This window comes from Acipenser ruthenus, chromosome 45 (assembly GCF_902713425.1).
Source record: "Acipenser ruthenus chromosome 45, fAciRut3.2 maternal haplotype, whole genome shotgun sequence".
Taxonomy (NCBI): domain Eukaryota; kingdom Metazoa; phylum Chordata; class Actinopteri; order Acipenseriformes; family Acipenseridae; genus Acipenser; species Acipenser ruthenus.
In genome coordinates, this window is record NC_081233.1 from 4,425,720 (window position 1) to 4,497,446 (window position 71,727).

General features: G+C 41.2%; 4 protein-coding genes across 8 annotated transcripts; 1 reads left to right on the forward strand and 3 right to left on the reverse strand.

The window, feature by feature from the left end:
- Positions 1–6,231: 6,231 nt before the first annotated feature.
- LOC117401089 (dnaJ homolog subfamily C member 14) lies at positions 6,232–22,929 on the forward strand. Of its 3 annotated transcripts, none has more exons than XM_059013428.1 (7): positions 6,232–6,326; positions 10,135–11,982; positions 13,918–14,024; positions 14,399–14,518; positions 16,776–16,936; positions 19,098–19,200; positions 20,453–22,929. In XM_059013428.1, the coding sequence occupies exons 2-7, from the start codon at positions 10,180–10,182 to the stop codon at positions 20,703–20,705; spliced, it is 2,547 nt and encodes an 848-aa protein (XP_058869411.1). In that variant the 5' UTR covers positions 6,232–6,326; positions 10,135–10,179; the 3' UTR covers positions 20,706–22,929. The 3 variants fall into 3 exon arrangements, with proteins under 3 accessions (XP_058869411.1, XP_058869412.1, XP_058869410.1); XM_059013429.1 differs by lacking the exon at positions 6,232–6,326 and adding an exon at positions 6,775–6,890; XM_059013427.1 differs by lacking the exon at positions 6,232–6,326 and adding an exon at positions 6,776–7,075.
- A 12,044-nt stretch (positions 22,930–34,973) lies between these two features.
- Positions 34,974–45,210, reverse strand: LOC117401128 (ORM1-like protein 2). Of its 3 annotated transcripts, none has more exons than XM_034001619.3 (4): positions 45,079–45,210; positions 41,006–41,183; positions 39,137–39,288; positions 34,974–37,756 (listed from the first exon to the last, which is right to left on the reverse strand). In XM_034001619.3, the coding sequence occupies exons 2-4, from the start codon at positions 41,177–41,179 to the stop codon at positions 37,621–37,623; spliced, it is 462 nt and encodes a 153-aa protein (XP_033857510.1). In that variant the 5' UTR covers positions 41,180–41,183; positions 45,079–45,210; the 3' UTR covers positions 34,974–37,620. The 3 variants fall into 3 exon arrangements, with proteins under 3 accessions (XP_033857510.1, XP_033857511.1, XP_033857512.1); XM_034001620.3 differs by having other exon boundaries at positions 41,006–41,180; positions 45,079–45,209; XM_034001621.3 differs by lacking the exon at positions 45,079–45,210 and adding an exon at positions 44,333–44,435 and having other exon boundaries at positions 41,006–41,180.
- Positions 45,211–54,080: 8,870 nt separating this feature from the next.
- LOC131720851 (interleukin-23 subunit alpha-like) lies at positions 54,081–56,976 on the reverse strand. Its single transcript, XM_059013041.1, has 4 exons — positions 56,962–56,976; positions 56,673–56,774; positions 55,261–55,416; positions 54,081–54,813 (listed from the first exon to the last, which is right to left on the reverse strand). Exons 1-4 carry the CDS (start codon positions 56,974–56,976, stop codon positions 54,631–54,633), a joined length of 456 nt encoding a protein of 151 aa, XP_058869024.1. The 3' UTR covers positions 54,081–54,630.
- Positions 56,977–65,146: 8,170 nt separating this feature from the next.
- On the reverse strand, positions 65,147–68,518 carry LOC131720943 (interleukin-23 subunit alpha-like). Its single transcript, XM_059013482.1, has 4 exons — positions 68,320–68,518; positions 67,359–67,460; positions 65,957–66,112; positions 65,147–65,509 (listed from the first exon to the last, which is right to left on the reverse strand). Exons 1-4 carry the CDS (start codon positions 68,485–68,487, stop codon positions 65,327–65,329), a joined length of 609 nt encoding a protein of 202 aa, XP_058869465.1. The 5' UTR covers positions 68,488–68,518; the 3' UTR covers positions 65,147–65,326.
- Between the last annotated feature and the right edge of the window lie 3,209 nt (positions 68,519–71,727).

Here is a 71,727-nt window from a genome sequence, read left to right on the forward strand (position 1 = left end):
ACCACACAGTGAAACTGTATTGAGGGGCGTTCTCAGCTCCACCACACAGTGAAGCTGTATTGAGAAGCGATCTCATCTCCACAGTGAAGCTGTATTGAGAAGCGATCTCAACTCTACACAGTGAAGCTGTATTGAGAGGTGTTCTCAACTCCACACAGTGAAGCTGTATTGAGAGGTGTTCTCAACTCCACACAGTGAAGCTGTATTGAGAGGTGATCTCATCTCCACACAGTGAAGCTGTATTGAGAGGCGATCTCATCTCCACACAGTGAAGCTGTATTGAGAGACGTTCTCATCTCCACACAGTGAAGCTGTATTGAGAGACGTTCTCAACTCCACCACACAGTGAAGCTGTATTGAGAGGCGATCTCCTCTCCACACAGTGAAGCTGTATTGAGAGGCGATCTCATCTCCACACAGTGAAGCTGTATTGAGAGACGTTCTCATCTCCACACAGTGAAGCTGTATTGAGAGGTGATCTCAACCACCACACAGTGAAGCTGTATTGAGAGGCGATCTCCTCTCCACACAGTGAAGCTGTATTGAGAGGCGATCTCCTCTCCACACAGTGAAGCTGTATTGAGAGGCGATCTCAACTCCACGCAGTGAAGCTGTATTCAGAGGCGTTCTTCATTCCTTCAGGGGCCTGTTCCGAGTGTTTGCAATGTCTATGAGCCAAACACATCAAGAGTATTTTGGGATATTGGGGGATATACAAAATGTAGTTCAATACTAGTGTCCACACCTCTGACAAACCACACTACATGATGCAGTCTAATTTAGTTTGGTATTAAATGCTCTGAAGTATAAGCGCGAACCGTATTTAGCACTTTTAAGCCAGTTTAAAAGCAACTAATATGATTTAAATGCATAGTGTGGACGTGGCCTAAAGGTCTACAGAAGCACCAATATTCTGTTTGCATAACCAAACTCAATTCATCTTCAAAGCTTTCAGAACGTACTTCCTACCTAGAATTACAGTTCATCTCCTTCACACTTCACTACACAACTTTGCTAATCAATGTTTTGAAATCCTCACCATCAAAGTTATTGTAACAAAATAGTTCCATAAATTCACTCGGCCATGAACATCCATTCATTATATAGGTCTTAAATGTGCAGTTTTGAAAGAAACACGTTTCAGCAAACTCCTTAAAACACGACATCTGGCACCAGATTAGCTTAAAGAAATGTAATGGCTTACAAACAGACTTGTACTTCATGGGTCATGTCAAGGATTATATAAAAAAGGATAGGAATGTTAACCCCATCATTCCGTTCTTTCTCCCATGATTCAGTTTGCGTAAACAGGACATGCCCCATTCCTGGAGCCCACTCAGTTCTGAAATACACTGTGGCCATGGTGTGTTGTGCAGCACAGGATGCTCCAAAAGGGGACAGACGGCAGACTAAACAAACTTTTCATTTCCCAGAGAAACAGGGAGAGGTCGGGTTAGGGTCAGCAGGATGAAGAGCGCAGGATGAGGTGGAGTGAAGCTCTGGACAAGGGACTGCACAAATAGAATTCATGAGACAACATTTGATTTGCATTCACTATGTCGTACTCATTAAGAATGGTTTCATGAAGATACACCTGACCAACACATCCAAAAAGCAAAGCATTCTTTACGGCTTATGATGAATGCGCTCTCCTTGTAGTTTTCTGTTTTCTACTATGGTATGGCACATGGGTAATGTATTCTGTTCTTACTCTGCGTTTCTTTGTTCGGTTCTTGTGTTATGTAATGATTATTACATTCACATTGTTCTACTATTTTTATACTAATAACTCAACCTTCCTGTTCAAATGTGCCTTTTTTGACGTTCTTAATGAAAAGTTCTATTAATAAAGTTGTTCATTTCATGTTAAATATGTTCCATTCTTTGTTTTAAATTCTAAACTGTTTTAAGCACGCTCCTTTTTGTCCAGTCGGTTTCCATGGGAACGTGTTTCCCATGGTCCCAGTTGTATGTGGAGCTGATTTCACTGTCTCATGGTGCTGTTTTCATGATACAGTTGTCTGAATCGGCCGACTCACTTTTATACACACCCTGTATGTGGTTAGTGCGCGGGTCAAAGAAATGTTTCATCGTTTCCTTCTTAGATTTGATTTAATCAATATGCATTTTCCCCCTTTTTAATAAAGTTTATTTTATATAGGCATACTTTGTTTTTGTACAATTGAAAATAGGTGCTGTAGATGGGTGTTGTTGTGAAGTTTCTTTGCACAGTTGTCTGTATCTGTCTGTTGGTCGGGTTGTAAGTGAGGACCAGAGGGATTCTATCATCTGTGAGTTGTATATTATTATATGTAAAGCAATTTTTCTATTTAGAAATGCGGGATTTAGCTTTAGTGATGATCTTCTCCGGAAAGCCACAATTTCCAACAAACACACACATTTCCTCGCGTCTTAACAGTTGTGAAGGGAATCGAGTCACAGCATTTTACATGTACCTCTAAAGCAGGGGTGCACAATTCCGGTCCTGGAGGGCCGGATCCCTCCTGGCTTTTGTTCCAACTGTGTTCTAAATTACTTAATTAGACCAATAATTGGTAATAATTGGTCCAATTAAGTAATTTAGGGCAAGGTTGGAACAAAAGCCAGGAGGGACACCGGCCCTCCAGGACCGGAATTGTGCACCCCTGCTCTAAAGGAACAGTCTACTGCATTATCTGCAAGAAATGCAACACATTGTATATTGGGGAAACTAAAAGGCGTTTAGCAGACCGGTTTTTAGAACACTTAAGAAGCATTCGCATTAACACCACTGCATTTCCAGTAGTCCATCACTTCAACAGTGATGATCACACTGCTGAAGACATCACAATCTGTGTGATCAACCAGTGCTATGGAACAAATGGTGCTCAGAAGCAAAAAGAACAAGAGTTTATCTTCAAACTGGGGACTTTGGAACCTCTGGGAATGAACATTCTATATATATATATATATAAGCTCAAAGAGCCAGCTGCCCAACGTTTCATACATATATATATATATATATATATATATATATATATATATATATATATATATATATATTGTGAGACAACAGGGAGTTAAAACCTCCCTGCAGAAAAAAACATGTGCGCAAGGCACATTTTTGTTTTGTTTAATTGGTTTGTTAATTGTTTTATTGTTAATCATTACCTGCACCTGGCTACTATTGAAAATTGGAGCCAGGTGCAGGGTATTTAAGGAGAGCAGTCAGTCTGTTCTTGGTTACTGATGTGGGTGGAAGCCCGACTGTGCTGTTGTGTGGGCACAGCCGTAATTTGAAAAAAAGATAAAGGTAGAGTGAAGCCTTTTGTGTGTGTGTGCGCTGTTTTATTTGTTTGTTTTTGTTACAGGTAAACAGCTTAGCTGTCCTGTTTTTAGTTAGGGTCCTGTTTTGTTTAGTTATTGCTCAAAGAGAGCTAGTTTTTTGTTTATTTTTGTTTTTGTGTTTATTAAAAATAGCGCAACCGCGCTTTCAAAAATCAATTTCTGTGGGTTGGGTCAGTGTTTTTAAAGGGGCAACGAACATGAGAGGTGCGAGTCTTTCACTATATATATATATATATATATATCCCCAACAGTGACGGTTTACAAGCACTAAAATACTTCCTTGATAAACGGACAGTAAAAGAACCTGCAACCGATATTCTTTTGCAGCTAGCCCAACTCGTCCTTTCTTTGAATTGTTTCTCCTTTAATGGAGACTTTTATAAACAAGTTAGATGTGTCAGTATGGGAACAAAAATGGGGCTGTCTTATGTCTTTTTATGGGATGGATTGAAAATAAAGTTTTTCAACAGTACAAGGGACATACACCAATGTTATATCTTAGATCCATTGATGACATATTTGGCATCTCAGATAACACTAATGAAGATTTAATGGATTTCATACATTTTATCTAAAGTATACATGGAACATTTCTAAACAAATGTCTTTCTTAGACATTACCATCACGGTTTCTAATTGTACCATCAATACTACAATTTTCTACAAAGAAACAGACTCTCATTCATATCTAAGATACGACTCCTCACATCCCAAAGCTTGTCGCAACTCCATTCCATACTCCCAATTACTAAGACTGAGACGCATTTGCAGTGCTGATAGTGATTTTTTGAATAAAACAAATGACGTGTGTGCATTTTTCAGAAACTGTGGTTTTCCAGACACTATACTTAGAGAAGCTCAGTTAAGTGTATCGACAATAAACAGAAAGGATGCCTTGTACAAAACCAAAACACAGAATACCAACAACCGTATTCCCCGTGTTCTTACTTATCAACCTATGACCAAAAAAGTACAACACATCATACAAAGAAATTTTAGCATTCTTCAAGAAGATCCTTCTACAGCTCCTATTTTCAATAACCCTCCTCTAATGTCATACAGAAGAGACAAAAATCGAAGAGAGCATGTGGTCCACAGTAACATTCGACACAATCTGGACAGTCTTAAGGGTACGTTTCCATGCAATAGGTCACGTTGTGCAACTTGTAAATACAGTCACAGCAACACAGTAGTTAAGGGAGCAAAACCCTCATTTACTATCCATGATACTTTTACTTGCATTAGTAAAGGAATAGTATATTGCATCGGCTGCATCAAATGTAACAAGCTATATACCGGTGAAACAAAACAACGCTTGGCTGATCGCTTTGTGGAACATCTGAGAAGTATACGAATTAACACCTCTACCTTTCCTGTCACCAGACATTTTAACAGAAATGACCACACTATAGAAGACATCACAATTTGTGGGATGGTTCAATGCTATGGAACTAATGCTGTCAGGAAACAAAAGGAATGTGAACTTATTTTCAAACTAGGCACTTTGGAGCCATTTGGAATGAACATTCTATTATGAGGTCGTCATCATCATCATCATCAACAACATTCTGGAATTTTGTTTAAAAGACTACTTGTTTGTTTTTTATCAACTTCTTAAAGCACTGTTTTTTTGTATTCAGCCGATGAAGGACTTGTAGTCCGAAACGTCCTGATAATTGATTTGTAATCAGTGCAAGGCAGCAGTGTGGACTCTTGACCGGAGGGTTGTGGGTTCAATCCCAGGTGGGGGACACTGCTGTTGTACCCTTGAGCAAGGTACTTTACCTAGATTGCTCCAGTAAAAACCCCTGTATAAATGGATAATTGTATGTAAAAATGTGAAATAATGTATAATGTGATATCTTGTAACAATTGTAAGTCGCTCTGGATAAGGGCGTCTGCTAAGAAATAAATAATAATCAATTAATTCTACCTTTTTAAGTACCTGAAATATCCTTTTCTCTTTTTTTTCTTTTTTCTTATTGATCATTTTGGTACACAGCAGTTTTCCTTTTTCTCAAACTTATACTGTATATAATATAAAATGTGTGTGTGTTTTGTAAATATTAAAAAATGAAAGGGATTATTTTTCCAAGAATTTTATGGGCTGTTTTCAATGTACTTTAATAATACCAATAACAAACCCCAGTGGTGCTGGTGAGTATTCACACCCCCCTTTACAAAGACTTTCATTCAAATAAAATAGATGGAAGAACAGACGAAGATTTTATACAAAGTGACTAAAATGTTTTGTCTTCATTTAGTACAAATACTAGTTAAACTGTTTTTTGTTTTTTTTAATTATCATTTATATTTTGGTGAAATGGTACAACTGGTGATCTGACTTTAAATGTGTAAACAGTATTAACCAACTACAGCCATTCTTAGACGATAACATGTATACATTACAAATTCACACAAAGTAGTCTATTGATAATAAAGTCATTTACAACATTATCCAATCGTGACGAATTCACGAGTCATGTTTTGTCATCTTTTCCCACAAGCAACGTTTTATGTTAGCGTTGGATTAAATGACGGCACTGAAGGACACCAAGCTGTCTGTCGCTGACACATCTGCGATGGGCGGCGTGAGCACAGCGCTTTCAATGCAGGACAAAGTTTCTTTCTTTTTTTTTTTTAATGTCCCCATTACCTGTCCTGGTGAATGTAATGCTTTTCTCTCTGCTACTTCCGTTACTTATGCGAATGAAAGCTGAAGTATGTCCAGAAACATTTCGCAAGGTAAGCGTCAATCCGCACTCAGAGCGCACTGCCAAAGCGCTCTTCTGGGCTCCAGGCAAGAGCGCCACTGTGAGCCCCGCCCATTCGTGACATCATTGACCTACCTGCTTTAATCAATGGGTCACCTGGAGGATCGTCCCCGCCCCTTCACGGGCTGCTTTCCTATTAACAACCAATCGGCTTCCCCTATTGACTGACACGCCTCCAGTTACATGACCCAGAAGACACTGCCGGGGTGAACTGGCCACAGAGAGGTAAAGCAGTAAAGCTACCAGATCGGTCATGTTTTTAAATTGAAATGCATGTTGCTATAAAATGTGTTTCTTTTCAAAATGCACATTTGAGACTTATATAGTGAATGGAAGTGCAAAATATGTGATCTTATTAGAATAATAGAAACCATTGCTTAACCTGCCTGCACTCGAAACTGAACACTACACTGGGGTCAGCATTCTGTCAAACACCATCATCCTCATCATCATCATCATCATCCTCATCATCATCCTCATCATCATCATCCTCATCATCCTGTGCATACATACAGACGCGGGTTTTATTTCTTTCCTGCATGTTAAAACATAAACAAATGATTGATGGGTGGATCAAAATGTATTCATGTATTAATTGATTGATTTATTTTACTTTGATAAAACAAACTATGTTCAACGGCAGTATCTCCAGTATGAATCTCGCGGTTTCATTTCGCCGTGCGAGATTTGAAGTTTCCCGTGGCCTTTGCCCCGGAAGTGGAAGGGAAACAGCAACAACAACAGCTGCTGCTGCAGGCGGGGCGCGCAGGACAGAAGCGCGAGCAGGACGTACGTGAAATATTCGCAATTATAGAAACTGCGCTCGTCTCCACGGAAACCCGTGCGCGCAACGCGGTGTTGCGAGTTTACCGCACAAGGTTGTGTTGTGTTGTGTTTTTATTACCGGATGTAGCGAGCTCGTTCGTGTTTTTCTTCAAAATGTCATCGAGTCTATTTCCAGGTTCACTAGAAAAGTAAGTTGTTTTATACACTCATATTTTTCTGACGTTGTAAGTTTTATAACGTAAGTGAAATAGCTGTGTGCACTGGAGGTGTTGTGTATTTCAGTTGTGTGTAGGCTACGATGCTGTAACTTCTGATCTCTGTGTACTTAATACAGTGGTATCTGACTAGTTCTAATAATTCTTGCATCAGTTAATTGTCAACATGGCCACACTCAAGATAACCCAGGAAACAAATGAGCTCTTATTATCGTGAATCATGCGGCGTAGGAAGGTACCAGGCCCCAAGGGATTGAGTCTGTCAATACAGCCGGGTCATGGAGCCGGAGATGAACCAGCACGCTTTCCAAATATTGTGGACAGTTTGCTTAAAGATATACAATAATCCAGACCATATAACAAGACTTAAAAAATGTTATATCCGCGCATAAAATTGTGGTGAAACCTTGTAACTTCTTGGATGTGTTGTGGGAAGATTGTTTTGGTTTTTGGACGCTTGGCTAGGTTCTCTAATGAAGACATTTGAATCTGGGGTTTTGTATGTTTCTAGCACCTCGTTATGTGTAGTTTCCTGGAGTTGTTGCTTTCAGTCCAGTTGGAATTCCCCAGTGCTAGGTGCAGGTTTCATATTCATGAGGAGACTATGGAGTGGAATAGCCCCACTTGACTCAGTATCTGACATGCATTTAAGATTTTAAAATCTCAAAAGCAGTTGACATAGTTACCCCTAATTTATGGTACAGGAAGCAGGAGCAGAGGACACTGTTGGAATTAAAATGGAGACAGACATAGGACAGAGGGAAGGAGGCACTTCTTCACATAGGGTATGTTGTTGAGGCAGAATCGCATGACAAAGCTTTGAGGTCAATCACTACTAAGAACTGGATGAGCTTAGATGGGCCGAATGCCCTCCTCTCATTTGTAAATGATCTTATGTTCTTAAGTGGTAGTTGAAATCCCAGAAACATTTCCAGTGCCTGCACAAGACAAGGTGCTAATAGAGGTCAGGACCTGGGTTGTTTGTTCATTGCCAGGACAGGAAGTTTGTCTCCCACATCTTTCTCTAAATGGGAATATGAATGTAATATTATTAAAGAAACATAATATAGTGTGCATGATGCATCTAGAGGATTAAAGAAATACAGGGCACACAGTGAACTTCCTACTGTAGTTATTCTACCAATGAGGATGAGGCAGCATAATGGGTTGTTTACAGCTGTCCTGTTGAATGAAATAACTAGTGGTAGGCAACGATATGAAAATGTTAATATATTGATATCGATGTCTTCCAAAACAAACAATTGCGATATTATATATACATACATACATACATACATACATACATACATTAGTTAATATGGATTGGAGGGTTATAGTGGAAAATGATTGCCCCGAGGGAAGACTATTGTTACTGACGGGGCTGTAGTGCCCGAAGCTGCAGTCTTCTCGAGGGACGTTTCATTTTTCACTGTGAGCTCGGAGTCTGCAGTACATATTTAATAAGTGAGGCGAGGCTGGATTGTAAATATGGCTGATACAGCATAATTAAATAAATAAATAACAGAAAATGTTTTGGAAGTTCATATCCAATAGTGCCAAACTTAATGCAGCATGCAAATAGCGTTTGGTACCTAAACACCAATCAAGGGAATAGCATTGTTAAATAATACTTTAGTGGTGTTTCTTTGCCTACGAGACTGACATAGATTGGTATGTACAGGGTTATCGAACAATATCGTTATCAAAATATCGATATTGGTGCCCATCACTAGAAATAAACACAGCACTCTGAATGTTTGTGTCTGTTTATATACGAGGGTGATTCTGGAAACACAAATATGTTTAAACCTTAACAGCTGATATGGGAGAATTGCTTTCCTTAGATGAAACAATATCTTTCTTAGCAACCTCGTTTGGAGCTGGTGCGATTCACAGTCATTCTGTAGCTGGATTTGAATGAATGCAAGATTCAATAATGAGATCTGGTGAGATAAATATTCTCTGGCCCAATAAGGGAAAGTGAATTGAACCAATGTAACCTCCTTCCAGGCCTCCCTCAGGTCATTATTTAATGATATCTATAAACCCTGGAGGACTCGGGACCCTGAGCACCAGATTTGTGCACCTTGCTATAGTGACGTAATCCTCGCAAAATCCATAACATGAGCAAGAATCTTTTTGGAAAGTTTTTTTTTTTTTTCTGGGGAAACAGCCAGCAATTTCAGACATGCTAATATAAACTGTCCCAATTATTCAAGATTAAAAAGTATTAGTAGAATTTTGTGGGATCGCTCACATAGTCAACCCGCCCTATACCTGGTAGCAGCCAGTGTCATTGTCCTTCACCTTTAAGTGATAACATTCACAAGCACCGAAGAGTGTTTGGGAATGAGATGTTGCATCTTTAAAGGCAGGCATGGTGCCAGTCCTGGAACCCATTGAAGGTCAGAGCAGCCAGTAAGCCTCTCTGAGGAGCCGCTCGGACTTCGAGGAGTGGAGATCAGCTTGCTACGTTCCCGCTACCCGCTCGCAATGTCACCACAAACAAAACGTTTTCCCTTGTGGCTCAACTATTTTTCCCCCCCAAGTTCCTCACAGTGGCGAAGGCTTTGAAAAATGTACTTGTGTAAGACTGCCAGCACACTCAACGTGTGCTGGTAGATGAATCAATACGGACTGTTTAGTTTGATTTCATTTTGCCCAATGAAAGCCCTTTAGCTTGAATACGTAACCTATGCATGTCGCAAACGTTGTGTTTGGCGGGAGGACAGAGGCTCTAATTAGAAACAGTCATCGGACGGCGCTTCTTGTTAAAAATCTGACCGTGATACTAGTCACAGGGAGGTGAAGCAGTCATGGTTTCAAACATACCTTCACAGGAAGGTGAAGCAGTCATGGTTTCAAATATACTTTTTCACTAACCTAAAAGGCTTCCCAAATACCCAGGTATTCTTCAGAACTGGTACCTGATTCCAGATGTATTACCAATGCCTGCCTCTGTTCCATTGTATTAAACATTCTAGTAAGTAAGTGTTCTGGCTCATGTTTGTTCTTTTGTTCCTCTCTGGCAGGTGAAGATGGCTGAAACATGATGTTTGAAGGCTCTAAAGCTTGCAATGGATAAGAAGGGTAGCAATGCCAGCAAGAAGACTGAAGCACCTGACCAGAGGCAGAGCAGTGCAGGGGATGGGGTGCGCGATGGCTCCCCTCATTACACACCGGACTTTATAAGTTCCTTTGTGAAGCCTCACCATGCAGGAGAGGGCCTGGGGAATGCACAGACTCTGCCTCCTGCTGCACAACAGGACAGGTGGGCCACGAGCAGCACACAGACCGTGAACCCCATCGAAATTGAAAGCTGTGGCCGAGGGGCCAAGTCCTGGGGGGAGAATGGGGGGGAATCTCCCGGGGAACCTTCTTCGGATGACCTGTTGGACATGGAGCTCAGGAAGATTGAGGGAGGCAGTGAGTCCTGTTTGCAAGCGCCATTCTTTCTGCCTAATGACATTTCTGTTTGTGGTGCTGCAGAGGCCAGGGAATCCCCAAGCTGCTACCCAGACCATTCAAGTTCTGCTGGAGACTGCAAACCAGGGCCTACGGAAAACAACAAAGCAACCAGCACCTTGGAGTCCCAAAACCACCAGCATCCCCTGAGTCCTTCTGGTAATGAATCTGTTAATGGAGGTAGGACAATAAATCTGGGCCCTCCTGATTGTGAGAAGGAGCATAAAAAGAAATCCAGCTTTTCAGAGTCCGTTGCTTTCGGCTGCAAATGTAATGACTGGGACTGTGAAGAGCCCAGGCATTCAGGCCTGCCAGTCTGGGAAGGAGAAAAGAGGGAGGAGCCTGAGGGAGAACTAGGAGAAGAACAGCAGGGTGACGAGGAGGAAGAGGATGACGAAGAGCAGGAATCGCGGATGAACGGCGGAAGAGGAGGAGGAATGGAGGAGCGGGTTTCCAGCTGCAGGAAAGGAGGCGGGAAGCGCCACAGGAACAGAGCTGGCAGCCAGAGAGATTCTGAAGCCGGGCTAAAACATTTTTGGGAGCAGCCCTCCACCAAGACTGCCTCAGGGGGAAGACACAAGCAGACCCGGCGCCGAAACAACCACCAACATCAGCAGAGATCCAAATCCTCGGCTCCAAAGCCCTTCCTGGTGTGCAGGGAGCTCCTGGAGGAGTCAGTGAAGCCCTGGTGTCTGTCCTGCTTCTGGATGGTGGTGGACCTGATTGTGTTTGGGACACACCGCTGTGGGGAGTATGTAGAAGCGGGTGGGGCGCTGGCTTACTCCTGCTGTGCAGAGCTGTTGGCCCAGAGCACTGACCTGGACTCTGTCAAGGACAAGGCCAGGAGCTCATTCCAGTGGTGTCAGTGGAGAGGGAGCCAGGCAGCAGAAAGGCTGCAGCAGGCTGGCCACTGGCTGGCTGGCTGGGCGTGCCGTCTCCTCAAGATGCTCCTGGCTCTGCTCTGTCTCGTCTTCATGCTCTGTGTGGGCTGCCTCCGGCTCTCCTGGCGCTACGCTAGCTCTGGCTTTACCAGACTTTCTGAGAAATGGTGGGGGCCATCCTTTCAGCAGCACTGCACCTTCTACTGCTCCGCCACCAGGGCTGGTCTTCAGCGTTGTTGGGACGCCCTGAGAGAAACAAGGACTTGTGGTCTCCTGGTGGGGGCCTGGCAGAGACTGTGGCTGTGGGGTAAATTCAGGACTGCTGGCTTGTGGGGCTCCAGTGCCCGGACTGCGCCTGAATTGCCTGGCAGCGGCAGTGCCGCAGGGAAGTACCAGCCTGCCCGGGAGCTGGAGAGGCTGCTGGCGATGGCAGGGCTGCCTGAAGAGGAGCTGGATCCCTTCAAGGTGCTGGGAGTGGAGATAACCGCTTCGGACATGGAGCTCAAGAAGGCTTATCGACAGCTTGCAGTGCTGGTGAGTGGACCGGAGAATGATGTTAATGATTGGACAATGACTTGACTACCACAGACTGCAAGAACTGCCCTATGTGTGCAACAGTAGCAGTTCTCAATGCAGAATGACTATAAATCGAGAGGCTTGTCTGAGTTGTTGCATAGTCAGTCAGTCAGTATCATTATGTCTTTGGGGGGGGTGGGGGGGGGAGTAATAAGTTTGAGGGATAAGAACTTAAAATATCCTTCAACAATCAGTACAAACTAATCAACAAAATCATAACATTTCACTATGCAACACAATTTTTGTTCCTGGGTAGTAAGTGTTATTTCCTAATTGCTTATGCCTCAAAAGTATAGAAAATGGCTATTATTCCCCACAAACTTTGCTTTTGTGACCAGGACAGTGATATTTTGAAATTTACCTATTTCCAATGAGAAAACGGGCGGATTTGTGTCTTTTCGTTCACATAAAGTCAGAAAAAAACAACATATGAATCCAAATTAACATGTATTTATACTAAAGTAATACAAAAATGACTACAAAAGATTTAGAAGTGAGTAGTTTTTCGAGATTTACGATTATACTGTAAATCACTTTCACGAATCAGCCCCCAAATGTAGTCTCCCATCATGTTCTCGTTATACTGTCCTTGGTAGCGGCGTTCAAAGTCCAGCATATCCTGGTGGAAGCGCTCGCCTTGCTCCTCCGAGTATGCTCCCATGTTCTCCCTGAATTTATCAAGATGAGCATCAAGGATATGGACTTTGAGGGACATCCTACAGCCCATTGTGCCGTAGTTCTTCACCAGAGTCTCAACCAGCTCCACATAGTTTTCGGCCTTGTGATTGCCCAGGAAGCCCCGAACCACTGCGACAAAGCTGTTCCAAGCCGCTTTCTCCTTACTAGTGAGCTTCTTGGGGAATTCATTGCACTCCAGGATCTTCTTTATCTGTGGTCCGACGAAGACACCGGCTTTGACCTTTGCCTCAGACAGCTTAGGGAAGAAGTCTTGAAGGTACTTGAAGGCTGCCGACTCCTTATCTAGAGCTCTGACAAATTGTTTCATAAGGCCCAATTTGATGTGCAGTGGTGGCATCAGCACCTTCCGGGGGTCCACCAGTGGCTCCCACTTGACGTTGTTCCTCCCCACAGAGAACTCGGTCCGCTGTGGCCAGTCCTGCCTGTGGTAGTGCGCCTTGGTGTCCCTACTGTCCCAAAGGCAAAGATAGCAGGGAAACTTGGTAAAACCGCCTTGGAGACCCATCAGGAATGCCACCATTGCAGCCTCTTGATGCCATCTCAGAAAAATGCAGATATGTATCCACTTAGGCAGCTGGAACTAAACTGAACTGGTGGGCTTAAGGCCCCTGTATTTATACTACTATTTATATTACTGGAAAGTTCTAGAAAGTTCTAGAAGTTACTCCAAGTTTACTCAGCACTGACTCTATCTGGAATGTTCTGGAAAATAGGTAAATTTTAAAATATCACTGTCCTGGTCACAAAAGCAAAGTTTGTGGGGAATAATAGCCATTTTCTATACTTTTGAGGCATAAGCCATTAGGAAATAACACTTACTACCCAGGAACCAAAAAAAAAAAAAAAAATTGTTACACGGTGTTTTCAGTGAAATAGATCAATTAGTTAACTATATAAATGAAAAATAAGTTTCTTACAAGCAGTTTTCTGTCATACTTTATTCTCAATATTGGTGCAGTTGACAGTGCCTGATTGCAGAAACATGCCTTCGAGTATAGAGTGATCAAAATGGGTAGAAGCGTTTCCATGAGAAGAGCTCCAGGCCTGGTTTAGAAGGCAGACTGTACCAGATACTCACGAGGAGACATGCAGAGTGGTGACCTCACTGTTATTTGGTCAATGATTTATATATGAAGCTTTTACATATTGTTAAACGCATTCTAAAGCTCACATGAAATCCTGTTTTCCTCTCAGGTCCACCCTGACAAGAACAAGCACCCCCGAGCAGAGGAGGCTTTCAAGGTGCTGAGAGCTGCCTGGGACATTGTGAGCAACCCGGAGACCAGGAGGCAGTATGAGATGTGAGCGTCACTGCAGACTGCAGAGCTGCTGTTGTATTATGGGCTTCAATGGGTACAGCAAATGAGAGAATTCGATACATCTTAACTGCTGTGCATTTCCATTCACTGCCGTTTGACACATTTTATAGCAAACTTTCATAGCAGGACATTTCTTGCTGTTGTATAATAGATAAAAACAATGGATAAATTGAGGTATCATTAACATGGTAATAAGTAGTACAACTGGCTATTTTGCAAATTGCGACACCTAAAATTGAGGTGGTCCGTGAACGAATTATATATGAAAGTGAGCTCTTTTTTTCTTGATCTTGGTGTAATGGATTATATACCTGTTGTCTTGGATTCTCCATGTAACTGCTGATTGTCTCCTTCAGTAAGCGCATGGCGGAGAGCGAGCTGACCAAGTCCATGAATGAGTTCCTTACCAAACTGCAGGACGACCTGAGAGAGGCCATGAACACCATGATGTGCAGCAAGTGTGAGGGCAAGCACAGGTAGGACCCTCTGCAGTGCAGCGCTTATTACAGCTTCAAGGGAGGATTCCCTCTGCAGCGCCGCGCTTATTACAGCTTCAAGGGAGGATTCCCTCTGCAGCGCCGTGCTTATTACAGCTTCAAGGGAGGATTCCCTCTGCAGCGCCGCGCTTATTACAGCTTCAAGGGAGGATTCCCTCTGCAGCGCCGCGCTTATTACAGCTTCAAGGGAGGATTGCCTCTGCAGCGCCGTGCTTATTACAGCTTCAAGGGGGGATTCCCTCTGCAGTGCCGCGCTTATTACAGCTTCAAGGGGGGATTCCCTCTGCAGCGCCGCGCTTATTACAGCTTCAAGGGAGGATTCCCTCTGCAGCGCCGCGCTTATTACAGCTTCAAGGGGGGATTCCCTCTGCAGCGCAGCGCTTATTACAGCTTCAAGGGAGGATTCCCTCTGCAGCGCCGCGCTTATTACAGCTTCAAGGGAGGATTCCCTCTGCAGCGCCGCGCTTATTACAGCTTCAAGGGAGGATTCCCTCTGCAGTGCAGTGCTTATTACAGCTTCAAGGGAGGATTCCCTCTGCAGCGCCGTGCTTATTACAACTTCATGGGGGATTTAACAGCATATAACCTTTTGGGATAAGACAGATGGGTTAAAATCGTATCTAAGAAGTTCATTCACGCTGTGGCGTTGAACGTGAAATCGTGTTCAATTTATATAACGCCTTTCATACCACAGTATCTCAAAGCACTTTACATGTCAGTTAAAACAAAGAAGTCTGCAGTATCAAGAAGCAGTAGAGAATTACAAAGTAACAGTAAATAATAATAATAATAATAAATAAAAACAATTGAAGAAAACAGGACATTTAATAAGAATAAATAAATAAAACACAATTACAAAAATAAGCAAATAAAATAGGTAAAACAATTGTATTTGTGAGTCAGGTTAAAAAGGCTAAACTATAAAAGTAAGCCTTTAATCTTGATTTGAATATAGACTGAAGCTGCATCTCTAATAGAGAAGGGCTTATGAATTATGAAGAGTTCCATAATCTGGGGGCTTTATAACTCAATGCACTTTCTCCTCCGTTTCAATATTACCTTTGGGAGGCACAAAAGGCTAGCGTTGGCTCACCTTAAAGTACACAGAGGTTTACATGGGGATAAATTCTCTCTTCGGTAATCCGGTGATGAGCCGTTTAGTGCTTCTATATGTCAATTCTAAACACACTGGAAGCCAGTGCAGTGAGGCCAACACAGGAGTATATGAGCCTGTCTCTTTGTAATGGTGAGAACCCCAGCAACTGCATTGTGAACAAGCTGCGAAGCATTTCAATGGTCAAGTCTAGAGAAAAAACATGAATTAACTTCTCAGCATCAAACAAAGAAAGAAAAGAAAGAAAGAAAAGACCTATTTTAGCAGTGTTTCGTAGATGATAAAAAGACACTTGTAATTTTTTGAAAACACAAATTGTAATCAAACATAACCCCCAAATTTCTCATATCAGGTTTTATGTTAGAGCTCGGTTTGCATAAATCTATTTAAGGAATTTGCAAGCTCTAGTTGTTGCTGAGAACCCAACAGCAAAACTTCTCTTCTCTTTGTTGAATTGCTACATAAACACTTGTACAGCATGTTTAACTTCCCAGAACAAAAACAGGATTTTAAATGATATACGCAATCCCAAAGAGAAAATGTACAACGAAGTGTGCATGGGTCCACTTTACACAAGTCTGTTTTGTGATTCGCTTTTTATTGTATATTTTTTGTGTTTTTATTTATTTCTTTGCCATTGACTTAATAGGATTGCAAGCCCATATTGTAACAGGTGTGGGTATCCTCGGCCAGACTGGAACGAGATGGCAAGCCACTCGGGCGCTCACCATTCATTTACAATGTAACAAAATTCTTATTGCAGTGGCAGGTGGCTGCCACAAGGGTACCAGCAATGGCAGTCCTAGCGCGGGAGGGTATACACAAACACAGTGCAACGAGTCGAAACAAAACCAATCAATGAACGCCTGAACTCCTGGCCACATTTCCGTTCTAATTAGAAAGGGATTCTACTCCCCGTCATATTTAGTACAAACTTACATTTCAATAACTTTGTTTATAGAATTTTTTTGAAAAGCCCACTATTTCCAGGCGTCCCTGACAATAAAGCACAGGAAGCTGTTGCCTGATCACTGATTCGGTTGAGTTCTACTTGCTGCTCTATCCCCAGGCCTCCATGGAGATGTTAGGCTTGGTTATCATGCTGCTCATTGTTGTCTGCAGGAGGTTTGAACTGGAGCGGGAGGCCAGTGATGCTCGCTACTGCGGGGAGTGTAACAGGAGGCACGGAGCTGAGGAAGGGGACTTCTGGGCAGAGTCGAGCATGCTGGGACTGCGCATCACCTACTTCGCACTAATGGATGGGAAAGTCTTTGATATCACAGGTACCTGCCAGCTTAGCCCCTTTGCTGCTAGAGGGTTTCCTCAATTTCACACTGAATCAAAGTCAAATTTCTCACAAGTCTCTAAAGGAAACCTAGGAAAATATCTGGTCAACTGATTGAGATACTGCAGGTTAAAATGTTATTATATATATATATATATATATATATATATATTATATATATAAAGTTATTTCTTAACACGGTAATAAGACAGATTGTATATGTCTCACATTGCCAATATGTTGACTATATATGAAGAAAAAATATATTTTTCTAACAGGTGTTATGGTTCTGTCACGGCTGCTTAAACATCATTATTAAAAATAAACATAAAAAAATAGAACATCGCTATGTCAAATGATCTTGTGTCTTTCATAGTGTGAACCTTTTGGGGCATATTTTCTAGAACTAGATATATACAAAATTCAAACTGTATGACATTATTTTGCTTTGAATAAAAGGTTGTAAGGTTGGCAGGGATATCAAACTTGTTTAATTTTACATGAGGTTCCCAGCTGCAATAATCCTCAAAACAAGACACGCCCTGGCAGGCATTTTCCATGCTAATTCTGCCGACATTGACACCTCCCCACATTTAGCATGGCAAAACTCCCTGTGGACAGCAAAGTAACCAGGGACAACCACATGTATTGTGAACACTGAACCCTTCCACACATGTGATTGGTCACTCGCACTCCTGCAGCAGTGCATGGTGATTAGTAGAGTATATACAGTACAATATACTATATAGAAGCAGCCTGCAGCAATCAACAGCCATCAGTTAGTTGTGAAAATAAGATCAGTTTACCAGAATAGCTCCTTCGATCCCCTAAATGTTGTAGCCATCACAAGTTGCTTAGATTAAAGCACTGTCTGAAATATAATATGGACTTTAGTTTACTGACTGGACTGAAAAACACACATAACCGATACACCATTCACATATTTCGAGAGATTAAACTCTCACACTCAGTACAATTTCTGAAGTGATCGGTTGCTCACAGATTGTGTGCAAAATATAGGAGGAGGTACTGTGTACGTCCCCTAGCACTGAAGGGGTTAATCACAAGCTCAATCTTCCACTGAGATCCATTTGAAGAGGTTCTAGCTTGAGCTTCATATCATTTCATAAGTCTACCTGCAAGGCACTTCACATGCTATATACTGTACATGAAACTTACCTGCCATTTATTTCTAAAAAAACATTATGTATGTGGTCAGCCCTGGCAATTATCATGGGCAGAAGTGAAAGCATCTTCAGTGTCACAAACTAATAATTGCATGACATCTAAGATGCATAAGATTTCCATCTAATCAGCGTGTGATTGCAGTTCAAATTCGGTTAGAATCGCCTGGGTGAGGGCTGTTAGTTGCTCTGCCCCGACCAGAAAGCCAGCACGATCGAATCCTTCAGATTCCATCACAAGCTCATTAGGGGTCATTTACATTTGATTTGTGAAGCGCCCTGGGATGCCTTGGCATGGACAATGCTATAGTAAATTTGTATTTTGTTGTATGAAACAAGCACAGCAACACCCTGTAAGGTTTGGAGGTGGCTCTTTGAGACACAGTATTTGATACAGTAGGTCTCAATGTGCAGTTTTGAAAGTGGCACATATTACAGCAAACGTGTGTTCATTTAAATACATGATATTTGGTACCATTTGCCCATAATACCTTGCATGCATTGTGGTGTAAGTAACCAGTCGTAACAACTACCATGCAGGGACAAAAATGTTACAGTGCGATAAGGAATCTGACTCCAATGGTGAGATGAGTTGTGTAAAATAGTTGATCTCTGTATTTTTGTTCCTAAAAAAAATAAGGGAATAGGGGGTGTACTTGGGATGTATTGTTATAAATTTAGCATTAGTTCAGCAGCACAGGAGGATCTTGTATTTTCAGGTGACCGCAGCGGAAGGTTTTAAACTGGCAGACCACACACTTGTCATCTTTTGATAATTTCATTTAATTATTACAGCAGGTAAAAAAATAAAACAGTAATCTTTACTTCAGTTTGATTACCGACCTCCCAAACAGGGCCACTTCTGTAATTCCAGAACTACTTTAAAGCAGAACTCTGCTGTGTGTAAGGCATTGTGCCCTCTCTCCTGTCCCGAACCAAGCAGCTGATGAGTGGTGTGTGTTTGTGTCTCATCAGAGTGGGCAGGCTGCCAGCGTATCGGGATCTCTCCAGACACTCACCGTGTTCCCTATCACATCTCCTTCGGAGCGAAGGACAGCGCCAGCTCGGGCAGACAGAGGTCAGTCTGGACAAGTAGACGCTGTGCATATGGGTTAGTCATGCACACGATTGAGTTGTTGAGTTCACTGAGTAGTGTTCAGTATAAACTCATTACTTGCTGTCAAAGTCCCCTTTTATATTCCAGTCTTATCTGTTTCAACATAATCATGATTGCATTGTGTTAATATTGCTTAAGGAACATGACAATAATTCCAGTATAATGTGTTGCCATCACTCCATAGATGAAAAATGCATGCATCATGGTAAACGCGTATCTGATTTTAATGGGTATTTGTTTTCTTAGCAATTAGGGTTAAAAAAAAAAAATAGACTTCTACATATTTCAGTCCTGCACTTCTGAATAAGGAACACAGAGACATTGAAACCACTTAGTCCTGCATGTGACCTCTCCCATATGTAGGACAGCACAAAGATTTATTTTAGTCATTATTTTGTTGGGTCCTTTAACTTTGTAAAAGCTTGACTTGAAGCAAAAATCTCTTCAGCTAAATATCCTATCGCTGTGCTAAAAAACCAAAAAAAAAACATTACAACAATACAGGTGTAGATTCTAAAAGTTCTTTCAACAGTTGGCAGGAACCAGTTGCCTTTTATGAAATCCTGTTTTGAGTAAGGCATGGCTGTGAGACGCAGTTCTTACACGCTGTGGTTTAGGTAGATTGGTGGCGATCATTCATTAACATTTTGTCCAAGTTGGGCATTTGCTATGAGAATTCCTTCTTAAAGATGTAGTTTTTTTTTTTTACAGATGTAGGATTTTTACAGTAAAGAAAAACCTCACTTTATGCAAACTAATTGGGACCAGGTGATGTTTGGATAATCAAATTCCCACTTCAAAATTGTTTAGATGACTTTTTCCAATCAAAAAACCTAAAAACCTAAAAAGTATGTAATAACCCTTTTACAAAAGCTGCATAGCAGAGGTCAGGGGCTGCACTGTGCATAGCAGAGGTCAGGGGCTGCACTGTGCATAGCAGAGGTCAGGGGCTGCACTGTGCATAGCAGAGGTCAGGGGCTGCACTGTGCATAGCAGAGGTCAGGGGCTGCACACCGCATGTTTCATCACAACAGGGCACAGGAACACTGCACACGACAGACAGGTTTGAATAATCAGTTTGGTAATCAAGGTTTTACTGCACTGCACACCATGGCTTCATTCAAGTACCCATCATTGGCTGAACATGTTTAGGAAGGTTTGCACATGTGCGTAGTGAAGCTCCACCCCTCACTTGCCTGTGTTTTCCCCTCAGGACCCCTTCAGAAAGCAGCCCGAATTCAGCTGCCGATCTGCAAGACTTTTTTAACCGGGTTTTCCAGGGCTCTCCCAACCACATGCCAAACGGGGGCTTTTTCAGTCCTCCACCTGCAGGTGGAGCTGCATATCCCAGCGGCACTGCAACCCCCACCGCCGCCAGCTTCTCCTCTAGCACTGCTCCCCCAGGGCAGCCCCGGACTGACAGCACCAGACCGAGACGGAAGAAGAAATTTAGACGGCCTTTCTAGAATTGAGCAACGACACAAACGCAAGCGCAGCGAGAGAGAGGTAAACAGCTTGAGAACCCCTAACACAGGAGCAGACTGCACTGGCTTTACAACATGGGAAGCCCTAACACAGGAGCAGACTGCACTGGCTTTACAACATGGGACATGTAGCCCCATACCCCATACCAAGTGTGGAAACCACCCCCCACCCCCCCACCCCACCCCCTTTTCTTTTTATAGAAAATCAAGATTGTCCAGAGGAACTGAAACACAGACAGCCTGCACTTGTCAAGTTTGTGAGAATCTTTGTAAAGAGGCTGGGTTAAGGATGCTTCTGAAAAGAGTGCTCCCCACCCAGATACCTGATTGGAGCACCTGAGAAATGCACTGACCTGCCATGTCAAAGAACACTGGGGCCGGAACCATGTGTCATTGATTTCAATAGAGTGTGTTGTACCGAGGGGATTAGAAACGTGGACACTGCAATGTTAAAGGTCTAGAATTTTGCCTAAAAGTTTCAAATATATATAGACCAAATATAGCCTTAATGTTTCCATACTTATTCAGATGCAATCTAATGTTGTGACAGAGGGGTTTTTGTGGGCTTTTCAGATCGGTACAAACATTACCAATATGTTCAAGTTTAAATGCATTCCTGCTATTGTAGAAATCCTGAACGAAATCAATTCAAAGAGAAACATTTCGACTAGAAGTCTATCTCAATGCCTTCAATGAAAACATGTACCTTTTAGAAAGTGAACCGGAAACCAGATCAATCTAGAGCTCCAGTACATGCAGAAATAAACGCAGGCTTTTTATTCTTGGGTTTATTTCCTAAAGCAGTTTATCAGCATTATATATCTACTTCGTTTTAGAGATGAGGAATGAAAGCAAACCTCAGCATGGCAGGGTAGGATCCCAGGGTGTTCAACACAGAGATTGTGTCTCTAATACTGTCAGGAAGTATGGGAGTAATACTTTTACAGGCATGCTAGTGGGAGGTGATGTATGGGTTGTTCCAGCTCAAGGAATGTGCGAAGTTACCAAAAATCCCCATTTGGATCTGGGGTATGATCTAGATTAGGGCTTTCCACTCTGCCTCATTGACACAGTGGCTCTTTGGAACTGCCCATTGAAGGTGCTGAATGGGTTTAAAAAGACTACAAGGACTGTTCTAGGAAGAAGCAAGTAGTCACGTGCAGCGTATTGATGTTGTATTGAAACATGCTTTCATGTGAATATATTCATTGTGTTTATTGTATGGCTGTAGAGGGACTCCCTGGTAAGAGGTAAGTGTTTGCATACCTCTAATCTATTGGCCTCATTTTATCAGTGAATTGAGGCAAGAGGTCGAACAGTGAGCTGAATTCACCCAGATGACCCTAGATTGTTCCCAGATTATTTGGATTAGGCATTTGGCTATCTCTTGTAACACTCATAAATACACTACTGTACTAATGAAAACAGCAGTCTTTCCTGAGGTTACACTACCACCTGGTGGTCTGTACTTGCACAATACAGGTGATTCCTAATTCAAAATTGTTGTTTTGAATTGTTTTCAGTTCTACTAAAATGTTGACGTTACTGAGCAGCCCTCTGGTGGGCACACAGTGCGTCACAGCGTCTCTGTCATGTTTCCTTTGCATATCATCTTGCACATAATCTGCAGATTTCGCTTTAACTATTGAGTTCTGAATTGCCCTGTATTTAAACAGAAATGATACCATCATTGCATTGCAGCCTCTTAACCCTTAAAGAGTCTTGTATGAATATCCCTCCCTTCTGAGTAGCATTCCACTGTATTTCAGCTAACTCTGAGATGGCTTTGTTGGTACCAGACAATAAGGGTTAAGTTAAAAGCAAAAAAAAAAACACGTTTGACAATCATGAAAGGGGTTATTAGAAGCCATGCTTTATTATAATTTTTTAAATATTCACACCACACCCTAAAAACAAATACCTTTGATGCAGGGATTTTAACTACAAATTCTGACCAAAATCACAAGTGTCTCTTGCTCTATTATTTCAGTATGTGAAATCTGAATTCTCCTCCCACGTCTGAATCAAAATCACCTGCCCTAATTGTTAAGAAATAGTCAGACTATTTATTAGCACTTCAAAGGGCCTGAGTCACAATAACCTGACATCAAGAAGTGTTGATACAACCAGTATTCCTACTTTGCTGTAGAGCTGCAATATAATACTATACAATACTGTTCATCAATAAACACGTCTTTTCAATGTACAGTCTAGTCAGTGTTCTGTATGCTATGCTGTGTTACCCTGCTATATATTCTGAACATTCCCATACTGAACTGTCTGGCACGCACTTATAGAAGCTTTTATTTGATGAAAGTGGAGAGTTGTCTGATTGTAAATGAGAGTGGTATTATCAGGGCCTTGTCCCCAGGGACTCCCATTATACTCTGGGATATTTTAATGCAGGGATGGTAAGTGGAGGGAGGGTGATACGCAAGCGATGTTAAGCTGGTTGGACTGGTTTTAGAAATGTGGGGCCCTGGACGTTTCATTCAAGTGTCTCTGGCTACTGGATTGAGGGTGGCACGCTTGTTTCCACAACACTGCTTACTTCAAATTTCTAAAGAAGGCCAATGTAAATAATCAATTAATATGGAATTATTTTGTCACCAAAATGTACACCAACCTGAAAAACAAAATTTAGTTTAAAATGCCAACAACCTAAATAGAAATCCAAACTGTTTTAAAGACATGCATGTGAAATGTTTGAGACAGTGTGGAGGAGGGGAATGGTCAGTGTGCGTCTCCGATCCCCAAGCCAACTGCTTCTTACTCGGGAGCTCCGGACTGGATGAGCTGCCGCCCCTGGAGGATAAAGGCCTTGATACTTTGGAGAGCCTGTTCCATGCAGCAGACCTTAATAGTGTGCAAGCCAATACAACACAATACAATGAGCCCTGGTAGACTCCTACCACTGAAATATTTCCCTTTATCAGTGTGCGCTATAATTATTACTAAGGCTATGATTTTATCACGGAGGTAACAGAAATCGTGAATTTGAACAAAAGTCAGTGAAATCTTGGAGGTAATAATAAATTTGGTTGGGCACTTCCTTTATTTTCTTTAAAAATGCAGTATGTCATGCAGTGAAAATACAAATCTGCGAGTGTGTGGAAATTGGTTGTGTTTGCACATAGCATTTACGTGTGAGCAAGCATGTAAATGAACAGATTATATGTTACTGTAAACTCGGTTGTGATCTTCACATACATACAGTGCTTGCTAATTTATTTATTTTTAAACAAAAAAAGTGGGCTTGCATCTCCAAAAAATATTAATACTTACATTTTATTTCTTGAAACCTTTTTTTCACACATTGCAGTGTACCCAAGTAGTCTGTTGAAAATAAATACTCACTTTCTCTAAAACTAAACATTGCTAAACAAAATACTTCAGACTGCTGTTGAACATCTTTTTTTATTTCCTGCAAACTGTAGATAAAACGAGAGGTTTCTCTGTTTCTGGTCTTTTTTTCTGATTTTTGTGATGCCCCGTTTCTTGGACACGGTGCAGCCTGTGTGATTTGACCTTTCAACTCTGTTTTTTTATTTTTAGGGGCAGTGCTCTGTAGGCTACTCAGAAATAACCAATTTAAACACCTCGTTATTACTGAAGAAAAAATACATACTGTTTCATTTTGAACACGATAATAAAAACAATGATCTGATTTTGTGTGTGTATATATATATATATATATATATATATATATATATATATATATATATATATATATATTTTAGCTCAAAGAGCCAGCTGCCCAACGTTTCGATATGTTGTACATATCTTTCTCAAGGGAGCCTGTGTTTGAATCCAAACATTGGAGGTATTTATAGGTTTTTGACGGCATGACAACTACTTGTTATTGTTTACATTCAAATTCATGATTTATTCTTACATGATGTAATGGTGTTCTATATATTGTGACATCATTTTTACTTCTATCTTTGAATCTGTATTAATTCTAATTAACACTACTTTATATAAACTTATATTTTTATTATATCATGCAATGCTGGCTCTGAGGATCAGTCTAGATTTGGCCTCCCCAGCGCATCAGCATGCACAACCTTTGAATGAATTTTGTTTATTTATTTAAATGTTATATATTTATTGAAGTTAATTAGTTCATTCTTTTCTGTTGAGTCCCGCTGGCATAATCGTGTTCAGTCTATTTATCCATTTACTTTCTTTTATTCTTCTATATGTCGCATTGTCTAATTTGAGCTGTTCTAATACTACAAACTTTACATCATTTATGTCATGTCCCTGACTGGTGAAGTGCTGTACTATTGGTTCATTCATTTTTTTATTTCTAATTAATGAAAGGTGGTTCTGAATTCTTTTATATAAAGTAGTTCCAGTCTCTCCAACATATTTGATTTCATCACATTTTTCACAGGCTATTCCATAAACAACATTGCTATTTTTACAGTAGGTATTAGTTTTTAGTGGATATGTGGTGTTCTTATGTTTAATTATATTTTTACGTTTGTCTATGTATTTACACACTTTACATCTACTAGTGCATATGTTCGTAGAACCTATTTTGTCAATTATTCTTTTATGTTTACTGTGAACTAAAATATCACCTAAATTAGCTTCTCTTTTGAATGCTACAACTGGGGCCTTAAGAAATACTTTTTTTAATTTTTCTGAATTATGTAGAATCCGCAAGTGTTTCCAAACTATCTTAGAAATATTGGACAAAAGTTTAGAGTAAGTCATTATTAATGGGACTCTCTTGACCTTTTTATCTCTATTTTTATAATCTAGTAGATCATCTCTTTTTAGTTTATCCACTTTTCTTAACTCCGTCTCTATAATTCTTTCTTTGTATCCTCTTTTTTTAAGATTTGTTTTTAATACATTTCTTTGTTTTACATAGTCACTTTCTTTTGAGCATATTCTTCGTATTCTTATTCCTAGACCCTTTGGGATTGCCCTTTTAGTGTGTATCGGACGCACACAGAGAAATAGGAACACAGTTTATTTCAGAACCCGTCTGTTTCGCTACGCGGCCGGTATGAAAGTTGCATCATACAGTATTAAAAAAAAAAAAAGAATGTTACGTTGGTGTGAAAGGACCTTTAACTAAGTCCCCTTTCAATTCGGAGATGGGATATGCCTGCTTGTCAGGTATTTACTGAGCATTTTATATCAAAGCTGCCGATAGGCCCCTCCGTGCAGTGACGTCCTCGGTCCCGCCTCCTGAGGTAATAAATACTGACTGCACAGAGACTTCAGTCTCTTTTGCCTTTCACGAACAGGTAGGTAGGGTGAGTATAAATACTAACCTCTTCCAGTTGTGTGATTGACTCTTTTTAAGAGCTTTCTCTCAAGTTTTTCTGTAGTTCCCTTGCAATTTTATTACTGGAAGTAGGCTTGCCACTTCCCCAGAATCAGAAACTTGGCAGCTAAAGGCTGAGCTTAACGCTACGCAACTGAATTTTGTTTAAAATTTTTAAAATATATATATATAATCTTCAACAGCCTACATTGCGTGACGATCGCAGTCTGCTTTACTAACCTTGCAGCTTGCTGCATATGTTTTCTATAATTTCCTGTGCTTTTTCAGCTGTATTTGTTTATTACTATTGTTTTTCGTTACTGCTTACAGTAAAAAAAAAAAAAAAAAAATCCCCACGCTCGTTTACTGTTAAGTGTCTGTGTGTGCAACTGCCTTGAGGTTTAAAAAAAAAAATGCGTGCTTCCTCCATTAGGCCCGATAACTGGCCTTATTGTTGAGCAGACAAGCACATTGAACCACTCGCCCATAAATTGGTGTGTAGGTATATACTGTGTGTATATATATATATATATATATATATATATATATATATATATATATATATATATATTAAAAAAAAAGTTTTCTCCCTTCTACGTGCTGCACGCGATCCAGACGCCATCTGAGGTGCTCCACTCCACTGCAAGCTACTCGCTGTTCCTGGTTGTGTGACTGCAAGCAGCCCAGACACAGACACACAGCCCAGTACCTTAGTGCTTTGCCCTCGGTACTTGGTGCTTGGGCTCCCCAGTGTCTAGGCTTCGACGCCCATGGTACCCTCGGGTCCTCGGTGCCTTGGTGCCCTTTGTGTTCAAGTGCTCCCCGAGATCTGTGCCTTCGTGCCTCGTTGCCTCTGTGCTTTCACATCCTTGGTGCCTTGAGGACTCGACGTCTTAGGGGCTTGTAAGCTCTGAGCATCGGTGCCCCGATGCCCCATAGCCTCAGTACCTCGGTGCCTTGAGGACTCCTCGCCTCGATGTCTCGACGCGTTCAGGGCTTATAAGCTCTGAGCATCGATGCCCCATAGCCTCAGTACCTCGGTGCCCTGAGGACGGCACGCCTCGATGCCACGACGCCTTCGGGGCTTATAAGCTCTGTGCATCAGTGCCCCGGTGCTTCGGCACCCTCGGTGCCTTGAGGACTCCACGCCTCGACGCCTCAATGCCTTCGAGGCTTATAAGCTCTGCGCATCGGTGCCCCGACAGCCCATAGCCTCAGTAACTCGGTGCCTCGAGGACTATATGCCTCGGCGCTTTGACGCTTCAAGGCTTTTTAAGCCTTGTGCTCCAGTACCCTCAAGACCCTTGGTTCCCTGGTGCTGCATAGCCTCGGTGCCTCGAGGACTCGGCGCTCGACACCTGTGGTGCTTCACAGCACCCTGCAGCGGTGTCTTCGGTGCTTTTCAGCACCCTCAACACCAGTACCCCGGAGCCTCGGTGACCCAGGGCCTCGACGCCTTGGTGCATCAACGCCCTCGGTCCAAAATCACAAATTGCACCAGCGCACTCGATCCCCTTGAGGTTTTCGGTGCCTTGGTGCTTATAGCCACGACGCCTCGGTGCTTTGGCTCCGTCGACGCTCCAGAACTTTGACTTTTCGGCGTTTGTCGGCCCCAATGTTGAACTTTCACCCGTGCATGTCCTGCAGGCGGAATCTGCCCCCGCAGGACAAACACACTTCATGTGTCAAGTGCCTGGGCATAGAGCACACCTCTGCTGCTTTGGCAGATAAGATGTTCTGCACTATTTGCGCCGGATCCAAGGAAAAGACCTTGCAGAACAGAATGGCACAGTTCACAGACGAGATCCTTGCGGTTAGCCTGAGAGAGCCGTCTTCGTCCTCGGGATCCCAGGTCTCTCCCTTCCGCCTGCCCTCGAGCCCAGCGCAGAGTATATCTTGCACGCAGGCTCCAGCCCATTCGTCCCGCAACCGCTCTAGATCTCCCTCAAGGGTTTCAAAAAGAGCGAGGAATGCGGATCAGGCGAGGGACATTGCCGAGTTAAAGGGTCAGATGGCCCAAATACTTGAGCACTCTAGCAGGCAGCAGGCAGCAGATTTGGTTGATTTGTTCCCCGTCCCAAGAAGGAGCAGTGGCCCACACGGCAATTATGATGATGAATCTGTCGAGGCTGGGTCTCACCCTCAACGATGCAAAACGCCAATTAATACCGGTGCAGAGTACGGTCTACTTGGGTCTCGGGCTGGATTCCCTCATGATGTGAGCCTACCTGTCGGATGACAGAGTAGCTGCCATTCGCAACTGTCTGGCCCTGTTCAACAAGGGGCCACAGTGCAATTGGTGTTGTGCCAAAAACTACTGGGTCTGATGGCAGTGGCTTCGTCAGCCATCCAACTGGGGTTACTTTTACATGCGCCTGCTTCAAGCGTGGCTCAATGCCTTTCGGCTACACCCCAAGCATGACAGATGCCGTCGGCTGACAGTGTCTCGCCTATGTTGGAATGCGCTACGCTGGTGGAGGCGAGCCCTTCACCTGAACAAAGCCATAACGATGAGAGTGATTTACAGCCTTCAAGTGGTGATGACAGATGCATCCAACTGCAGTTGGGGTGCGGTCTGGGCAGGCAGAGGAGTCCGCGGATCCTGGTCGGTTCGCTGGACATCCCTGCACATAAACGCGCTAGAGCTGAAAGCGGTTCTCCTCGCGCTGCAACATGTCCTTGTCCCAACGTGTCAGTAGTTACATACCTGAACCACCAGGGAGCGCTTCGGTCCCCAAAGTACACCACATCGACTTTTGGCTACTGCTCTGGGCACAGAGACACTTCCTGTCCCTCCGGGCTGTACATCTCCCGGGAGTGTTGAACTGGGCAGCGGACCTCCTCTCCAGGGAAGGTCCTCACCCGTCAGACTGGTGTTTCCAGCCTCAGGTGATGCAGCGCATTTGGGAATGGCAGAGACGACCCATTGCCCCATGTGGATCTCCCTCCGCAGCTGCGGAGGTCCACTAGGCATCAACTCCCTAGCTCACGAATGGCCCAAAGCGCTTTTTTACGCTTTCCCACCTATACCACTGCTCCCTGCCTTCCTCGTGAAGGTCAGGCGAGACGAGGCGACAGTTCTCCAGGTTCAAAATTGGAGCATGGCCAGAGGCCATGATCCCATTTATTGCCCTATAGCAATTATTTTACAGTTTCTGCAAGATCTGCTAGAGGTGGGTAAATCCCTCTCTACATTGAAAGTGTGCCTAGCAGCCATATCTGCATGCCATGATCCCATTGACTCAGTATCCCTGGGAGCTCATATACGGCGACCCATTATCAAAAGGGTGCTTGGCGGTTACGTCCTCCTATAAAGGACGTGGTACTGAAGGCTCTCACTAAGGCCCCGTTTGAGCCCATACATTCCATAGAGCTGAAGTATCTCTCTATGAAGACAGCCTTTCTGTTAGCTATCACCTCCGCTAAGCGGGTCAGTGAGCTACAGGCACTATCCATGCACAGTTCCTGTATGCGTATTTGGGACAATGGAAATGGTGTCATTGCACACGAACCCTGCTTTCCTCCCAAAGGTGATTATAGCTTTTCATTTGAATCAGTCAGTGGAACTAGAGGCTTTCCATCCCCCTCTCTTTGCAGAGGAGTCGGATAGGAGGTTGAATTCTGTTATGTGGATAGAACAAGAGCACTACGTCAATGTGTCCAGCTCTTCGTCTGTCATGGTGAAAGGACCTGAGGTCAAGTCCTCTCTAAGCAGTGACTGTCCCATTGGATTGTGGACGCGGTTTCGACTGCGTATACTAATGCTGGCCTCCCTCCACCCGGGAGTGTGGCTGCGCACTCTACCAGAGGTGTGGCTACGTCATGGGCCCTCTTCAGAGGTGCCTCGTTGATCGATATTTGTACTGCGGCTAGCTGGGCTACTCCGCATATATTTACCAGGTTCTACCAACTTAATATCATAGATCCCTCTATGCCTTTAATAGGCACTAGGGTCCTTGAGGTTGCACGCTCACACCACCAACACGAGATGGTGGTAGCGAGATGTCCCTCATATGCTGTGCGCTCATTCTTCCTCGCGACGGCTTTGGTATACTTTCCCAAAAGTATTGTTTAGGCCGTCATCTTCTCTTTCTATCATTCTATACTCTAACATTTAAACTTGTCAGCAGTCAAAAGCAATATTCTTTATATTATTGGGTTTGGTGTATTATTTGAAAGCTCTTGTGTATGTTGATGTAGCTAAACCTACATTATTTGGTGGCCTTTCCGTGAATTATTGGTTTTTTCCACATCTCGACGGTGAAATGTACTAAAAATCGCTGTGCCAAAATCATAGCCTTAATTATCGGTATTCAGTGTCTCAGTTGGGCTGTAGCTGGGGCTATACCAGGCTTTATAATTACCAGACCCACAAGGAAATCGTGAAGCTGATGGAGGTTATGTACATTCAGTTACTAATTGTAGAGGAAGGTAATAGGTAAATCCTGATGTGTATTTTATTTATCAACAAAGATTAGAAAAATAGGAGTCTACATAAAGAAAGCATTGTCACTGCCTTCTACGTGATGATCAAGGGATAATGATAGTGTTACAATATTATGTGATCAGGGGTTTTGTTGGCTCAGTAATTCAAGTTTAAAGTTGCAGAATGTAGCGGTACGTTCGTACTCCCTGGAGACCAGAGAGCAGTGAACGTACCGGTACGTTTGTACTGCTCAAAGGGGTAGAAAAAAAGTCAATACCTGTCATGCAGATATTTCCAGACCCCAGGGAGATTTACCCATGCATATGTATATTACAGGACATCCAGTTTAATGACAATTAACTTGTTTAGTCAACATGGAAATATACTAGGGAATGCACTTATTGTGACGTCTACATCATTTATATGAAATGATTTATTTGTTTTAAATGTAACATTTGCCTGCAAACAATATTTTTTACATTTTTTTCTGCCATGCGTGGGATTTGAAACTGTAACCTTCAGTTTGCAAGCGTGTTGTGTTACTGTCATCAGTGCTGTACGATTAGTTGAGAAAACAAGCAGTATTTTGAAAGATGAAGTAAGCCAGCTGAGAATTCCCGGGACTTCGTTTTATCTCTTACATTTTGGAGATTTTGCAGATTTTTCGAGTCGTCATCGTCATGTTTATTGACATAAATTAATACATAAATCAATATAGACATTTATTTCTTTATCTTGTTATTTGTTTATTTTTCACTATCAGATATAAACACTGCGATTTAATACTGTATGAAACAAAAATAAATACTCAACAGTTCTATTGTATATTAGTGAAGATTTTTGTCCATAAAGGTCATCATGCTTTCATACATTTTTACTTTCAAATTAAAAAAATATATAGTGTAACGACCTGGACAATTGCTTTGTTGCAGGACTTGTTGTCTGTTCAGTTGGTCTTTTATGTTACATGTATTGTAAGCATGGGAAGGGGGAGTGAGTGAATGAGTGGGGAGAATGTGTGTTGCTGTTTTCAGGGGTTGCAGATCATGGATGTGATGAGCCGGACAGCAGAGGGAAATGATGAGAGGTTATATAAAGGGGTGCACAATCCAGCACTGAACTTGAATGAGAAACTGTGAGTGTGACTGAGCGAGCGTGTGAGCTGCGACCAGAGAGAATATGCAGTGAAAGTGCCAAGACTAAAACATAGGGTTATTATTTTGGTGATGTGAATTCCAGTCCCTGACAGGAATTCTCTATAGTTTTTCAAATAAAAAAACATTTTGAGAATTCAACACCGTCTCCCTACTCCCTACTACTGCTTCCTAAACATGAAAATGTTACAAGATACTAAATGAACGGATCAAGCTTATTATGATAGTTTTCAAAATCAGATGAAAGCTTTAAATACAATCGGATAATAGATAATTATTATTTACGAAATCTTGTTCGCCTCGTTACTTGTTAAAAACTGTTACTTTACTGCTATTACTTGCAAATGTTGTAAAATGGAAGGACAAACTTTGTGGTGTGAAAGCTAGGGCGTCTGCATTGCAAAATGTATGTATTTTATATACAGTGCCGTGAAAAAGTATTTGCCCCGTCTGATTTTCAGCATTTTTTCACATTTTTCACATTGTATTTGGTCAGATTGTTTTGTGGGTTGTAGTAGTATATAGAGGGATGCTGAGAGAAAAAATGACACCAAAGTTTGGTGCTTCTTTCATTTGTTTGGTGGGCAAGGTAATCAAACATGCAATCTTCAGGTGTGAAAAAGTTATTGCCCCCCTCCCAGTTAACTCAACCCAATTAAAGGGATAATTAGGGTCAGCTGTTTGAGTACTTTGGTTAACAACCAGGCCTGATTTGGGCCAGCCCTGCCCAATATAAATCTGACTGACTTTGGCCCTTACCATCAGAGTGAAGTTGTCAGCACACAGGTTCTAGAGGCACATCATGCCACGATCAAAAGAAATTCCTGAAGACATCTGGAAAAAAGTTGTTGATACCTATCAGTCTGGAAAGGGTTACAAAGCCATTTCCAAGGCTCTGGGGCTCCACCGAACCACAGTCAGAGCCATATTGTCCAAATGGAAAAAGTTTCGGACAGTAGTGAATCTTCCCAGGAGTGGCCGTCCTGCCAAAATCTCTCCAAGAGCAAGGCGTAAAATCATCCTGGAAGTCACAAAGAACCCTAGAACAACATCCAGGGATCTGCAGGCCTCTCTCGCCTCGGCTAAGGTCAGTGTTCATGACTCCACCATCAGAAACACACTGGACAAAAATGGGATTCATGGCAGAGTAGCAAGGCGGAAACCATTGCTCACAAAGCAGAACATGAATGCTTGTCTCAAGTTTGCCAAAAAGCACCTGGATGATCCTCAAGAGTTCTGAAACAATGTTCTATGGACAGATGAGTCAACCCTGTTATGTCTGGCGAAAACCAAACACTGCATTCCACAGTAAGAACTCATACCAACGGTCAAGCATGGTGGTGGTAGTGTCATGGTTTGGGGACACCTTGCCATCATTGAAGGAACCATGAATTCTGGTCTGTATCAGAGAATTCTACAGGAGAATGTCAGGCCATCCGTCCGTGAGCTGAAGCTGAAGTGCAGCTGGGTCATGCAGCAAGACAATGATCCGAAACACACAAGCAAGTCTACATCAGAATGGTTGAAGAACAATAAATTTAAAGTTTTGGAATGGCCTAGTCAAAGTCCACACCTAAACCCCATTGAGATGTTGTGGCAGGACCTGAAACGAGCAGTTCATGCTCGAAAACCCACAAATGTCACCGAGTTGAAGCAGTTCTGCATGGAGGAGTGGGCCAAAATTCCTCCACAGCGCTGTGAGAGACTAATCAATAACTACAGGAAGCGTTTTGTTGCAGTTATTGCTGCTAAAGGGAGCGTAACCAGTTATTGAGTCTAAGGGGGCGATTACTTTTTCACACGGGGGCATTGGGTGTTGCATAACTTTATTTAATAAATAAATGAAATATGAATCAAATTTTTGTGTTATTTGTTCACTCAGGGTCCCTTTTATCTAATATTAGGTTTTGGTTGAAGATCTGATAACATTCAGTGTCAAAAATATGCAAAAATGCAGAAAATCAGAGGGGGCACATACTTTTTCACAGCACTGTATGTGTAACAAACTGTGAAAAAAATGTAGTTGATATGAATGACACTTTCATTGAACATAAGAACAAAAGAAAGTTTACAAACGAGAGGAGGCCATTCAGCCCATCTTGCTCGTTTGGTTGTTTGTAGCTTATTGATCCCAGAATCTCATCAAGCAGCTTCTTGAAGGATCCCAGGGTGTCAGCTTCAACATTACTGGGGAGTTGGTTCCAGACCCTCACAATTCTCTGTGTAAAAAAGTGCCTCCTATTTTCTGTTCTGAATGCCCCTTTATCTAATCTCCATTTGTGACCCCTGGTCCTTGTTTTTTTTTTCAGGTCAAAAAAGTCCCCTGGGTCGACATTGTCTATACCTTTTAGGATTTTGAATGTTTGAATCAGATCGACGAGTAGTCTTCTTTGTTCAAGACAGACTAAATTCAGTTCTTTTAGCCTGTCTGCATATGCCTTTTAAGCCTGGGATAATTCTGGTTGCTGTTCTTTGCACTCTCTCTAGAGCAGCAATATCCTTTTTGTAACAAGGTGACCAGAACTGAACACAATATTCTAGGTGAGGTCTTACTAATGCATTGTAAAGTTTTAACATTACTTCCCTTGATTTAAATTCAACACTTCTCACTATATATCCAAGCATCTTGTTGGCCTTTTTTATAGTTTCCCCACAATGTTTAGATGAACTCCTAGGTCTTTTTCATAGTTCCCTTCTTCAATTTCAGTATCTCCCATATGATATTTATAATGCACATTTTTATTGCCTGCATGCAGTGCTTTACACTTTTCTCTATTAAATGTCATTTGCCATGTGTCTGCCCAGTTCTGAATGCTGTCTAGATCATTTTGAATGACCTTTGCTGCTGCAACAGTGTTTGCCACTCCTATTTTTGTGTTGTCTGCAAATTTAACAAGTTTGCTTACTATACCAGAATCTAAATCATTAATGTAGATTAGGAATAGCAGAGGACCTAATACTGATCCCTGTGGTACACCACTGGTTACCTCACTCCATTTTGAGGTTTCTCCTCTAATCAGTACTTTCTGTTTTTCTCATACTTTTGCACACATAACTTTAACATATATATATATATATATATATAATCACACACACACTGTATTATTTAGAATTAACGCCCCCCTCAGATATCAGCTTTTTAATAGACTCCGCTCTCAATAAAGAAACAGAAAGGTATTTTTTTTCTACTCCTGCCCAACAAATAAAGAAAGAAACGCGCAACTCTGGCTATGTACATGTGATGCCCCCGAAGAGACTGCAGCCACAATCCATTTTATATAATTCTAATATTCTAATAAATACCCTTTAAAGATCAGTTGCAGGCTTCAGTGTATTTGGATCCATCTTCGATGCTGGGAACAGATAACTCTGGAATCGGTATAAACTCTTCACATCATTTTATTTGGTTTCCATTTCGGCAGAAATACATAATGTTAACAAAAATAAATACAAATAGTAAGTCAAGTTTTCACATTATTTCATGCTTAATAAAACTCAAACCTCAAAAAGCAATTCAAAGATTTTTATTGATTCATTTCACTAATCAAAACTAAGCAAATCCACTGTTGGCAATTCCATCTAATTTCAAGTCAAATAATTATGTTTGTCAGTTAAATTGGAAATGTTTAAGAAGTAGAAACCAAAAGCATATAATTGTACATATTCTAAACAAAATAATAATGACTAGAAAATATGCCTCAGCACATTACCATTTTATATCTATTTTATAAAGTTAATTTTTTTCTTTAACCCACAGAAAAGGTTTGTAACAATAACAGGTGTTGCTTTTTAGTTCTGCCAACTAAGTTTAAAATGAAGTGCTGTGATGCAGACTCGATTGTTAAGATAGTGTCGTAATCAAAATAAAGGCACCAAATACAGAGTGAGCCGCATCACACTGCATCACAGCCAGCAGAGTGAGCCGCATCACACTGCATCACAGCCAGCAGAGTGAGCCGCATCACACTGCATCACAGCCAGCAGAGTGAGCCGCATCACACTGCATCACAGCCAGCAGAGTGAGCCGCATCACAGCCAGCTGTGAGCCGCATCACACTGCATCACAGCCAGCAGAGTGAGGCGCATCACATTGCATCACAGCCAGCTGTGAGCCGCATCACACTGCATCACAGCCAGCAGAGTGAGCTGCATCACAGCCAGCAGAGTGAGCCGCATCACACTGCATCACAGCCAGCAGAGTGAGCTGCATCACACTGCATCACAGCCAGCAGAGTGAGGCGCATCACACTGCATCACAGCCAGCAGAGTGAGCCGCATCACACTGCATCACAGCCAGCAGAGTGAGGAGCATCACACTGCATCACAGCCAGCTGTGAGCCGCATCACACTGCATCACAGCCAGCAGAGTGAGCCGCATCACAGCCAGCTGTGAGCCGCATCACACTGCATCACAGCCAGCAGAGTGAGCTGCATCACAGCCAGCAGAGAGAGCCGCATCACACTGCATCACAGCCAGCAGAGTGAGCTGCATCACACTGCATCACAGCCAGCAGAGTGAGGCGCATCACACTGCATCACAGCCAGCAGAGTGAGCCGCATCACAGCCAGCTGTGAGCCGCATCACACTGCATCACAGCCAGCAGAGTGAGCCGCATCACACTGCATCACAGCCAGCAGAGTGAGGAGCATTACACTACATCACAGCCAGCAGAGTGAGCCGCATCACACTGCATCACAACTTATGCCCTGAATATATGTCACCGAGTTAATGTGTTACATGGCAAATACAAGGATTTCTCCTAAGGCTAGCACTGCTCTTAAAGTGATTGAAGCTATCAAAATGACTTCATAAATCTTACCTGTCGTACATTTTGATTTACTATGTAGGACTCAAATGTGCAGTTATAGCAAACATGTTTTTTTTATTTTTTTTTTATTTTAACCCATCTTGTACAACACCTGGGTAAAGAAATCTCTGTTTGCAAGCCATGCTTTCAGTTAGTGTTGCACTTGCCTGGTCACCTGGAGGGAATAATTGTCCCCAACTCTCTTCTTTCCTGTCAATAACCAACCAGCTGCTTTCCCTGTTGACTGACATGCTCTCAGCCAGTAACATGACCCAGATGACACTGCTGGGGTGACCCAGGAAGTGCAAACAGACAACCCGAGAATAAGGCAGAGAAAGAGAACAGGTTTGAAAATAAAGATGTTTTCTGTAACATGGATTTCTTTCAAAACGTACGTTTGAGACTATATAGCCAATGAAAGTACAACACAGCTAAGATTCAAATGGTTTTGTAGTTACAATTAAACATACATTTTCTCACAGCAAACAGAAATTAAAGGGGTATCCCCTATATTTCTCTACAATGTATAATATTGTATGCATATGATTTGCTAGTGATGTTTCTGCTTAAATCATTATTTGCCATGCTTACAGCTATCCCAGAAACAAGTGCTTCAACAAACACTGTCAGGAGGGGAAGCATATTAATGTTGCGCACTGAATTCAAAACAGAATTCTACACACACAGCAGGATGATTAATAGGTAGGAAATAGATATTGGCAAAAAGTGTTCCTTAAAAATGACTGAAGGCCTAAATTACGAGCAGTCTGTATAGATGCATTATCATACAGAATCTAAGCTTGGTAGCCAAAACAAGTCTGTACACAATGAGAAGTGAACACTTGAGGAGAATACATGAAGAAACATGGGGACTGTTGACCCCTCTAATCTGTGGTTGTTACTGTGTTCCCTTTTCAGAGTGTGTCCGTCTCCTGTGTGTTTCGGTCCACGTTGTCGCGCCAGCTTGTGCGTGACGTGAAGATGTTTAGCCTGCCGTCTGTCTGTCTGTCCACCCCTCTTTCACCTTTGTTAAAACCAGGGGGCTCGAAACCCTGACCTCACACACACAGATACACACACACACACACACACACACACGTACGTTTGGAGAACATACATACATCCATCCATGCATGCATTCACGCCCCCTTACTCACACAGACCCCTCCCCGTCCCACGGCAGTAGACAGCAGGCTCTGGGGGTCCTCCTGGGCTCGCAGGCTCAGTACTTGTTGATCCCGAAGATCCGGACCCCGTGGAACTGCGGTAGTTTGGGCAGGAGCACGCTCAGGAGGGACCCTGTGTTCACCAGGAAGTGTGTGGGATCATACTTTGTGTAAAAGCTGGCCAGGATGTAACTGAGAGAGAGAGAAAGTGTTTTGTTTCTGTTTTTCATCACAGTCTTTATTTAAAATAAGTCTGATCTCAGCTTGGTTCAGTGCAATATTTTCTCTACTTAACACACTTACAGGACGCTTCTCGTTGCATCTTCAATGTGAAACTGAAGGCAACAGAGTGATTTTATCATTAGTCTCACCTTCTACACTTGTGCGAGCTTCCCTGCTGACGTTGTGACGGGCTGGTTGAGTTAATTGCTGCAGACCTGCAATGAGTCTGACGGTTTTGTTTTTCATTACAGGGAAGCTCGTTCAGGTGTTGAAGACTAATAAATCACACTGATCTCACCATCTTTAGTCTCACATTAATAATGCAAAAAGCCCTTGTGGGAACTAACTAAAAGTGTAATGGTCTCTAATCGATATTGCTGTGAAACATTCAGAAATTATTTCATTAAACGAGAACAGGGCTCCCCGTTGAATTAAGAGACAACTACAGTGCAGTTATAGCTGTTATATGACAGGCGCTTTCATTGTTTAAGGTCCTGGTTTTTAATGAAAAGTCAACGTGATGCTTCCACTGTTTCATTTCAACCCAATCAGTCATGTGCTCTGCTATGACAGTCAGTGAACCCTGCGTGACGTTTGTTTATTCAAATTGTGTCATGTTATCACAAGAATTTGGAACCCTAATGACACAGAGATTGTCTTGCAACAATTCAATCAGCTATAGTTTTACTTGATATTACACTTCATTTGTGTTGTAATACAGAGGATACACAATGGTTCTAATCAATTACTCCTGAAGATCCACTGTGCTTTCTGTTTAGAACACATGTAATTAACCATTTACTTATCATGACAGATTTCATTAGTAATGTGTTTCTGTTCTACGTTGCTGTTGCTGTGGGAGCTCTGAATTCGAAGCTTGGTGAAGCCCCTACGTGATGTCACGCTACTACTGGCCACTGAAATATGAAACAGAAATACTCTTGGGAACAACACATAGTATGTGTATATATTTTTTTTTTGTATGGCTCATTTAGAACTCCCTGGCCATTGCTATGGCTCTTTAAATTAACTGTAACAAAACAGTCCCACACATTCTCTCCACCATGCACATCTATTCATTATATAGGTCTCAATGTGCAGTGTTGAAAGAATCACATAATAGTGAACATTTGTATTTTAAGTCAGGATAACTGGCATTGGGTTCAATGAATCTCTGTTTGCAAGCCATGCTTTCACACTGTCTTCCGACTCCTTGGACACCTGCAGGGTGAAACTGACCCCAAACTGGGAAACATCCTTGAACCCAGTGCAGTAGCTCTGTTTAAAATGAATGTGTTTTTAACATGCATAGCGACACATAAAGCTGGGGGAGGAGGGTTAGTGTCTTACAGCACGATGGGTGAGATGGTGAGGAACTTGCGCGAGGAGGTGAACTGCACCCCGTAGTCCATCTGCTCCCAGTGAGTGAGGAGACGAGCCTTCCCCTGGTCCGGCGTCTCAAAGGGAGTCCCCTTCACTGTGTGCAGGAACAGGTACATCACCTGCACAGACAACACCACGGTCACCACGCTGCTGCAAGGGACCAGCTCTTCACTGGCTGTCCCCTTGTGTGATATATGCAATCGCTCTGAGTGGCTCTTACTGCACTTCAGTTCTAGCTACCTGTGTTACATGCAGGCTAGATCAGCCGGAGTCTCCATTGGGTTTACTGCACAGAACTGGACTGGCAGCTAGGGAAGCATGTGACATGTCTAACAGGCAACTAGCACTGAAGAGCAGCTCTTCAACACAGGCTTCAAATAAAACAATGTACTTGAGTAACTGGGGAGACCCCACTATGAACCAGACAGATTGAATGCAATACCATAGGAAAGGACAAGGCTGTAAGATGGGGATCTGCCTACAAGTGTCGGCCAAAAATGAGATATTTCCTATGGAAGTTGTTTCACTATCACAGTGCATTCACAGTAATGAACTTCTCTATTGTCACATTCTTACTTGTGCAGTTCTGGTCAGTTTGAGGTCACTGCATTACTTTGTTTTTATGTGAGCGCCATCCTTAACAATATCATTTTATATATTATGTTGCCATGGAAACAGAACGCTATATTGAAAAAATATACCTTTTCATCAACAAGCACAGTACAACAGAGAAAAAATAACACTCAAAATAAAGACATTCAAACAAACAATGACGAGAACTTGGAAACAACGAGGATCAGACCAATAAACAGAGACCTTTTAAAAGAGCAAGCCAATGAAAATACAAGGAAACAAACACGTGCTGATAGAACCCTCACAACGAGGGTCAGACCAATAAACAGAGACCTTTTAAAAGAGCAAGCCAAAGAAAATACAAGGAAACAAACACGTGCTGATAGAACCCTCACAACGAGGGTCAGACCAATAAACAGAGACCTTTCAAAAGAGCAAGCCAATGAAAATACAAGGAAACAAACACGTGCCGATAGAACCCTCACAACGAGGGTCAGACCAATAAACAGAGACCTTTTAAAAGAGCAAGCCAATGAAAATACAAGGAAACAAACACGTGCTGACGGAACCCTCACAACGAGGGTCAGACCAATAAACAGAGACCTTTTAAAAGAGCAAGCCAATGAAAATACAAGGAAACAAACACGTGCCGATAGAACCCTCACAAGTTGTGTTCAGTGAAGAAAGTTAAAACGAGAGAACTGCACCACATACCTAAAACAGACCTGGACAAACAGCTTCCAATTGCACCTCGTCAGTAAAAAAGACAAATGACTTTGAGCAATGTCTTTATTTTGAATGTATTATTTCTACTCTGTTTTACTGTGTTAGCTGCAGGGAGAGTGATAATGGCAGCAGTTTGTTTTTCAATGTTATTCACTTTTGTATGTTTTAAGAAACATATAAAACAGCGTATGGGTCAGAAAATATTATTATCACTCAATAATACACATCTCTTGTTGGTTTTGGGCTGCGCCACTCTGCCAACCCGTACATGTTAGTGTGATAATATATTCTGACCCATACATTACAATATATTCTGACCCATACATTATTCTACTTTGAATACTGATCACATTTCACAATGTTAACAACATACTGAAGACTGTTTAAAGATGGCGTCACATTCAGAAATAGATGTAAATAACTGGAGCATATTGGCCTACTTAGGGTTCAATAAACATGGAAACAATAGGAATGTGCCAATAGACAAGTTAATTCCTGTGAATACCCCCCCTGTGGTAGTTCCCCCCCCCCTCTCACCAGGTTGTGGATGATGTTGGTCAGGGTCCACACCAGCGGCACGCTGAAGAAGGGGATGCTCAGGAGCACAACGTGCAGCACGGCGACCAGGATGAGGTAGGCCACCCAGATCCCCCGGCTGTTCATCACCCTCGTGTTGGGGTTCACCTCGCTGTGCGCTACCCCCACATTCATCCTGCTGGGACACACACAGGGCACTGAGCACTGACACATGGCATTCCTGTTCCTAGAGCTTCTAACCTGATTGGTTTGTAAAATCTTAACAGGAGTTAACCTTCCATTCACTACACAAGTCTCAAATACTTTTGTTACTGTAAGGTATTTTTATTTAAACATGATATTACATTAGGTTAAAAAAAATCTGTTTGGAAGCCATACTTTCAGATGGTGTTGCCTTTCCTTAATCATTTCACGTGGATGGTGAAATTGGCCCCACCCCTTCAATGACTTCTTTCCTGTCATTAACCAACCAGCTGCTTCTCCTATTGACTGACCTGCCTTCAGCGAGTAACATGACCCAGAAGACTGAGCTGGTTAACAGTGAAGACGGCGTTGAAGGGCAGAGTTGAGAACTTCACTCTCATGGTCAAATGACTTAGGAGGTGCAACTGTAACAGAATACCTGGAAGTCAGGCCTGCAAACAGAGCTTCTTTCACTGGGTGTGGTACGGGAAATGTATTTTAAATGATATGCATGCGTGCTACACGAGAGCCCTAATAGTACATGGAAGTGCATGGCAGTTATTATTCTTTATACAATTCTTAAATGAGCTATAACCCCTGTAAAGTGTTTGTTATGCATCGACTGGTTTGCCCATCATTATAGCAGCTGGGAGAAGCTGAATAAACTACTATTTGATTATTCAGACAGATATTAACAGCAATGGGTGCTGACACTGGGGAGTGGCAGTGGTGGGGACTGCTCTATTTTACAATGGCAATGTAGACTATTGAGAGACAGATGCTTGATTGTATACAGATGTCTCTTGATTGCAATGCCTATGTGTTAAAGTGCTTTCACCTGAGTTGAGGAGCTGCTCTTCAGGTCTAGTTGTCTACTGTATATATTTGTATAACAGGTTAGATCAGCCACACTGTCTCTATAGACAGCTAGTCCAATCTATTGATCTGAAACTGTCCCATTCCTGTTGCTGTAATAATACACTGCCATGCACTAAATGGTGCTTACTAATATAAAGACATGTGATCCAGCCTACGTAACATATGTTTGTGTCACTAGAACTGAAGAGCAGCTCCTGATCTGTGAAAGCACCTTACACAGCGTTCAATACAAACCAATACAACCAGCACCTTACACAGCGTTCAATACAAACCAATACAACCAGCATCTTACACAGCGTTCAATACAAACCAATACAACCAGCACCTCACACAGCGTTCAATACAAACCAATACAACCAGCACCTTACACAGCGTTCAATACAGTGCCTTGCGAAAGTATTCGGCCCCCTTGAACTTTGCGACCTTTTGCCACATTTCAGGCTTCAAACATAAAGATATGAAACTGTAATTTTTTGTGAAGAATCAACAACAAGTGGGACACAATCATGAAGTGGAACGAAATTTATTGGATATTTCAAACTTTTTTAACAAATAAAAAACTGAAAAATTGGGCGTGCAAAATTATTCAGCCCCCTTAAGTTAATACTTTGTAGCGCCACCTTTTGCTGCGATTACAGCTGTAAGTCGCTTGGGGTATGTCTCTATCAGTTTTGCACATCGAGAGACTGAAATTTTTGCCCATTCCTCCTTGCAAAACAGCTCGAGCTCAGTGAGGTTGGATGGAGAGCATTTGTGAACAGCAGTTTTCAGTTCTTTCCACAGATTCTCGATTGGATTCAGGTCTGGACTTTGACTTGGCCATTCTAACACCTGGATATGTTTATTTGTGAACCATTCCATTGTAGATTTTGCTTTATGTTTTGGATCATTGTCTTGTTGGAAGACAAATCTCCGTCCCAGTCTCAGGTCTTTTGCAGACTCCATCAGGTTTTCTTCCAGAATGGTCCTGTATTTGGCTCCATCCATCTTCCCATCAATTTTAACCATCTTCCCTGTCCCTGCTGAAGAAAAGCAGGCCCAAACCATGATGCTGCCACCACCATGTTTGACAGTGGGGATGGTGTGTTCAGGGTGATGAGCTGTGTTGCTTTTACGCCAAACATAAAGTTTTGCATTGTTGCCAAAAAGTTCGATTTTGGTTTCATCTGACCAGAGCACCTTCTTCCACATGTTTGGTGTGTCTCCCAGGTGGCTTGTGGCAAACTGTAAACGACACTTTTTATGGATATCTTTAAGAAATGGCTTTCTTCTTGCCACTCTTCCATAAAGGCCAGATTTGTGCAGTATACGACTGATTGTTGTCCTATGGACAGAGTCTCCCACCTCAGCTGTAGATCTCTGCAGTTCATCCAGAGTGATCATGGGCCTCTTGGCTGCATCTCTGATCAGTCTTCTCCTTGTATGAGCTGAAAGTTTAGAGGGACGGCCAGGTCTTGGTAGATTTGCAGTGGTCTGATACTCCTTCCATTTCAATATTATCGCTTGCACAGTGCTCCTTGGGATGTTTAAAGCTTGGGAAATCTTTTTGTATCCAAATCCGGCTTTAAACTTCTCCACAACAGTATCTCGGACCTGCCTGGTGTGTTCCTTGTTCTTCATGATGCTCTCTGCGCTTTAAACGGACCTCTGAGACTATCACAGTGCAGGTGCATTTATACGGAGACTTGATTACCACAGGTGGATTCTATTTATCACCATTAGTCATTTAGGTCAACATTGGATCATTCAGAGATCCCCACTGAACTTCTGGAGAGAGTTTGCTGCACTGAAAGTAAAGGGGCTGAATAATTTTGCACGCCCAATTTTTCAGTTTTTTATTTGTTAAAAAAGTTTGAAATATCCAATAAATTTCGTTCCACTTCATGATTGTGTCCCACTTGTTGTTGATTCTTCACAAAAAATTACAGTTTCATATCTTTATGTTTGAAGCCTGAAATGTGGCAAAAGGTCGCAAAGTTCAAGGGGGCCGAATACTTTCGCAAGGCACTGTACAAACCAATACAACCAGCACCTTACACAGCGTTCAATACAAACCAATACAACCAGCACCTTACACAGCGTTCAATACAAACCAATACAACCAGCACCTTACACAGCCTTCAATACCAAACCAATACAACCAGCACCTTACACAGCCTTCAATACAAACCAATACAACCAGCACCTTACACAGCCTTCAATACAAACCAATACAACCAGAGTGATTGTACATCAAAAAACCTAAAGAAATGGAAAGCTACGTACTATTATGTTACCACTGCCTTGTATTTACTTATAAAACACGTCAGTCCTAGCTTTGAAATCGCAGTCGAACTTCCCACAACAGCCGCTCCGTCATGATTCACTCCCACACAGTTGCGTTTGGCCGGGACCGGTTTCAATGGCACTGTTATCACCTGGCCTGTGTTTTGGTTCTGCAGATCGTATTTGGTGTTTGGATAGTATTTTGCAATTCGTGTTTAAGGGTGTGCATTGCAGCAGGACAGGTTCGGCAGGTACCCCGGATAGGGAGCGCTTCTTTTTATCAAAGTAAGGGGTGTTATTAAAATAAAAACCGCACACTTTGAGGACACATACTCCATTTTATAAAATAAGCACAAACAAACTACCGGTAAGAGTAACGAAGCTCAGTGAGCAATAGGGCTGTTTCCAGGCGTTTTATAATCTTGATAAAATAAAGTTCGTTTGCGGTCTGGACGTATCTGTTAAACGGAGAGATAGAAACTATTGTCCATAGTAACTGTGTGTTCAAGGAAAACAATAGGATTACTTCGAAATGATGTAAGAATTTGGTCTAACTCAGATCCTGTCGACCACACCAGGAAACCGTAATATTACAAAACGCTGCGCCTAACTTTCAGTGTTTTACAGTGACAAGCGCGCGTAACAGATACCGTATACACACATTAAATACGATATATATATATTTTATAGCTATTAACAAAAAGAAAAGTATCTAAAATGCGATGCTTCCGAACCACTCCCCTTACCTGCTGTTGGGAACTATAACCAGGAAGTCCGAACTGTCCTTGATCCCGCCCCTCTCTGCACTTGATTGGTGTAGTAGAAACCTGTTGGTTTTCGGGTTGGTGAACTCTGATGGCAATCGCGCAAGCTTCTCTGCTTTCATTGTTCAGTCATATTGGCTACGTAATCTCGTTGAGACACATTTTACCGTACTGTCACGGAAATAGGCGCATCTGATATTTGGGTAGAATTTTTTTTCTTTGGAAATGTTGTTACAACTTGATTTTTTGGATTTCAAATACATTTTTCAAAACTTTTTTTTTTTTTAATTCTTATTCTAAAAGTGTCTCGCATCTGAGTATCCCGGTTCCTGTTTGTAGGGTTGTATCGTAGTGCCTCGTGTCAGATCCCGGTCCTGTTTGTAGGGTTGTATCGTAGTGCCTCGTGTCAGATCCCGGTCCTGTTTGTAGGGTTGTATCGTAATTTCTCGTGTCAGATCCCGGTCCTGTTTGTAGGGTTGTATCGTAATTTCTCGTGTCAGATCCCGGTCCTGTTTGTAGGGTTGTATCGTAGTGCCTCGTGTCAGATCCCGGTCCTGTTTGTAGGGTTGTATCATAGTGCCTCGTGTCAGATCCCGGTCCTGTTTGTAGGGTTGTATCGTAGTGCCTCGTGTCAGATCCCGGTCCTGTTTGTAGGGTTGTATCGTAGTGCCTCGTGTCAGATCCCGGTCCTGTTTGTAGGGTTGTATCGTAGTGCCTCGTGTCAGATCCCGGTCCTGTTTGTAGGGTTGTATCGTAGTGCCTCGTGTCAGATCCCGGTCCTGTTTGTAGGGTTGTATCGTAGTGCCTCGTGTCAGATCCCGGTCCTGTTTGTAGGGTTGTATCGTAGTGCCTCGTGTCAGATCCCGGTCCTGTTTGTAGGGTTGTATCGTAATTTCTCGTGTCAGATCCCGGTCCTGTTTGTAGGGTTGTATCGTAGTGCCTCGTGTCAGATCCCGGTCCTGTTTGTAGGGTTGTATCGTAGTGCCTCGTGTCAGATCCCGGTCCTGTTTGTAGGGTTGTATCGTAGTGCCTCGTGTCAGATACCGGTTCCTGTTTGTAGGGTTGTATCGTAGTGCCTCGTGTCAGATCCCGGTTCCTGTTTGTAGGGTTGTATCATAGTTTCTCGTGTCAGATCCCGGTCCTGTTTGTAGGGTTGTATCGTAGTGCCTCGTGTCAGATCCCGGTCCTGTTTGTAGGGTTATATCGTAGTCTCTCGTGTCAGATCCCGGTCCTGTTTGTAGGGTTGTATCGTAGTGCCTCGTGTCAGATACCGGTTCCTGTTTGTAGGGTTGTATCGTAGTGCCTCGTGTCAGATCCCGGTTCCTGTTTGTAGGGTTGTATCGTAGTGCCTCGTGTCAGATACCGGTTCCTGTTTGTAGGGTTGTATCGTAGTGCCTCGTGTCAGATCCCGGTTCCTGTTTGTAGGGTTGTATCATAGTTTCTCGTGTCAGATCCCGGTCCTGTTTGTACGGTTGTATCGTAGTGCCTCGTGTCAGATACCGGTTCCTGTTTGTAGGGTTGTATCGTAGTGCCTCGTGTCAGATCCCGGTTCCTGTTTGTAGGGTTGTATCATAGTTTCTCGTGTCAGATCCCGGTCCTGTTTGTAGGGTTGTATCGTAGTGCCTCGTGTCAGATACCGGTTCCTGTTTGTAGGGTTGTATCGTAGTGCCTCGTGTCAGATCCCGGTCCTGTTTGTAGGGTTATATCGTAGTCTCTCGTGTCAGATCCCGGTCCTGTTTGTAGGGTTGTATCGTAGTGCCTCGTGTCAGATACCGGTTCCTGTTTGTAGGGTTGTATCGTAGTGCCTCGTGTCAGATCCCGGTTCCTGTTTGTAGGGTTGTATCATAGTTTCTCGTGTCAGATCCCGGTCCTGTTTGTAGGGTTGTATCGTAGTGCCTCGTGTCAGATACCGGTTCCTGTTTGTAGGGTTGTATCGTAGTTTCTCGTGTCAGATCTCGGTCTTGTTTGTAGGGTTGTATCATAGTCTCTTGTGTCAGATCCTGGTCCTGTTTGTAGGATTGTACTGTAGTCCCTGGACTGGGAGACTACGTGACTCCCTGATGTAACAGTTTCAGTGACAGCTCAGATTCTCTCGTGTGTTATTGATTGTGCCGTTCCCTGGGATTCTTCTTGAATTGCTCAACAAAGACACAAGGGGTCAGTTGCAGTGTACAAGTGATTTAGTCCACACCAAGTGAACTAAAATGCAGATTAAAAAATCCTGCAAATCTTATTGCAGTGTACCAAACACATGATCCCGGGAATTGATTTAACTGATCAGAACAAGTGCAACAAGTTAGACCGATAATGGGGACTAACCTACAGCTACGGCCAAAAATTTAACACAACAACACATTTTGCTTCATAAAGTCGAATGAAACCTGCTCAATAATGTTACATTAATGTATTAAATTACTTACTATTTTGTAGTTTTCCATATACTTAACAAAAAACTGACACATTAAAAAATGTGACATTTCGAAATCTAACATGAAACGCTGTACTACTGTTCTAGGCTTCCGGTAGACTTATGCGATATTATTTTGTAGTTTCTTTGACTACATGCTTTTGAATAAAATATCTAAATTATGTTCATATAGTTTTTTTTTTTAATGATCTCAATCCTAAAATGATAGCTGTATAAACCCTTCTTTACTAATCCAATATGTGGAATTCAGTGTCAGATAAATGTGTAAATGGATCCCTGTGCAAAAAGAAAGATGCATTTTTACTGCATCAAACATAGTTAAGCACAAATAAATGTCATGTATTTATCGTGCACATTTCAAACTGGCGGATCAGGCTGTACTTGCAGTTAAACTGCCGACACTGCATGCTGCATAGGCACAGAAAAGTTTAATTGTGTGATAAATGGACCGTTAGCTGTTTATAGTTAAAGCATATTAACTGAAATTGTATTGCGTTAAACTGAAAACGGTCTCAAAGGTACATGATTAAAAAGTTTATTTAAAATGTAGGACTGCCCGAACGTGATGGACATAAGAAATGTAGAGAGTAAAGTTTTCAGATGTACTTGCCATTTTAGAGGAACAATCATTTTGACCGTTTTTGGAATTGAAATTTCAATTGTGTTGTGTGTGTTTAGATATGGAGCTGCACTTTCCTGACTTTTCCTAAATATATGTACTAATTACCCTGACAAAGAAAGAATCACGTAGCTGCAAAAATTATACCTATTCCGACTAGGAACGGTCAAATTGATCAATACATATAAAACATATTATAACAATGAAATGTTGTGGTATTATTTTGTATTTATCTGTAGGAACATGCCGCAGGCAATAAAATTGTGCATTATACATATCATATGGGAGATACTGAAATTGAAGAAGGAATCTATGAAAAAGACCTAAGAGTTTATGTTGACTCAGAAATGTCTTCATCTAGACAATTTTTGACCGACGCCGTAGCAACTCTAAAGGCAAAAATAACAGTATATAAAATAACAGAATAATAGTTTTAAAATGAAACATCGGGGGAATGTATTGCAGATCATAGCAACTCATTATTTCCTTTATATTGTCATCTAGTCAACACGTGTTACAAAAAGACTCTGCTATTGAATTTACAAAAAGACAGATTTACTCTGCTGTTAACTTGCTGGGTACGCCAATACAGTTTTGTGCTTAAAAAAAAATAGCAAACTCTGGACGATTAACAAGTTTACTGTTTCCGATCGGGACACAAAATTAAGGCTGAAACTGTGACAACCTCAATTTCCCCGGGATGTCTGGTGACCGGAACGCAGCCCCCGAGACGTTGTTTGCTTACCTCAGGTTACCTGTGTAGTTCGTTTCCCACGAAGCACAGAGTCTAGCTGTTGTTCACATGGGGTCGATTGCAGCATACCAACGAAAAAGCGGTTTAGCAGATCCTGCAGCTCTGTCCTAAATTAGTCCTGAGTGCAGCGTACCAAACAGCAAGTGGTTTAGCTAGTCTGAACAAGTGGAACCAGTTAGCCAGACAATGAGAACTAACCCATATAAGCCTCTGCAAGTGCGGATGGAAACTCACAATTTAACGTGCAAAGACAAACTGAGACATCTTGTACATCGTCATTACAAACATTTGATTAAAAAAAACAAATACAGTCATAATACGTATAGGCCTATTAATGATAAAAACGTTTTTATTAGGCTACATTAGTCGTGATTCGGGCAAACACATTTAAAATCCATATTCATAATCTATATCGATAGGCCTAATTGTACTTGTCTTTTTGTGCACATTCCGCACTAGCGGATCATACTTACATTTTAACTCGCCGGTACCCTAGTGCTGCACGGACACTGAACGTGAAGCTCTAAATGTGTAGTTTATATAATATTAATTATACCTGTGACGTTTCAGTCAGTTACATTGAATAGGCCTACATCAAACCTGCATTTATTATTATTATTATTATTATTATTATTATTATTATTATTATTATTATTATTATTATTATTATTTAAATATAGGAGTATCTTATTGTGTGGCACTTTACTACAGTTTTTGCAACATTTTTAAGAATAAAACAAAACCAGTCTCTTCAAAATACTTTGTTCCTCAACCATAATAAATGAGAAAAAAGGAAAAAGGTGCCGCATATAAATTCTACATTCTCAGTCTACCTAGAAAATGTATAATTGCTTAATATTGTGTATCAACGATACAAAGTAATGATATAACGTACATACAATTGTATAATAATTTAAAATATAGTATATAGTTCTTTATTCTGTTACATTGTAGTGGTGCCTTTCGCTTGAGACACTGGGTGATGCGGGTCTACCTGCACTGAGCATGAAGCGCTTCATGCGACTCGGCATCAGCGAGCGAACCTTACTGAACAAAATGCTTCAAAACCCTTCACTTTTCATTTAAATAAAGACGTCATTTCAGAGAATAATGGAGCTGTCTTTGTTTTAAAATGTGCTGTATAAACGTGGGACGAGCACGCGTGCTAAGTTAGTCTTTATACTTCATTAAGTTAGTCCTCTGAACAGGATCATCTCGCGTCTGATTCGGCACGCTGCAATCGGGATCTTGTTTAGTGAGATCAGCGGATGATCCACCTGTGGTGATTATCGTCTGGTACGCTGCAATCGGGGTTAACAAGTACACTAACTTTAGACCAAGCAAGTGGACCTGCTTAATCCACTAGTTAGACGTGTGGACTATGATAATAATAATAATAATAATAATAATAATAATAATAATAATAATAATAATAATAATAATAATAATGTAGATTTGGACAATTAATGATGACATATTATACGAGACAGTCGGACTGTGGGACTGTGCTGAGTATTTATTCTTAGCCAGTTTGTTAAGTTTAATGGAATTTCTCTGACATTGCAACGGCAGCATTATTTACCACTCAACCCGGAAGTTACATTTTAATGCAGGAATGACATGCTGTAACTTATCATAATTTAATAATATAACTCTTTCCCTCTTTTCAAAAAAATATGCAAAACTGAAGTGTGGAATATTTGGTGACCTGTAATGTGTCCTCACTTCCTCTTTAGTCGGCGCTTTGTAGATACGATACTGTTTTTGCTGATACAGTTTGGGATATCTTAGCAACCCAATTCCTGACTAAAAAAAAACCCTTGATTTTTTTTTTTTTTTTTGGTGTGTGTGTTGAATTAACGATGAGGCAGCCTATTGGGGAAGTTGTACATGAACAGGAATGTTCAAAACACGAAGTAAAAGATGACATCGCTGTAATGGTTCGGGTTGGGGTTAGGTAAAAGATGACATCGTTGTAAAGGGAGGCTAAATAACTAGTATTTCATTACCCTGCTTTACATTTAAAAATGTCCATTAGAACTGGGTCTTATTTTAGACCATTTCGCAGGACCCCACAGAAGGAAATTGTTACATTTAATGAATTATTCGGGATCGCTTTCTGCTTGTTTTGACCCGTTACAGATCTGGATTACTTTGACAAAAAATAGCCCCTGCCTTCCTTTTCTATTGAATAAAAAGTAGGCTGTGTTTTGTGTTTTTTTGTAGGCTTGTTTTCATATAAACATATTTAAAGAAGAAGACGAATGTAAAACACTAGAACTTATTCATAGTCACGGGTATTCATAGTCACGGGTATTCATAGTCATGAGCAGAGCAACCAGGAATTTTGGGGCCCGGGACAGGTCCTATGAGAAGGGCCCCCCCTCTCAATTCAGCTAGCGCACATTGACAGAATTTACCTTGGAAACAACCTTCTAATTTTATAATGTATTTTCTTTGTATTTTAACAAAACCTCACTTGTCACTGAACAAAGACATATATTTATCTTGATTCAAATACAGTAAACCTATTAATAATTAATTTCTAAACTATTTATATCTACACATTCATGTTTTTGTATGTACTTGTTCCCCTACAATTAATAGCCCATGTCAAAGAAGCAAAAACAGCTGACGTGTTTCTTATGCAGATGCGAGCAGAGTCACACACAGCAGTTTAACTGCTTGCTATCATACCCAGTAATAAATCGAGACCAGTTCAAGTGTTCTTAGATGTTTATCACTTAAAACACACTGTTTAAAAATAAAACTCGCTGTTCAGATTTTTAACACACGATGTGTTTTCATAATGTCCAGCTAGTTTATTGTAATATGTTGTGTGTGCTTTAGCTTGAGAAATAATAAAACGTTTAGTAAATTTAACATTTTGAAAGGAGTATCATTAACATGCCACATCCAAGGTTAAATATATGCATATTTCAATTATTTCCTTTCTTAAATTACACTATGTAACACAATTTTTGTTCCTGGGTAGTAAGTGTTATTTCCTAATTGCTTATGCCTCAAAAGTATAGAAAATGGCTATTATTCCCCACAAACTGCTTTTGTGACCAGGACAGTGATATTTTGAAATTGACCTATTTCCAATGAGAAAACGGGCAAATTTGTGTCTTTTCGTTCACATAAAGTCAGAAAAAAACAACATATGAATCCAAATTAACATGTATTTATACTAAAGTAATACAAAAATGACTACAAAAGATTTAGAAGTGACTAGTTTTTCGAGATTTACGATTATACTATAAATCACTTTCACGAATCAGCCCCCAAATGTAGTCTCCCATCATGTTCTCGTTATACTGTCCTTGGTAGCGGCGTTCAAAGTCCAGTATATCCTGGTGGAAGCGCTCGCCTTGCTCCTCCGAGTACGCTCCCATGTTATCCTTGAATTTATCAAGATGAGCATCAAGGATATGGACTTTGAGGGACATCCTACAGCCCATTGTGCCGTAGTTCTGAGGCTGTGGGGTCCAGTGGTTAAAGAAAAGGGCTTGTAACCAGAAGGTCCCCGGTTCAAATCCCGGCTCAGCCACTGACTCATTGTGTGACCCTGAGCAAGTCACTTAACCTCCTTCTGCTCCGTCTTTCGGGTGAGACGTAATTGTAAGTGACTCTGCAGCTGATGCATAGTTCACAGACCCGAGTCTCTGTAAGTCGCCTTGGATAAAGGCGTCTGCTAAATAAACAAATAATAATAATAATAATAGTTCTTCACCAGAGTCTCAACCAGCTCCACATAGTTTTCGGCCTTGTGATTGCCCAGGAAGCCCCGAACCACTTCGACAAAGCTGTTCCAAGCCGCTTTCTCCTTACTAGTGAGCTTCTTGGGGAATTCATTGCACTCCAGGATCTTCTTTATCTGTGGTCCGACGAAGAGACCGGCTTTGATCTTTGCCTCAGACAGCTTAGGGAAGAAGTCTTGAAGGTACTTGAAGGCTGCCGACTCCTTATCTAGAGCTCTGACAAATTGTTTCATAAGGCCCAATTTGATGTGCAGTGGTGGCATCAGCACCTTCCGGGGGTCCACCAGTGGCTCCCACTTGACGTTGTTCCTCCCCACAGAGAACTCGGTCCGCTGTGGCCAGTCCCGCCTGTGGTAGTGTGCCTTGGTGTCCCTGCTATCCCAAAGGCAAAGATAGCAGGGAAACTTGGTAAAACCGCCTTGGAGACCCATCAGGAATGCCACCATTTTGAAGTCTCCTATGACCTCCCAGCCGTATTCATCATACTTCAAGGCGTCCAGCAGCCTCTTGATGCCATCTCAGAAAAATGCAGATATGTATCCACTTAGGCAGCTGGAACTAAACTGAACTGGTGGGCTTAAGGCCCCTGTATTTATACTACTATTTATATTACTGGAAAGTTCTAGAAAGTTCTAGAAGTTACTCCAAGTTTACTCAGCACTGACTCTATCTGGAATGTTCTGGAAAATAGGTAAATTTTAAAATATCACTGTCCTGGTCACAAAAGCAAAGTTTGTGGGGAATAATAGCCATTTTCTATACTTTTGAGGCATAAGCAATTAGGAAATAACACTTACTACCCAGGAACAAAAAAAAAAAAAAAAAATTGTTACACGGTGTTATTTTCTTATCTTATTGAGTGTGTTTTTTCCTAGAACTCCAATGCGTTTAGATAATAAACGCTACATGCCATTAAGATGTTCCGAAAGTGTTGCAGAAATGTGTTTAGTTGTTTTTACAGTGTAGCCAATACCTCATTATTCTAACAACAGGATACACAAACCTCGATGTGTATTTTGTTGACATACCACAAAAACAATATACATATATTAGTCTTATGTCGGAATAATAATAATAATAATAATAATAATAATAATAATAATAATAATAATAATAATAATAATAATAATAAACTATTCCTACCTGTATGTTTGAGAACATTTTCAATTTCCTGTTAAGATTACTATAGGATTCATATATTTACTAAGGGAATGATACACCCAGATTTACACAAGGATTTAAGGATATACCTGCATGAACACACACATACACAGTAAATGGTTATGCATAAATATTTATTATGGGCATAAATAAATAGATTATATATTATAGAAAAAAATACATTTCTTAAAAAATAATAAATTAATATGTATAAAAACATAAATAAATATTAAATATAGTAAAGACCTGACTCAGTTTAGGTAGCATACATAATGTGTTACAAGAAAATCAATGCATTATCCAAACCTATTAACTAAATAGCATTTGAGAACATACAACAATTTTTAACAATTTGAGAAGTGTCATTTTCTTGACACGGGCAATGCGTGACTGTTAAAAATCTCTCAATATTGTTATTCTCTCCATAGTAAAAAACAAAATGTAACAGCTGGCGCTGGCACCATTGCACAGTTCTGAAACTTTAACGGTAATCTGTCGTACTTCGAATCAATTTGATAATGTGTGCTCCATCTTTAAACAATGCAAACTATTAATAACATACGGGACACTGCAAGTTGTTTCACGATGCTGTTCACCTTAAAAGACTGAACAAGTGTGCCTGTAGGGACCTATACACATGGGGGGGCATTCTGTAAATATACCACTAGGGTGATCAACTGCTATAGTCAATATTTATTTTTGTAGTAAATATTCCTATTTGGTCAGTTTGTTTGTTTACAGTTTCTTAATATTTAGCTCATTTGTTGTGCAATAGTCATACTGAGGCACCTTCCAATGGGTCTTATATTTAGCTTGTAGCACACTGGGGCAACGTTGTGACAGCATGCTTGGACGGGTTCCCCGGAGTAAAAACACGGGCCACGATGATTGAGAACGACTTGAGTCTCTCCATGTAGTGACGCTGCAAATACTGCCGCTGCCAATCTTTTACCGTGATGCAACTCCAGTCCTCCACAGCGACCCCGTGCCCCTGCAAATAAACACATAATAGGATAAGGAGGCAGGACTGACATTGACTTTACTGCCTGCTTTGATACTGGTTGGATATCTATAAATGTGCGAGGTCTGCGCCGTGCACGCCTCCCCCGCCCCCAAGTGCGAGGTCTGCGCCGTGCACGCCTCCCCCATTCCCAAGTGCGAGGTCTGCGCCATGCACGCCTCACCGCCCCCAAGTGCGAGGTCTGCGGTGTGCACGAGGTCTGCGCCGTGCACGCCTCCCCCGCCCCCAAGTGCGAGGTCTGCACCATGCACGCCTCACTGCCCCCAAGTGTGAGGTCTGCGCCGTGCACGCCTCCCCCGCCCCCAAGTTATATTTTATTTGTTATTATTTTGTACTTCAGCGTCCAACATGATTTCAAGAACGAGGCAGACAATAATGTCTTGTTGTTTAATATTCATATAACAGCCTATAGCTTACGTTTTCACTAGCATGTCCATAATGTGACTTGATTTGCCGCAGGAGCTGTGAAAGTGTGCGGGCCAGATCATCGAAATCACTTTCGTTGAAGACGCTGTTCTCCCCGAACAAGTGGCTATAATAATGTAGAACCCGGGAGATCTTCAGCAAACACGGCTGAGAGAGAGAGAGAGAGAGAGAGAGAGAGAGGGGGGGGGGGGGGGGGGGGGTGATAACATTAGAACATTTCAAATTACGAACCATCTAATTCTGATTGATCTCAGAACTTTGTCACATTGGGTTTAAAGGATCCCAATGATTCAGCATCAACAAGGTACCCATTTCTATCCTCACCACTCTCTGTGTGAACAAGTATCTCCTTCTCTCTGTCCTGTCTATCTCCACTTTTTGCTGATTTTGACGGCTGTTTGATATAAGGCGAAGTCGGTGAAGACGTTTGTGTTTCTTGACATTGAAATAATAATAATATAAACTCCTTTAATTTACACAGATGTAAACAATTACTTATAACAATACACCACTTCTCGCTGTTATTGTTGTTGTGCTATTTATACTGTAACGTTTATCAGAAGCTCCTCGGGGAGTTTCAATGACTATGTCGCGAGACCGCTTATGTCATCCAAAACCCCTCATTTTCATGTACCTGTTTTTAATGGAGTCCAAGTCTATTATTATTATTATTATTATTATTATTATTATTATTATTATTTATTTATTTATTTATTTATTTATTTATTTATTTATTTATTTCTTAGCAGACGCCCTTATCCAAGGCGACTTATAGTCGTAAACAAAAATACATTTCAAGAATCACAGTACAAGTAATAATACAATAAGAGCAAGATAAATACAATGACTTTGGTTCTAGCAAGTACAAGTATGACAAAATAAGATTCAATAACGGAGCAGATAACAGTGTCAGTGATAGTTACATCAATACAGTATTTCTGAGGTTATCTAAACATTCTCCCTGGATTGAAAGTGTTTGCCAACAGCTTTGAGTGCTGCAGTCACACTGTATCCCGATTCTCTCATCACCACGCAAACCACAGCTTGGTATGTAACGGGAATTGAAAATAAAAATAAAGAAGTGACTTTTGTTTCGTTTTGAATAAAAATCCTCGAATTCATGAAATGCACATTGTGGCTTTCCAGGTACGGGGCCAAATCTTTCAGATAATATAAAATAACCTGAAATCTCCCCGTGCCGCTGGCGGGAATACTCGAGCTGCCTGCTCACCAGGGTTGCCAGATATAACTGACAAAAAAATAGCGATCTTGTTCTTGAAAAGCAAGACCAAACAAGACCAAAACAAGCGCATGTGCGTTTATGCAAATTCCAACCTGCGACTCTCAAACTGCAACCGCGACTCTAAAAAAAACAAGCCCAACTTTGCAACTCTGCTGCTCACCTGCTCTTCAGATCTGAGGCCTGCGGGGTCGCACCTGTCGCTCGCTTCAATTCGAGGGACACAGTCCTGGATATGCGCGTTCACCACTTCCAAAGATGAAAACTGAAACACAAATAAAACACATGTCACCTGACTACTGATAGTAGACCTCCACGAATTAAACTTCTGAACAAACTGTCCTGTAAAAAATACAAGGAAAAAAAGCGAAGGAGAGGAGGCCATTGGGCCTGCATGATCCTCGCCTTCAGACAGCTGATGGCGCAACATTAACCCAACCCCAGTCCCTCACCACAGTGTAAATCATCTCCTACAGTCTTTCCAGTCCCTCACCACGGTGTAAATAAGTGTCTCCTACTGTCTTTCCTAAGTATGTCTCCACTTCCAAATGTGTTCTCTGGCCCTGATCTCTGCTATAGAAATAGTGGGGTCCTAAATTCATTTAGAATTGAAGGAACTTCAACACAGTCTCCCCAAGCCTGTAGGTCTATTCAGTAGCATAGTGTTACCTTGGCATTTGAATTGCCTCAGCAGCACATTCTGCATTTTGACAAAGTTAACCCTGCAATACTCTGAAAGCAGTACCAGAGGACACGATGTGAAATGAAGTGTAGCAAGACTTCGGACAGATGATACACCTTCACCACAGTGCTGAGGGAATGGAATGGATTACCAACCACGTGTTTCATGATGAACCATGAAATCCTTTGGTGTCACCCAGTTACTAACTAAACTAGTTATGCCCTCCTCTCGTTAGTAATTCTTTCTTATGTGCATAATACTACTACTACTACTACTACTACTACTACTACTACTACTACTACTACTACTACTACTACTACTAATAATAATAATAATAATAATAATAATAATAATAATAATAATAATAATAATAATAATAATAATATCTAGTTGCTAAAATTGCCAGCATTACTTAATAAAAGTGATTATTGACGCACAATGATATAGTCAATATTAATATTTGCAGAAACGCCAAATACATCGATAGATGAATACCTTGGATTGTTGTAATTGAAGAGTGAGTTTGTTGAGTAGCATCGCTTTGTCTTTGCAGTTATTCCAGTGTTTGTGTGCAGGCACCGGGATGCTCTGAACTCCCATTAGTAAGTAGAGTACGAGGAGCAGCGGCGCTGTGTGAGCCCGAGTCGCGCTGCCGGAACGCATGCTGTAGTCTGACTCCTCGACACCTGTTCGGAATGCGTGCGGCTGTGCTGGCTGGGTACGGCGGAGAGGCGCAGGCGTAGATAACGCTTTACAACAACTGCGGAGATTTATATACATTCTCCAATAGGGTGAGTCACTCTGAACGGTATTCCCCACCCCTACCAGGACATTCGTATGTTTAATTTCTCTTTGCAGGTATTATAACAGTCCACAGTCACTTACTACGTTTTAAATGTTCAGAATTATTATGACATAGCTTTTAACTGTCGTAGACAGAACTCCGTTTGCAAGGACAAAAAACAGTGTGTAACCTATTTTCACATAGGCTTAATGTTTCTTATCCTAATGTTTTCCTTCACCCTCGTTTCAGACGGGTTATGTGTCGTTTCAGACGGGTTATGTGTCGTTTCACACGGGTTATGTATCGTTTCACACGGGTTATGTATCGTTTCACACGGGTTATGTATCGTTTCAGACGGGTTATGTGTCGTTTCAGACGGGTTATGTGTCGTTTCACACGGGTTATGTATCGTTTCAGACGGGTTATGTGTCGTTTCAGACGGGTTATGTGTCGTTTCACACGGGTTATGTATCGTTTCACACGGGTTATGTATCGTTTCACACGGGTTATGTATCGTTTCAGATGGGTTATGTGTCGTTTCACACGGGTTATGTATCGTTTCACACGGGTTATGTATCGTTTCAGACGGGTTATGTGTCGTTTCAGACGGGTTATGTGTCGTTTCACACGGGTTATGTATCGTTTCAGACGGGTTATGTGTCGTTTCAGACGGGTTATGTATCGTTTCAGACGGGTTATGTGTCGTTTCAGACGGGTTATGTGTCGTTTCACACGGGTTATGTATCGTTTCAGACGGGTTATGTGTCGTTTCAGACGGGTTATGTGTCGTTTCACACGGGTTATGTATCGTTTCACACGGGTTTACACCTCTTGCAGGTTCAAGAATCCTAAAATAAACTTCAGTTTAAACACATGTTTACACTAAGTGAAGTTTAGGCCTACATTTCTTTAGTATTTTTGAAATTCTGCACTATTAAGAGTTTCATAGTTTTGGAAAATGGGGGGCGATGATCCTGCCTTTGCATATAGCCTACAGACTACACCTATACTGAAGCAGGTGATAATATTTCGTTCACTAAGTTTCTTCAAATTTGTGTGCGGTCAATCCGATTTGAACCGACTTTCTTTTATTCGTTTATCTACTACAAGTATTATTATTTTACTCCAATTATTATTTTATTGTGAGTTAGCTCTCTGGACACCCTTGGTTCCAAATGTGACGTATTTGTGACGCCTACATCTCTGCCCAAAACAAAAGACATGATCCGAGGCAAGACCAAATACAGCGCGGCCTTTTCAGCAGCTCTGAGTCTGAAGAACCGCATCGAGGTCTTCCGAATGTATTCTATTACAATCTGATCATTGACGTGTTCTTCACAAACAATGCGATCAATTACGTTTATATGCTCTGACAGCGGAGAAATACATTTTAAAACGATATTGGGCGATATTGGTCGCTAAATGTAGACGTGGCGTATTACATGTTGGTTCATTTATTCTTGATACGATATTCACAGAACAGGTATTTCTGATGTAGAAAGTGAATCACCAAAGAAATGTGTAAAAAACAGAAACACAATCACCTCATCAAATTGATCAAATGCATCGAAAAAAGATTATGGGCAAGAGAAAGACATATATATATACCGCAAATTCAAACATATAGGTCTGCAAATGTGTTTCGCTTCTCGTTTTAAAAAAAATACAAATACTGAAACAAGATTAGTAATTTTAGTACACTACATTTTGTATACAATTTACAATAATTTTTAAGCATTACAAAGCAATCCCCCTATGACTGACATTAAAACGGATAAACGATTCCTTTATTTTGAATTAAAAAAACACAATACCATCGTGTATAAACACACATACCTATCCTCGTAGGCATAAAGAAACACATCTGCAGATATTTTAGGCAATATTCCAATGAAGTTTTATACATACATTTAGAATCAATAAAAACAATATTCCCCAACTTTCATTCACCAAGCGGCAGCAATAATACACATTTAAAAGGAACACTTATCAATTTCAAATCTAAAAATACCAACAGAAACAACACATTCAATGACAATCCTTTCGAGCAGAGCCTTTTCAATGTTTCTTTAAGAACTGACATTCAGCAGTATTGCGTGTTTGTTAGTTATGGGGGGTCATTTAAACGTGGCTCTGTTAAAACGTTTTGAATTGACGCTATAAAACGATTTATGTATGTATGTATGTATGTATGTATGTATGTATGTATGTATGTATGTATGTATGTATTTATTTACACCGTTTACAATGCGGTCCTAGAAACCAAACACAAACTAACACAATAAAACACGTATACTTCAAACTGAAGATGTATTAATGTGGACTACAGGTGAGGCGCTGACAAGTTCTGGATCAATTTCCAAATACTGTCGGTCTGACAGAGGACAGTGTCGAAACTAACTCCCGCTGTCAAAAAACACGTCAGACAATAGCAGCAACGCCGTGGATACACTTCCCACGGTACGGTTGGTCATCTCATGGAAACCCCATGGTTCTCCCATTGCTGTGCTGGTGTGGGACAGCTTCACACACGCACTCGCGTCTCCTAACAGGTGTTTTAAGAGCTCGGTTCGGTAAAGTTTGGGGTCATTGTCGTCACTTCACTATTTTTTCCCCCGTTTGTAATTATTTAAAATTAAATAAATCAAGTGATTATGCAAATAAAAAATAGTTACACGTGTGTCATTTGTTGTGCTTCCCTGGCTTATTGGGTTTTTGACTTTTTTGAGGATGCAACATTGAAAATGGATAACTGCAAAGCATACGACATGGTTTATTTAGATTTCCAGAAAGCTTTTGACAAAGTCCCCGCATAAAAGATTAATTCTCAAACTGAATGCAGTAGGGATTCAAGGAAATGCATGCACATGGATTAGGGAGTGGTTAACATGTAGAAAACAGAAAGTACTGATTAGAGGAGAGACCTCAAAATGGAGCGAGGTAACCAGTGGTGTACCACAGGGATCAGTATTAGGTCCTCTGCTATTCGTAATCTACATTAATGATTTAGATTCTGGTATAGTAAGCAAACTCGTTAAATTTGCAGACGACACAAAAATAGGAGGAGTGGCAAACACTGTTGAAGCAGCAAAGGTCATTCAAAATGATCTAGACAGCATTCAGAACTGGGCAGACACATGGCAAATGACATTTAATAGAGAAAAGTGTAAGGTACTGCACGCAGACAATAAAAATGTTCATTATAAATATCATATGGGAGATACTGAAATTGAAGAAGGGAACTATGAAAAAGACCTAGGAGTTCATGTTGACTCAGAAATGTCTTCATCTAGACAATGTGGGGAAGCTATAAAACAAGGCCAACAAGATGCTCGGATATATTGTGAGAAGTGTTGAATTTAAATCAAGGGAAGTAATGTTAAAACTTTACAATGCATTAGTAAGACCTCACCTAGAATATTGTGTTCAGTTCTGGTCACCTCGTTACAAAAAGGACATTGCTGCTCTAGAAAGAGTGCAAAGAAGAGCAACCAGAATTATCCCGGGTTTAAAAGGCATGTCGTATGCAGACAGGCTAAAATAACTGAATCTATTCAGTCTTGAACAAAGAAGACTACGCGGCGATCTGATTCAAGCATTTAGAATCCTAAAAGGTATAGACAATGTCGACCCAGGGGACTTCTTTGACCTGGAAAAAGAAACAAGGACCAGGGGTCACAAATGGAGATTAGATAAAGGGGCATTCAGAACAGAAAATAGGAGGCACTTTTTTGCACAGAGAATTGTGAGGGTCTGGAACCAACTCCCCAGTAATGTTGTTGAAGCTGACACCCTGGGATGATTCAAGAAGCTGCTTGATGAGATTCTGGGATCAATAAGATACTAACAACCCGCCACGGCTGCACATTCTTAAGCAGAGCTACCACAAAGAGGATCATGAGGTACATTAGCAGACACAACAGCATGGAATGAGACAGGGCAACGAATAGCTCAATGAGCATTAGATAAGAGGCTTTTAATATTAGCAAAGCAAATGAGGTGTCATGGTAAAGTATTTAAAATGAGGGATTTACAGCATGTGGAATAACTGTTTAAAGACCTGTAAGAATGTAGGACAGAGAGACACCCCCACATATCAACAGGATGCTCCCAAGCAAACTTCTTCACAATTTAATGAGTGGTTTTCCAGATATATGCAAACATGTTACTGTGACATACAGGTGGCTGGATGAACGGACAGGCAAGCACCCTCCTATATGACCAGAATCTGACAGTATCAATAGCTTATGCTAAATAATGTTCATACCAAGTTTCATGACAATTGAACAAGCGATTCTCCATATATATGCAAAATGTGTAGCATACAGATGGACATGCCCATATATGCACAGAATTTGATATTCCCAGTACATCTTGCCACATAATTTTAATACGAGTTGCATCACAAGTTTCATCACAGCTTTCGGGTATTGCACCTGTGCCGAGACACGCCTCTCCATCAGGGAAATACTTCAGCTCTATTTGAGGAAAAGAAACCAAGATAAATTTGCATCTCATAACATGTGAAAGAATTTGACAATGACAACAAAGTGTGGTGTCACAACCACACGGTCTTGTTGAAAGCACATGGTTATGAAAGATCAGATACTTTGTATATCATTCTCTGTTTCATTCGTCACATCCTAGTGACTTTTAAAAACAGGTTTACTGCCTAAATACTGGCACCAAAGGTCTGGCTGTGTTTATTGCTTTTAAGTTTTTACAAAGGAGGACACGGACAACATGCCCCACATGTCGACCTGTTCCTATCCAGTTTTAAATAACTTTAGCATAACAGAGGCAGAAGTGTTAAAGGGACTAGGAGCTCTTAAAATAAACAAATCCCCTGGACTGGATGAGATCCTCCTAATAGTACTCAATGAAATGAAAGAAGTTATTTACAAACCAAAATCATGTCTCTTGACACGGGTTGTACCGACAGACTGGAAAATTGCAAACGTAATACCGATCCACAAAAAGGGAGACAAAACCGAACCAGGTAACTATAGGTCAATAAGCCTGACTGGAAACTATAATAAGATCCAAAATTGAAAATTGCTTATATGGTAACAGTATCCTGGGAGACAGTCAGCATGGTTTTTGGAAAGGGAGATCGTGTCTAACTAACCTGCTTGATTTCTTTGAGGATGCATCATCGACAATGGATAATTGCAAAGCATACGACATGGTTTATTTAGATTTAGATTTTGACAAAGTCCCGCATAAAGGATTAATTCTCAAACTGAACACAGTAGGGATTCAAGGAAATGCATGCACATGGATTAGGGAGTGGTTAATATGTAGAAAACAGAAAGTACTGATTAGAGGAGAAACCTCAAAATGGAGCAAGGTAACCAGTGGTGTACCACAGGGATCAGTATTAGGTCCTCTGAAATTCCTAATCTACATTTATGATTTAGATTCTGGTATAGTAAGCAAACTTGTTAAATTTGCAGATGACACTAAAATAGTTGGAGTGGCAAACACTGTTGCAGCAGCAAAGATCATTCAAAATTATCTAGACAGCATTCAGAACTAGGCAGAATCAATAAGCTACTAACAACCAAACGAACAAGATGGGCCGAATGGCCTTCTCTCGTTTGGAAACTTTCTTATGTTCTATTATGGATTTCCTTAAAAAAAGTTAGTATAAGCTTACCTTCCGGGGGTCCACCAGTGGCTCCCACTTGACGTTGTTCCTCCCCACAGAGAACTCGGTCCGCTGTGGCCAGTCCCGCCTGTGGTAGTGTGCCTTGGTGTCCCTGCTATCCCAAAGGCAAAGATAGCAGGGAAACTTGGTAAAACCGCCTTGGAGACCCATCAGGAATGCCACCATTTTGAAGTCTCCTATGACCTCCCAGCCGTACTCATCATACTTCAAGGCGTCCAGCAGCCTCTTGATGCCATCTCAGAAAAATGCAGATATGTATCCACTTAGGCAGCTGGAACTAAACTGAACTGGTGGGCTTAAGGCCCCTGTATTTATACTACTATTTATATTACTGGAAAGTTCTAGAAAGTTCTAGAAGTTTACTCAGCACTGAATCTATCTGGAATGTTCTGGAAAATAGGTAAATTTCAAAATATCATTGTCCTGGTCACAAAAGCAAAGTTTGTGGGGAATAATAGCCATTTTCTATACTTTTGCGGCATAAGCAATTAGGAAATAACACTTACTACCCAGGAACCAAAAAAAAAAAAAAAAAAAAAAATTGTTACACGGTGTTATTTTCTTATCTTATTGAGTGTGTTTTTTCCTAGAACTCCAATGCATTTAGATAATAAACGCTACATGCCATTAAGATGTTCCGAAAGTGTTGCAGAAATGTGTTTAGTTGTTTTTACAGTGTAGCCAATACCTCATTATTCTAACAACAGGATACACAAACCTCGATGTGTATTTTGTTGACATACCACAAAAACAATATACATATATTAGTCTTATGTCGGAATAATAATAATAATAATAATAATAATAATAATAATAATAATAATAATAATAATAATAATAATAAACTATTCCTACCTGTATGTTTGAGAACATTTTCAATTTCCTGTTAAGATTACTATAGGATTCATATATTTACTAAGGGAATGATACACCCAGATTTACACAAGGATTTAAGGATATACCCGCATGAACACACACATACACAGTAAATGGTTATGCATAAATATTTATTGTGGGCATAAATAATAGATTATATATTATAGGAAAAAATACATTTCTTAAAAAATAATAAATTAATATGTATAAAAACATAAATAAATATTAAATATAGTAAAGACCTGACTCAGTTTAGGTAGCATACATAATGTGTTACAAGAAAATCAATGCATTATCCAAACCTATTAACTAAATAGCATTTGAGAACATACAACAATTTTTAACAATTTGAGAAGTGTCATTTTCTTGACACGGGCAATGCGTGACTGTTAAAAATCTCTCAATATTGTTATTCTCTCCATAGTAAAAAACAAAATGTAACAGCTGGCGCTGGCACCATTGCACAGTTCTGAAACTTTAACGGTAATCTGTCGTACTTCAAATCAATTTGACAATGTGTGCTCCATCTTTAAACAATGCAAACTATTAATAACATACGGGACACTGCAAGTTGTTTCACGATGCTGTTCACCTTAAAAGACTGAACAAGTGTGCCTGTAGGGACCTATACACATGGGGGGGAATTCTGTAAATATACCACTAGGGTGATCAACTGCTATAGTCAATATTTATTTTTGTAGTAAATATTCCTATTTGGTCAGTTTGTTTGTTTACAGTTTCTTAATATTTAGCTCATTTGTTGTGCAATAGTCATACTGAGGCACCTTCCAATGGGTCTTATATTTAGCTTGTAGCACACTGGGGCAACGTTGTGACAGCATGCTTGGACGGGTTCCCCGGAGTAAAAACACGGGCCACGATGATTGAGAACGACTTGAGTCTCTCCATGTAGTGACGCTGCAAATACTGCCGCTGCCAATCTTTTACCGTGATGCAACTCCAGTCCTCCACAGCGACCCCGTGCCCCTGCAAATAAACACATAATAGGATAAGGAGGCAGGACTGACATTGACTTTACTGCCTGCTTTGATACTGGTTGGATATCTATAAATGTGCGAGGTCTGCGCCGTGCACGCCTCCCCCGCCCCCAAGTGCGAGGTCTGCGCCGTGCACGCCTCCCCCATTCCCAAGTGCGAGGTCTGCGCCATGCACGCCTCACCGCCCCCAAGTGCGAGGTCTGCGGTGTGCACGAGGTCTGCGCCGTGCACGCCTCCCCCGCCCCCAAGTGCGAGGTCTGCACCATGCACGCCTCACTGCCCCCAAGTGTGAGGTCTGCGCCGTGCACGCCTCCCCCGCCCCCAAGTTATATTTTATTTGTTATTATTTTGTGCTTCAGCGTCCAACATGATTTCAAGAACGAGGCAGACAATAATGTCTCGTTGTTTAATATTCATATAGCAGCCTATAGCTTACGTTTTCACTAGCATGTCCATAATGTGACTTGATTTGCCGCAGGAGCTGTGAAAGTGTGCGGGCCAGGTCATCGAAATCACTTTCGTTGAAGACGCTGTTCTCCCCGAACAAGTGGCTATAATAATGTAGAACCCGGGAGATCTTCAGCAAACACGGCTGCGAGAGAGAGAGAGAGAGAGAGAGAGAGAGAGAGAGAGAGAGAGAGAGAGAGAGAGAGAGAGGGGGGGGGGGTGATAACATTAGAACATTTCAAATTACGAACCATCTAATTCTGATTGATCTCAGAACTTTGTCACATTGGGTTTAAAGGATCCCAATGATTCAGCATCAACAAGGTACCCATTTCTATCCTCACCACTCTCTGTGTGAACAAGTATCTCCTTCTCTCTGTCCTGTCTATCTCCACTTTTTGCTGATTTTGACGGCTGTTTGATATAAGGCGAAGTCGGTGAAGACGTTTGTGTTTCTTGACATTGAAATAATAATAATATAAACTCCTTTAATTTACACAGATGTAAACAATTACTTATAACAATACACCACTTCTCGCTGTTATTGTTGTTGTGCTATTTATACTGTAACGTTTATCAGAAGCTCCTCGGGGAGTTTCAATGACTATGTCGCGAGACCGCTTATGTCATCCAAAACCCCTCATTTTCATGTACCTGTTTTTAATGGAGTCCAAGTCTATTATTATTATTATTATTTATTTATTTATTTATTTATTTATTTATTTATTTCTTAGCAGACGCCCTTATCCAAGGCGACTTATAGTCGTAAACAAAAATACATTTCAAGAATCACAGTACAAGTAATAATACAATAAGAGCAAGATAAATACAATGACTTTGGTTCTAGCAAGTACAAGTATGACAAAATAAGATTCAATAACGGAGCAGATAAAAGTGTCAGTGATAGTTACATCAATACAGTATTTCTGAGGTTATCTAAACATTCTCCCTGGATTGAAAGTGTTTGCCAACAGCTTTGAGTGCTGCAGTCACACTGTATCCCGATTCTCTCATCACCACGCAAACCACAGCTTGGTATGTAACGGGAATTGAAAATAAAAATAAAGAAGTGACTTTTGTTTCGTTTTGAATAAAAATCCTCGAATTCATGAAATGCACATTGTGGCTTTCCAGGTACGGGGCCAAATCTTTCAGATAATATAAAATAACCTGAAATCTCCCCGTGCCGCTGGCGGGAATACTCGAGCTGCCTGCTCACCAGGGTTGCCAGATATAACTGACAAAAAAATAGCGATCTTGTTCTTGAAAAGCAAGACCAAACAAGACCAAAACAAGCGCATGTGCGTTTATGCAAATTCCAACCTGCGACTCTCAAACTGCAACCGCGACTCTAAAAAAAACAAGCCCAACTTTGCAACTCTGCTGCTCACCTGCTCTTCAGATCTGAGGCCTGCGGGGTCGCACCTGTCGCTCGCTTCAATTCGAGGGACACAGTCCTGGATATGCGCGTTCACCACTTCCAAAGATGAAAACTGAAACACAAATAAAACACATGTCACCTGACTACTGATAGTAGACCTCCACGAATTAAACTTCTGAACAAACTGTCCTGTAAAAAATACAAGGAAAAAAAGCGAAGGAGAGGAGGCCATTGGGCCTGCATCGATCCTCGCCTTCAGACAGCTGATGGCGCAACATTAACCCAACCCCAGTCCCTCACCACAGTGTAAATCATCTCCTACAGTCTTTCCAGTCCCTCACCACGGTGTAAATAAGTGTCTCCTACTGTCTTTCCTAAGTATGTCTCCACTTCCAAATGTGTTCTCTGGCCCTGATCTCTGCTATAGAAATAGTGGGGTCCTAAATTCATTTAGAATTGAAGGAACTTCAACACAGTCTCCCCAAGCCTGTAGGTCTATTCAGTAGCATAGTGTTACCTTGGCATTTGAATTGCCTCAGCAGCACATTCTGCATTTTGACAAAGTTAACCCTGCAATACTCTGAAAGCAGTACCAGAGGACACGATGTGAAATGAAGTGTAGCAAGACTTCGGACAGATGATACACCTTCACCACAGTGCTGAGGGAATGGAATGGATTACCAACCACGTGTTTCATGATGAACCATGAAATCCTTTGGTGTCACCCAGTTACTAACTAAACTAGTTATGCCCTCCTCTCGTTAGTAATTCTTTCTTATGTGCATACTACTACTACTACTACTACTACTACTACTACTACTACTACTACTACTACTACTACTACTACTAATAATAATAATATCTAGTTGCTAAAATTGCCAGCATTACTTAATAAAAGTGATTATTGACACACAATGATATAGTCAATATTAATATTTGCAGAAAAGCCAAATACATCGATAAATGAATACCTTGGATTGTTGTAATTGAAGAGTGAGTTTGTTGAGTAGCATCGCTTTGTCTTTGCAGTTATTCCAGTGTTTGTGTGCAGGCACCGGGATGCTCTGAACTCCCATTAGTAAGTAGAGTACGAGGAGCAGCGGCGCTGTGTGAGCCCGAGTCGCGCTGCCGGAACGCATGCTGTAGTCTGACTCCTCGACACCTGTTCGGAATGCGTGCGGCTGTGCTGGCTGGGTACGGCGGAGAGGCGCAGGCGTAGATAACGCTTTACAACAACTGCGGAGATTTATATACATTCTCCAATAGGGTGAGTCACTCTGAACGGTATTCCCCACCCCTACCAGGACATTCGTATGTTTAATTTCTCTTTGCAGGTATTATAACAGTCCACAGTCACTTACTACGTTTTAAATGTTCAGAATTATTATGACATAGCTTTTAACTGTCGTAGACAGAACTCCGTTTGCAAGGACAAAAAACAGTGTGTAACCTATTTTCACATAGGCTTAATGTTTCTTATCCTAATGTTTTCCTTCACCCTCGTTTCAGACGGGTTATGTGTCGTTTCAGACGGGTTATGTGTCGTTTCACACGGGTTATGTATCGTTTCACACGGGTTATGTATCGTTTCACACGGGTTATGTATCGTTTCAGACGGGTTATGTGTCGTTTCAGACGGGTTATGTGTCGTTTCACACGGGTTATGTATCGTTTCAGACGGGTTATGTGTCGTTTCAGACGGGTTATGTGTCGTTTCACACGGGTTATGTATCGTTTCACACGGGTTATGTATCGTTTCACACGGGTTATGTATCGTTTCAGATGGGTTATGTGTCGTTTCACACGGGTTATGTATCGTTTCACACGGGTTATGTATCGTTTCAGACGGGTTATGTGTCGTTTCAGACGGGTTATGTGTCGTTTCACACGGGTTATGTATCGTTTCAGACGGGTTATGTGTCGTTTCAGACGGGTTATGTATCGTTTCAGACGGGTTATGTGTCGTTTCAGACGGGTTATGTGTCGTTTCACACGGGTTATGTATCGTTTCAGACGGGTTATGTGTCGTTTCAGACGGGTTATGTGTCGTTTCACACGGGTTATGTATCGTTTCACACGGGTTTACACCTCTTGCAGGTTCAAGAATCCTAAAATAAACTTCAGTTTAAACACATGTTTACACTAAGTGAAGTTTAGGCCTACATTTCTTTAGTATTTTTGAAATTCTGCACTATTAAGAGTTTCATAGTTTTGGAAAATGGGGGGCGATGATCCTGCCTTTGCATATAGCCTACAGACTACACCTATACTGAAGCAGGTGATAATATTTCGTTCACTAAGTTTCTTCAAATTTGTGTGCGGTCAATCCGATTTGAACCGACTTTCTTTTATTCGTTTATCTACTACAAGTATTATTATTTTACTCCAATTATTATTTTATTGTGAGTTAGCTCTCTGGACACCCTTGGTTCCAAATGTGACGTATTTGTGACGCCTACATCTCTGCCCAAAACAAAAGACATGATCCGAGGCAAGACCAAATACAGCGCGGCCTTTTCAGCAGCTCTGAGTCTGAAGAACCGCATCGAGGTCTTCCGAATGTATTCTATTACAATCTGATCATTGACGTGTTCTTCACAAACAATGCGATCAATTACGTTTATATGCTCTGACAGCGGAGAAATACATTTTAAAACGATATTGGGCGATATTGGTCGCTAAATGTAGACGTGGCGTATTACATGTTGGTTCATTTATTCTTGATACGATATTCACAGAACAGGTATTTCTGATGTAGAAAGTGAATCACCAAAGAAATGTGTAAAAAACAGAAACACAATCACCTCATCAAATTGATCAAATGCATCGAAAAAAGATTATGGGCAAGAGAAAGACATATATATATATATATATATATATATATATATATATATATATATATATATATATATATATATATATATATATATAATACCGCAAATTCAAACATATAGGTCTGCAAATGTGTTTCGCTTCTCGTTTTAAAAAAAATACAAATACTGAAACAAGATTAGTAATTTTAGTACACTACATTTTGTATACAATTTACAATAATTTTTAAGCATTACAAAGCAATCCCCCTATGACTGACATTAAAACGGATAAACGATTCCTTTATTTTGAATTAAAAAAACACAATACCATCGTGTATAAACACACATACCTATCCTCGTAGGCATAAAGAAACACATCTGCAGATATTTTAGGCAATATTCCAATGAAGTTTTATACATACATTTAGAATCAATAAAAACAATATTCCCCAACTTTCATTCACCAAGCGGCAGCAATAATACACATTTAAAAGGAACACTTATCAATTTCAAATCTAAAAATACCAACAGAAACAACACATTCAATGACAATCCTTTCGAGCAGAGCCTTTTCAATGTTTCTTTAAGAACTGACATTCAGCAGTATTGCGTGTTTGTTAGTTATGGGGGGTCATTTAAACGTGGCTCTGTTAAAACGTTTTGAATTGACGCTATAAAACGATTTATGTATGTATGTATGTAGGTATGTATGTATGTATGTATGTATGTATGTATGTATGTATGTATGTATGTATGTATGTATGTATTTATTTACACCGTTTACAATGCGGTCCTAGAAACCAAACACAAACTAACACAATAAAACACGTATACTTCAAACTGAAGATGTATTAATGTGGACTACAGGTGAGGCGCTGACAAGTTCTGGATCAATTTCCAAATACTGTCGGTCTGACAGAGGACAGTGTCGAAACTAACTCCCGCTGTCAAAAAACACGTCAGACAATAGCAGCAACGCCGTGGATACACTTCCCACGGTACGGTTGGTCATCTCATGGAAACCCCATGGTTCTCCCATTGCTGTGCTGGTGTGGGACAGCTTCACACACGCACTCGCGTCTCCTAACAGGTGTTTTAAGAGCTCGGTTCGGTAAAGTTTGGGGTCATTGTCGTCACTTCACTATTTTTTCCCCCGTTTGTAATTATTTAAAATTAAATAAATCAAGTGATTATGCAAATAAAAAATAGTTACACGTGTGTCATTTGTTGTGCTTCCCTGGCTTATTGGGTTTTTGACTTTTTTGAGGATGCAACATTGAAAATGGATAACTGCAAAGCATACGACATGGTTTATTTAGATTTCCAGAAAGCTTTTGACAAAGTCCCCGCATAAAAGATTAATTCTCAAACTGAATGCAGTAGGGATTCAAGGAAATGCATGCACATGGATTAGGGAGTGGTTAACATGTAGAAAACAGAAAGTACTGATTAGAGGAGAGACCTCAAAATGGAGCGAGGTAACCAGTGGTGTACCACAGGGATCAGTATTAGGTCCTCTGCTATTCGTAATCTACATTAATGATTTAGATTCTGGTATAGTAAGCA

Bases quoted from the DNA above. Each gene is read 5' to 3' on its own strand.
- LOC131720851 (XM_059013041.1), bottom strand. The intron at 55,417-56,672 runs GTGAGCAGCAGA...TCTCTCTCTCAG, and splicing joins GCCTCAGATCTGAAGAGCAG to CCGTGTTTGCTGAAGATCTC. The intron at 54,814-55,260 runs GTAAGCTATAGG...GTTTATTTGCAG, and splicing joins ATGGACATGCTAGTGAAAAC to GGGCACGGGGTCGCTGTGGA.
- LOC117401128 (XM_034001619.3), bottom strand. From the start codon at position 41,179: ATGAATGTGGGGGTAGCGCACAGCGAGGTGAACCCCAACACGAGGGTG. The intron at 39,289-41,005 runs GTGAGAGGGGGG...TTGTCTGTGCAG, and splicing joins CCAACATCATCCACAACCTG to GTGATGTACCTGTTCCTGCA. The intron at 37,757-39,136 runs GTAAGACACTAA...TCTCTCTCTCAG, and splicing joins ACCATCTCACCCATCGTGCT to TTACATCCTGGCCAGCTTTT.
- LOC131720943 (XM_059013482.1), bottom strand. From the start codon at position 68,487: ATGCGTTCCGGCAGCGCGACTCGGGCTCACACAGCGCCGCTGCTCCTC. The intron at 67,461-68,319 runs GTATTCATTTAT...TTTGTGTTTCAG, and splicing joins TTCAATTACAACAATCCAAG to TTTTCATCTTTGGAAGTGGT. The intron at 65,510-65,956 runs GTAAGCTATAGG...GTTTATTTGCAG, and splicing joins ATGGACATGCTAGTGAAAAC to GGGCACGGGGTCGCTGTGGA.
- LOC117401089 (XM_059013428.1), top strand. From the start codon at position 10,180: ATGGATAAGAAGGGTAGCAATGCCAGCAAGAAGACTGAAGCACCTGAC. The intron at 11,983-13,917 runs GTGAGTGGACCG...TTTTCCTCTCAG, and splicing joins ATCGACAGCTTGCAGTGCTG to GTCCACCCTGACAAGAACAA. The intron at 19,201-20,452 runs GTCAGTCTGGAC...TTTTCCCCTCAG, and splicing joins GCCAGCTCGGGCAGACAGAG to GACCCCTTCAGAAAGCAGCC.